The sequence below is a fragment of the Jaculus jaculus genome, chromosome 1 (genome assembly GCF_020740685.1).
Source record: "Jaculus jaculus isolate mJacJac1 chromosome 1, mJacJac1.mat.Y.cur, whole genome shotgun sequence".
In the NCBI taxonomy this organism is placed as follows: Eukaryota; Metazoa; Chordata; class Mammalia; order Rodentia; family Dipodidae; genus Jaculus; species Jaculus jaculus.
The window spans coordinates 219244797-219316885 of NC_059102.1; positions in this window are offsets into that span (position 1 = coordinate 219244797).

Sequence of the window (72089 nt, forward strand, 5' to 3'; positions counted from 1 at the left end):
TGTATGCTAAGCACTTTCACATTGTATATAAACAGTGAATTCATAATTCCATAACCTGATTGTCTGTGAAGAACATTCCCCATTGTAAACTAAACATGACTACTTAGTTCAATAAGCTTATTGTCTGCAAAGAACATTCCCCATTGCATACACACAGTTAATTCAATAATCTATAAGCTGATTGTCTGAAAAGAACATTCCCCATTGCAAACTAACAGTGAATTCAATGATGTATAAGCTGATTATCTACTAAGAACATTTCTGATTGTAAGCAAACAGTAAATTCAAAGATCTACAAGCTGTTTGTCTACTGAAAACCTTTTCCATTGTAAAATAACAGGGATTTTAAAGTTGTTGAAGCTGATTATTTGCTAAGAATATTTCCCATTTTAAACTAACAGAAAATTCATACTTCTATAAGATGATTGTCTGCCAAGCACATTTCACAATGTGTACTAACATTGAATTCATAATTTTGCAACCTGATTATCTGTGAAGAACATTTCCCATTGTAAACTAACAATGACTACTTAGTTCAATAAGCTGATTGTCTGAAGATAACATTCCCCTTTGTTAATGAACAGTGAATTGAATGATCTATAAGCTGATTGTCTGCAAAGAACATTCCCCATTGCCAACTAACAGTGAATTCAATGATCTATAAGCTGATTGTGGGCTAAGAATGTTTCTCATTGTAAGACACAGTAAATTTAATTATCTATAAGTTTATTGTCTAGTAAGAAAATTTCCCATTGTAAAATAACAGGGTTTTGAAAGTTGTACAAGCTGATTGTCTGCAATGAACATTCCCTATTGCCAAATAACAGTGAATTCAAAGGTCTATAACCTGATTGTCCACTAAGAACAATTTCTATTGTAAATTAACAGGGAGTTCAATGTTGGATAAACTGATTGTCTGCTAAGAATATTTCACATTGCAAACTAGCAATGAATTCATACTTCTATAAGCTGATTGAATGCAAAAGAAACTACCCTATTGCAAACTAAAGGTGAATTCAATGATCTGTTTGCTGATTGTCTACTAAGAATATTTCCCATTGCAAACTAACAGAGAATTCATACTTCTATAAGCTGATTGTATGCTAACTACTATCACATTTTATAGTAACAGTGAATTCATAATTCTATAACCTGATTTTCTGTGAAGAACATTTTCCACTTTAAACTAGCAAAGACTACTTAGTTCAAGCAGCTGATTGTCTGCAAAAAACATTCCACTTTGCAAAGGAACAGTGAATTTAATGATCTATAAAATGATTGTCTATTTAGAACTTTCCTTATTGTAAGCAAACAGTGAGTTTAATGATTTATAAGCTGATTATCTAATAAGAACATTTTCCACTGTAAAATAATAGGGATTTCAAAGATGTATAATCTGATTGTCTACTAAAAATATTTCCAATTGCAAACTAACAGAGAAGTCATACTTCTATAAGCCGATTGCCTGACATGCACTTTTCACATTGTATGATAACAGTGAATTGATAATTCTATAACCACATTTTCTGTGAAGAATATTTCCCTTTGTAAATTAACCATGACTAATTAGTTCTATAAGCTGATTGCCTGTAAAGAACATTCCACCTGGCAAACTAACAGTGAATTCAAATATCTCTAAGATGGATAACTACTAAGAACATTTCTCATTGTAACAAACCAGTGCATTAAATGATTTATAAGCTGATTGTCTACTGACAACATTTTCCATTATAAATTAACAGGGATTTCAAAGTTCTATTATCTTATTGTTTTCTAAGAATATTTCCTATTGCAAACTAACAGACAATTCATACTTCTATAAGCTGACTGTCTGCTAAGCACATTTCACATTGTATACAAACAGTGAATTCATAATTCTGTAACCTGATTTTCTATGAAGAACATTTACCATTTTAAACTAACCATGAATACTTAGTTCTGTAAGCTAATTGTCTGTAAAGAAAATTACCCATGGCAAACTGACAGTGAATTCAATGATCTATAAGCAGAATGTCTAGTAAGAAGATAACCCATTGTAAAATAACAGGGATTTCAAAGTTGTATAATCTGATTGTCTGCTAAAAATATTTTGCATAGCAAACTAACTGAGAATTAATACTTCTATATGCTGACTGTCTGCTAAGCACATTTTACATTATATTCTAACAGTGAACTCATAATTCTATAACCTGATTATCTGTGAAGAATATGTCCTATTGTATGCTAACAATGACTAATGAGTTCTATAAGCTGATTGTCTGCAAACATTATGAATTAGAAACACAAGTGTGTTCAATGATCCATGAGCTGACTGTCTGTTAAGAACATTTCCTTTTGAAAACTAACAGAGAATTCATACTTCTATATGTTGATTGTCTGATAAGCACATTTCACATTGTATACTAAGAGCGAATACATAGTTCAATATCCTGACTATCTGTGAAGAACATTTCCCATTGTAAACTAACCATGACTACTTAATTCAATAAGCTCATTGTCTGCAAAGAACAATCCCCATTGGAAACAACTTGTGAACTTAATGATCTATAAACTGATTGTCTACAAAGAATATTTTTCATTGTAAAATAACAGGGATTTCAAAGTTGTATGAGCTAATTATCTACTAAGAATATTTCTTATTACAAACTTCTATAATCTGATTGTCTGTTAAGCACATTTCATATTGTATACTAACAGTGAATTCATAATTTTATAATTTGATTTTCTGTGAAGAACAGTTCCCAGTTTAAACTAATCATGACTACTTAGTTCAGTAAACTAATTGTCCACAAAGAACATTCCCTATTGCAAACTAACATTGAATTCTATGATCTATACTACTGAGAATATTTCTCATTGTAAGCAAACAGTGAATTCCAGGATCTGTAGGCTAATTGTCTACAAAGAACATTATCCGTTGAAAAAAAACTGGGATTTCAAAGTTGTATAAGCTGATTTTCTGCTAAGAATATTTAACATTGCAAACTAACAGAGAATCCATACTTTTATAAGCTGATTTTATGCTAAGCATATTTTATGCTAACCACACATGGATGAACCTGGAACAGATCATTCTCAGTGAACTTAACTAATCACAGAAAAAAAAAAAAAATGCTGCATAGTCTCACTCAGATCAGTGAGCACCTAACCTGAATATATCCAAGATACCTTACATATCCAGCATGCATCTCATGGACTAGACACTAGGATGGATGAGGAGGGAGGGGAGGGCATCGAACTGGTTAGAAACACAAATCTAGACCCAAACTTCAATCATACCATAAAATTATATTCCTAAAAGGCAGACCAAATGGCTGAACCTTCACCAGGCCATTACTGGGAACACCTGAACCACAAGACACTGAGGAGGGTAGGATCAAGGGTAACCTTAATCTTCTACATCTTCCCTCCCTCCCTATCCCTTTCTCTCTCTCTTCTCTTTCTCTCTTCTCTCTAACTCTTGTATATTACTTATCTTTTTCCTCATTTTCTTAGTGGGCACTGACCTGCAACTCCCAATACCACTATGGTGCCTTCATCCACAATGAGCTTTTGATCAGAGAGACCTACAGTGTTTCCTAAAAGATGGACAGATTTCTGTTAGAGTACTTGATTACCCAGCAAAGGTTAGTGGTAAGACCCTACTGCTGAAGACAACATATGCAGTTGACACATAAAATGGAATGGCATTGCTGGAAGCTAGAAGAGAGTGAGTCGCCAGACAGTCAGCATCCAGTGCCAGAAGGTACTACTGGGGGAAAATGACCAATATCTGTCCAAGCAACTCATGGTCCAAACTATTTGGCACTAAATAACCTGTTGTAATACCCACACAAGTGCAATAGTGGCACACAGCTATGGTTGGGAACCAACTGCTCTTGATTTGGCTAACTGATTCCCTCAGTGGTATGGGACCCATAGCTGGAGCTGGGAAACAAGCCAGAACCATATCCAAACATAAGACCACTCTCCAATATCAAGCTACCATCAATCATGGGCTACAAGAGGGCCTACACCTACTAAACTCTCTATAAAAATGTAAGGGCTATATCATTTGTCCTGGTGCTAACTTATTCTCAGTTGGAGAATCTGCTTCTCTTTTTCAGATAGATGCAGATCCTAAGGAGAGGGCCACCCCATCATACTTCAAACTAAGGAAAATTGGTGAAACAAGCAAGGGTGCTGTTTTCCTGATGAACTGGATACCAGCACAAGCAGGAAGGAGACCAACACAGAGAAAAATCAACTCCTACCAAATCAGAGAGCAAGAGCCCCAGAGGCCCCAAACACCTCATCACTGAAGCAGACCAAAAATGAACCCAACATGGCTCAGGGAAATTTTGCAGAAGAGGGGGCAGAAAGAATGTCAGAGCCGCATGTTGGGTCATGATATACAGAGACATTTATAGTACCAATAACTGTGGGCTAACTCCACAATGCATGACCCATATATCTCAGCAAGGAGGGGCCAATGGGGAGGGGGTAGGTCACGGATGAGCCTAATAATGGTACCAAACTGCCTGAATAAATAAAAAAAAAACTGCAGAATAGAAAACTAATTTTAAAAAAGGAAAGGAAAAGACCAATGTGCTTATTGTAAACAATGAGGGCATTGGAAAAGTCAATACCCTAAGAAAAAAGAAAATTAAAAAACCAAGTTTTGAAGGGATATGACCTGCCACAATTGTAGTTTCCAATCAGGCTCATCTACCTGAGGTTGAAGAACCAAGATGGGAGACTGCATCTGACTGAGGGCAACTGGATTCAACCTCACTCATTCCCCTAGGGTCCATTCATAATAAACCTGGGGAGGGGGGACTATGGACATTATTTTTGATACTAGCATGACCATTAACATGGTGATATCCCCCACCAGCTGACTCACCAAGGATTCTACCACAATTGTCAGGGATACAGGAACCACCAAAAAGTACCAATTTTGTGAGCTGAAGGATTGGTCAGTGGGAGGCCATTGAATCTACCTCTGGTTTCTGTAAGTGCCTGAAGTTCTGGGGCCCCTTTTAGGAAAAGACTTATCTAAACTAAGCACACAGAAACAATGGATTTGAGCCCCACTGCCAACTCTGGTGCCCTGCCAGTGCTGACTTTAGAAGTCTGCATCAAAGAAGAGCAGCAACTGCACTCTGAGACCATGGCGTAAAACATTCAAAATTCACACTAACTTAGCTGTTAGAGGTACCCCAAGGTGCAGGATACACATAAGATCAGCCTTGCCAAAGGCCACCCAACTCTAGTGGTGACTCTCAAGCCTGGCACCACTCCCATAAGACAAAGACAATACCCAATCTCCCTGGAAGCTCAACTCAACATGTCTTCCCAGATCAAGAGGCTCTAAAAAGGATGAATTCTACAAGAGAAAAAAGGCCAGGGACCAATGATCATCAGCCAGTGCAGGATCTCCACTGAGTCAATGATGCCACAGAGATTCAACACCCTGAATCCCCAGTCCATACATCCTACTGAGATTGATACCCCCCAGCCCTGTGGCAGTTTTACTTGTCTGGATCTGAAGTATGTCTTCTGCTTGCTGTTGGCAAAAGTAAGCCAACCCTTGTTTGCCTTCAAGTGGGAAGAGCCAGAGACAGGGACAAAAAGCCAACTGACATGGACACTACTGCCCCAAGGGATCAACACCCCCCTAACATCTTTGGGGAGGCACTGGCAAAAGACCTAGAAAACTGCTGACCCACAAAGTGCACTATACTGCAATATGTAGGTAAACTGCTGCTGGCCACCCCCTCCAGTGAGACCTGTGAAAAGGGCACTGATGAACTGTTATGGTTTCTACAGAAGACGGTGTACAGCACCTTAAAGAAAAAGGCTCAGATATGCCAAGATAGGTCACCTACTTAGGTCATCACCTCATCCAGGAAAAAAAGGAAATTGGAAAAGGATGAAAACAAGTGATCACCTGCAAGGAAGTGATAAAAAGAAGCGTTCTCTTTCTTACCTGATTTAAAGGATGAACCACTCCCTAATGCAGACTTAGAGCTCTTCACTGATGATAGCCAGTTTACAGCAAAGAGAATATCACACAGGGTATGTGGTAACTACTGCCAATGAGGTCTTGGAGAGGGGGAGACTTCCCAATGTTTGGTCAGCTCAAAAGGCCAGATTACTAGAACTCACCAGAGCCTTCCTCCTTGCAGAAGAGAAATGAGACACTATTTATAATAACTCCAGGTATGCTTTTGCAATGCTACACCTCCATGAGACCATTTATAAGGAGAGAGTACTGTTAACATCAGGAGGAAAAGAAATTAAAAACAGCAACCAGATCTTTCAGCTTCAGGAAACAATCTGGATCCCTAAGGTTGCAGCAGTAGTTCACTGTCAAGATCACACTTGAAACTGAGATAAAGTGAGCCAAGGAAATTGGCTGGTTGATCAGACAGCCAGACAGTCAACCCTCCTTGAGAAAATGAGCCATATCTCTCCTCCTTTGAGAGCCCAGAAAATATGTTTTGTTCTCCCTGGGAAGCCCAAATACTGCTCAGAGGAGGAGGAAACATTAAAGGAAGAAACAACTGAAAACTCAGAGGAATGACTGATCATCCAAGATGGCATAATAATAATCTCAGAATGAATAACACCTAGCTTAGTCAAGCAGACCCATGAGGTGACCAACCTGGGGAAAACTGCACTGGAGGTCCTGCTGCAGAGGTACCTGGTGGTCCCGTCTGGTAACACTGGCTCAACAAGTTTGCAGAGCATGCCTGCAATGTGCACAGCACAATCTTAAACAAGGGCCCCAAGCCCTGCTGCTACCTTGGAAGTAGAGACCCTATCCATTTGAGAATTTGGAAGTGGATTTCATAAACATCCAGCCTAATAACTACTGATGACTGCTGGTCATAATCTGCACTTTCTCAGGCTGAGAAGAAGCCTTTCCTACATACCCTGGCCAGAAACAAATCATCCCATGCTTTGGGATCCCAATGAGTATTGCATCAGATAATGGCCTCACTTTTGTCAGCAAAATTATCTAGCAGATATCTAAAGCAATAGTATTAGCTTGGGACCTGCTCACAGAGTATCACCCCCAGTCCTCAGGAGAATATCCTGTAGGCAGAGTTGAAAGAATGAACAGAACTCTAAAAACTGCCATGGCCAAACAGTGCCAGGAGACAAGCCTGGCTTGGCCAGAAATCTTGCCACTTGTGTTGTTCAGAATGCACTGCATACCCTGCAAGTGCAGGTTTTCTCCTTTTGAAATCCTGTTGGTATGTCCATTCCTGCTGCTTCCAAGAGACTTTGGTGACCTCCAGGAGTATGGAAACATTCACCTCCAGTGGTTTCTCAAAGACTTGGTCAACACTCCACAGGAATTAATCAGATGCTTAAATTTCTGCCCTCCCTCCATGGCCCCTCTGCCCCTGGAATCTGGGAGATTGGGTCTAGATCAAGGTCCCTGTGAGGGAAAAGCTAGATCCAAGGTGGGAGATGACCATATCAAATTATACAAACCACTCCCTCGGCTCTTAAAGTTGCAGGTGTCAAGCCCTGGATACACCACAACCATGCCAAGGCTGTCACAGATCCAGGCCAGGAGTGGAGAACTGAACTACACACAGACCAGCCCCTGAAGTTGACCTTATCCAGGCAACCTGAAGATGATCCTCAGAAATCCAGTCTGGCTGTGGATGGCCTTGAAACTACTGAAACTGAACTGGCTGAACAACTTACAGCTTCACTGTCAGGGCCTGAAATTCACAAGCTAGTGTAGGAGGCATCCCTGTACCACAGATAACACAGGTCAACAAGAATAAACACTCCCTTCAAGGCCCCTGAAGATATTGGTCATTTACCCCGAGTAACCCATGTAGCACCTTCTGGCACTAGACATGCTGACTGTCTGGGGACTCACTCTCTTCTAGCTTCCAACCATGCCATTCCATTTTACGTGTCAACTGCATATGTTGTCTTCAGCAGTAGGGTCTTACCACTAACCTTTGGTCTGTCATTAAGTACAATGACAGAGATCTGTCTGTCTTTTAGGAAACCTTGTAGGTCTCCTGATCAAAAGCTCATTGTGGATGATAGCCCCATGCTATTATGGGAGTTACAGGTCAGTGCCCACTAAGAAAATGAGGAAAAATATAACTAATATACAAGAGTTAGAGAGAAGAGAGAAAGAGAGAGGGAGGAAGAAGCAGAGAGAGGGAGGGAGGGAAGATGTAGAATATTAAGGTCAGTCTTGATCCTACCTCTCCAGTGTCTTGTGGTTCAGGTGTTCTCTGTAAGGGCCTGGTGAAGGTTCAGCCATTTGGTCTGACTTTTAGGAAGTAGAATTTTATGGTACCATTGCTTGTGGGTATGTAAGACATCGTGGGTAGATTCAGGTAAGATGCTGTAGATGAGTGAGAATATGTGGCAATTTTTTTTTTTCTGTGATTGGATAAGTTCACTGAGAATGACGTTTTCCAGGCTCAATCATTTTCCCCCAAATTTCATTGTATCATTTTTTTCTTACTGCTGTAGAGAATTCCATTGTATAGATATACCACATCTTAGTTATCCATTTTCTAGTGATGGACATCTGGGTTGATTCCAGCTTTTAGCTATTACGAATTGAGCCACTAAAAACATGGTTGAGCAAATCTCTGTGGCCTGTGGTTTGAAGGTTTTAGGGTAGATTTCCAGTAAGGGAATAACTGGGTCTGTTGGTATCTCTATAGTCAGCTTTTTCAGGAGTCTCCATATTGCTTTCTAAAGTGGTTATACCATCATACATTCCCAGCAACAGTGGATAAGTGTTCCTACATCTCCACATCCTTGCCAGCATTTATTTTCATTTGATTTTTTGATGTTTGTTATCCTTATTGGGGTAAAGTGGAATTTCATAGTTGTTTTAATTAGCAATTCTCTGATGATTAGGGATGTTGAACAATTTCTTAATTGTGTGTTTGCCATTTATATTTCTTCTTCTGTGAACTGCATGTTCACATCTTGGCCCTGTTTTGTTTTAGATTTTTTGATTTTTTAAATATGCATTGTTTTCTTTATTTTTATACTTTTTTATATTTAATATATTAGTTTACTTTTCAGCAAATACAGGCAGTTTGGTACCATTGTTTAGGCTTATCCATGATCTACCGCCTCTCTATGGACCCTCCTTATTGATGTAAATGGGTCGTGCATTGTGGAGTTAGCCCACAGTTATTGGCACGATAAATGTCTCTGCATATCATGACCCAACATGTGACTGACATTCTTTCTGCCCCCTCTTCTGCAAAATTTCCCTGAGCCATGGTGGGTTCATTTTTGGTATGTTTCAGTGCTGAGGTATTGGGGGCCTCTGAGGCCCTGGCTCTCTGATTTGGTAGGAGTTGATTTTTCTCTGTGTTGGTCTCCTTCCCCTTTGTGCTGGTATCCAGTTCATCAGGAAAACAGCACCCTTGCTTGTTTCACCAATTTTCTTTAGTTTCACTCAGGCTCCTTTTGAGGTATGTTGGGGCATCACTTTCCTTAGGATCTGCATCTATCTGAAAAAGAGAAGCAGATTCTCCAACGGAGAGTAAGTTAGTACCCATAAAATTGAGATAACACTTATTTTTTTGACAGAGAGTTTAATAGGTGTAGGCCCTCTTGTATCCCATGATTAATGGTAGCTTGATATTGGAGAGAGGGCTTATATTTGGATATGGTTCTGACTTGTTTCCCAGCTCCAGCTATGGGTCTAGTACCACCGAGGGGATCAGTTAGTCAAATCAAGAGCTGTTGGTACCCCACCAAGGCTGTGTGCCACTATTGCACTTGTGTGGAACATCACACCAGGTTATTTGTTTCTAGGTAGGTTAGACCATGAGTTGATTGGACAGATATTGGTCATTTCCCCAGTTGCCCATGTAGTACCTTCTGGCACTAGACACACTGACTGTCTGGGGACTGACTCTCTCCTGGCTTCCAGTCATACTGTTCCATTTTACATGTCAGCTGCATATGGTGTCTTCAGCAATAGGGTCTTACCACTGATCTTTGGTGGGTCATCAAGTACTCTGACAAAAGTCTGTCATTGTTTTGGGAAACCTAGTAGGTTTCTCTGATAAAAAGCTCATTGTGGATGATAGCCCCAAGCTGGTAGTGGGGGTTACAGGTCAATGCCCACTAAGAAAATGAGGAAAAACATAACTAATTTACAAGACTTAGAGAGGACAGAGAGAGAGGGGAGATGGGGAGAGGGAGGGAAGGAAGATGTAGAAGGTTTAGGTTAGTCTTGATCCTATGCTCTCCATTGTCTTGTGGTTCAGGTTTTTCCTGTAAGGGTCTAGTGAAGGTTCTATCATTTGGTCTGCCTTTTAGGAAGTAGAATTTTATGGTACCATTGTCGTTTGGGACCAGATTAGTGTTTCCCACCCCTTCAATGCCCTCCCCTCCCTCCTCATCCATCCTAGTGTCTAGTCCATGAGGTACTTGCTGGGTATGTAAGATATATTGGGTAGATTCAGGTTAGGTGTTGTAGATGAGTGAGACTATGTGTAGATTTTTTTTCTGTGATTGGGTAAGTTCAGTGAGAATGATCTGTTCCAGAGGTTCAACCATTTTTCCTCAAATTTCTTTGTGTCTTTTTTTTTTTTTTTTTACTGCTGTATAGAATTCCATTGTGTAGATATACCACATCTTAGTTATCCAATCTTCTAGTGATGGACATCTGGGTTGATTCCAGCTTTTAGCTATAACGAATTGAGCTGCTAAAAGCATGGTTGAGCAAATCTCTCTGGCCTGTGGTTTGAAGGTTTTAGGGTAGATGCCCAGTAAGGGTATAACTGGGTCTGTTGGTGTGTCTATAGTCAGCTTTCTCAGCAGTCTGCATATTGCTTTCCAAAGTGGTTGTACCATCCTACACTCCCACCAACAGTGAATGAGTGCTACTGCTTATCCACATCCTTGCCAGCATTTATTTTCTTTCAATTTTTTGAGGCTGGCTGTCCTTATTGGGGTAAGGTGTAATCTCATAGTTGTTTTAATTTGCATTTCTCTGATGATTAGGGATTATGAACATTTTCTTAAGTATGTGTTTGCCATTTGTATATCTTCCTCTGTGAACTGCCTGTTCAACTCTGTGCCCCATTTTGTGAATGGGATATTTGTATTCTTATTGTTTGGAATTTTGAGTTCTTTGTGGATTCTACAGATTAGGCCTCTATCAGTTGGATAACTCACAAATATTTTCTCCCATTCTGTGTGTATTCTATTGGCTTTGCTTACTATATGCTTGTCTGGAAAGAAACTCTTCAGCTTCATATTATCCCATTGGTTGAGTGATTGTTTAAGAACTTGAGCCACTGGGGTTTTGTTAAGGAAGAATTTTTCCATTCCTATATCCTGGAAAGTACTTCCTAAATTTTCTTCCAGTAGTGTTCGAGTTTCTGGTCTTATATTGAGGTCTTTGATCCATTTGGATTTGAGTGTAGTGCATGGTGAAATGTGTGGATCAAGTTTTAGTTTCTTGCCTGTGGTTGTCCAGTTTGTCCAGCACCATTTGTTGAAGATGCGTTCTTTTTTTCAGACTATATTGTTCAGGCCCTTGTCAAATATCGAGAACCTATAGTTGCTTGACGCAAAATCTGGGTCCTCAAGTCTATTCCATTGAACTATACTCATGTTTTTGTGACAGTACCATGCTGTTTTTATTACTATGGCTTTACTAAAATAGTAAAGCTTTAGATTAGGTATGGTGATGCCACCAGAGGTATTTCTTTTGCTGAGGATATGTTTTGATATGTGAGGCCTTCTGTTTTTCCATATGAAATTTGAGATCATTTTTTCTATCTCTGTGAAGAACACTGTAGGGATTTTAATTGGGATTGCATTAAATCGATGTATTGCCTTTGGTAGGATTGTCATCTTCACGATGTTAATTCTGCCTATCCAGGAGCATGGGAGGTCTTTCCATCTCTCAAGTCCACCTCAATTTCTTTTTTTAGAGTTTTTATATTTTCCTTGTATACATCTTTTACTTCCTTGGTTAAAGTTATTCCAAGGAAATATTTTTGTTGTTGTTGCTATTGAAAATGGGACTATGTCCCTTATTTCTTTCTCTGTATCTTTCTCATTTGCATACAGAAATAATACCGATTTTTGTTCATTGGTTTTGTATCCTGCTACTTTGCTATCGGAATTAATAATTTTCAGGAGTTTTGGGATGGAGTCTCTCAGGTCTCTTACATATACAATCATGTCATCAGCGAATAGAGCTAACTTAACTTCTTCCTTTCCAGATTGTACCCCTTTTATTTCCTTCTCCTGTCTTATTGCTTGAGCTAGGACTTCCTGAACTATATTGAAAAACAGAGGTGAGAGAGGACATCCCTGTCCTGTTCCTGATCTTAATAGGAATTCCTCCAGTCTCTCTCCATTAAGTATTATTTGGGCCTTTGGGGCTTTGTATATTGCCTTTATTATGTTAAGATGTGAACCAGCCATGCCAATTCTCTCCAATGTTTTGATCATGAAGAGATGTTGTATCTTGTCAAAGGCCTTTTCTCCATCTATTGTAATGATCATGTGGTTTTTATGTTTAAGCTTGTTTATTGGTGTATTACATTGACAGATTTTCGTATGTTGAACCACCCCTGTGTTCCTGGGATAAATTCCTCTTGGTCAAGGTGGATAATGCTTTTGATGTGTTGTTGGATTCTGTTTGCAAGTATTTTGTTCAGGATCTTTGCATGTATGGTCATTAGGGAAATAGGCCGGTAGTTTTATTTTCTTTTGGCATCTCTGCCTGGTTTTGGGATTAGGGTGATACTAGCTTCATAGAAGGAGTTGGGTAGCTTTCCCTGTACTTCAATTGTGTGGCACAGTTTTAGAAAGATTCGTTTGAGTTCTTCCATGAAGGTTTGATAAAATTCAGTTGGGAATCCTTCTGGTCCTGGACTCTTCTTTTTGGGGAGGTTTTAAAATACTTTTTCAATCTCCATGAGTGTGATGGGTTCATTGAGGTGATTAATATGGTCTGAGTTTATCTTTGGTAGATGATATGCATTCAGCAATTTAGCCATCTCCTCCCCTTTTTCCAGTTTTATGGTGTAGATGTTTTTGAAATAAGTCCTGATGATTCTCCCAATTTCTCTTATGTCTGTTGTGATCTCTCCTTTTTCATTTTGAATTTTGTTAATTTGGAGTCTCTCCTTTTTTTTTTTTTTTTTTGCTTGATTAAATTGGCCAAAAGTTTTGTCAATCCTGTTCATTTTTTCAAAGAACCAGCTCTTTGTTTTGTCAGTTGCCTTTAATTGTTTCCTTGGTTTCCAATTCATTAATTTCTGCTCTGATTTAAATTATTTCTTTCCTTCTGGAGCTCTTTGGGTTGGATTTTTGTTTTTTCCAATGCCTTTAGGTGGATGGTTAGTCTATTGATTTGTGATCTTTTTGTCTTTTTTATGAAGGCATTGAGTGCTATGAATTTTCCGCTGAGGACTGCCTTCATTGTGTCACATAAGTTTTGGTATGATGTGTTCTCATTGTCATTCAATCCCAGGAATTTTGCAATTTCATTTTTTATTTCATCCACTGTCCATTTATTGTTTAAGAGTGTGCTGTTCATCTTCCTCTGTGAACTGCCTGTTCAACTCTGTGCCCCACTTTGTTAGTGTGATTTTTGACTTCTTCCTGTTTAGATTTTTACATTCATTTTAGATTCTAGAGATTCGTCATCTATCAGTTGGATAACCAGCAAATATTTTCTGCCATTCTGTGGGTATTCTAGTGGCTTTGCTTATTGTACTCTTGTCTGTAAAGAAACTCTTCATCTTATGTGATTCCATTGGTTGAGTGACAGTTTAAGATTGTGAGCTACAGGAGTTTTATTCATGAACTCTTTTCCATTCCTATATCATGGAAAGTACTTCCTAAATTTATCCCATAACTCCTGTTGTTATGCCAGTACCATGCTGTTTTTATTATTATGGCTTTGTAATTTAGCTTTATATCAGGCATCGTGATGCCTCCAGAGGTGTTTCTATTGCTGAGGATATGTTTGGATAAATGAGGCCTTCTGAATTTCCATATATAATTTGTTTTTGGGATCTTTCTGTCCTTTTTATAAAGGCATTGATTGCTATGAATTATCCCAGGAGGAGAGCCTTCATTGTGTCTCATAAGTTTTGATACGATGTGATCTCATTTCATTCAATTCCAGAAATTTTGCAATTTCATTTTTTATTTCATCCTCTATCCATTTATTGTTTAAAAGTGTGCTGTTTAGTTTTCATGTGCTGTTGGGATTCTTGATGGGTCTTTTGTTGTTGATTTCTAGCACTATAGCATTGTGATCTGATATCATGCAGGGAATTATGTCAATCTTCTTAAATATGTGGGGCAGGCTTTGTGACCCAGTGTATGGTATATTTTAGAGAATGTTCCATGGGTTGCTGAGAAGAATGTGTAGTCTGTGGATTTTGGATGGAAAGTTCTGTATATGTCCATTAGGTCTAAGTGTTCTATGGTTTTGTTGAGCTCTCTTACTTGCCTGTTGAGTTTCTGTTTGGATGATCTGTCTATAACTGATAATGTTGTATTGAAGTCCCCAGCTATGATGGTGTTGGTAGTTATTTCTGTTTTATTGTCAAGTAGGTTTTGTTTTATGATCTGTTGTGCCCCTGTGTTTGGTGCATACAGATTTATGATTGTAATATCCTCTTTATGGATTGTTCCTTGATAAGCAAGAAGTGGCCTTCTTTGTCTTTTTAAATTATTTTTGGTTTGATGTCTATTTTATCCAATATTAGTATAGCTACGCCTGCTTGTTTCTTATTTCTATTTGCTTGGAATATTTTTTTCCACCTCTTTACCCTGAGGAGGTGTCTGTCTTTAGTGGTGAAGAGGGTTTCCTGAGGGCAACAGATTGACAGGTCCAATTTTTTGATCCATCCTGTTATCTTATGTCTCTTGATGGATGAATTAAGGCCATTAATATTTAGGGTAATTACTGTGAGACTTGATTTGATCCCTGATATATTGTGATGGTAGATGTGTGTTGGTGTTTTAATGGACTTTGAAGTTTTTTGTGCCTACTTTGAGTTTGGTTATTGTGGTCTGCTTATTTTAGGCATTTGAGTTTGATTATTTGTTTCTTCTCTGTGGAGAATATCCTGAAATACTCACTGTACGTTTGGTTTTGTGTTCACATACTAGTAAACCTGAGTTTTGTCATGGAAAGTTTTCCTTTCACCATCTATTATGATGGAAACTTTTGCTGGGAAGAGTAATTTGGTTTGGAAGCCATCAATTTTTAGACTTTGCAGTGTTTTATTCCAGGCCCTTCTAGCTTTCGGAGTTTCCATTGAGAAGTCTGGAGTAATTATGAAGGGTCACCTTTGAAAGTGGTGTGCTGTTTTTCCCTAGCTGCTTTTAGGATTTTCTCTTTGGTGTCAATGTTTAGAGTTTTAATGACAATATGTCTTGGAGAGTTTTTCCTTTTGTCCAGTCTGTTTGGAGTTCTGTTGGCTTCTTTTATCCTGATGGGCCTTTCTTTTAAGAGAGTGGGGAAGTTTTCTTCAATTATTTTTAAAATAACTTCTCCATGTCTTTGGTCTGAATTTCTTCTCCTTTTGGTATTCCAATGATCCTGAAATTAGGATATTTAAGTGTATCCCCCAATTCTCTCATGTTTTCCTCACAGAAACTTTTGAACTTACTGAAATTTTTGAACTCTCAAACTGTTTCTTCCATCTTGTCTTCCAGATCAGAGTTTCTATCCTCCACTTAGCTGACTATATTCTTGAGGGCTTCTACAGAATTTTAGACTTGTTCAATTAAGTTTGCATTTTCTACTACTTTTCTATGTATCATTTCCATCCCTCTGTCAAGCTCCCTTTCTGTATCTTTTTCTGATTATCTTGATGATTCTTGGAATTCATCCTTGTATTTCTTTATGTCTTCATTTAGAATCGCCAGCTCATTTTTGTTGTTGTTGTTCATTTTTTATTTATTTGAGAGTGACAGACACAGAGAGAAGGACAGGTAGAGGGAGAGAGAGAGAACGGGCACGCCAGGGCTTCTAGCCACTGCAAACGAACTCCAGATGCATGCGCCCCCTTGTGCACCTGGGTAACGTGGGACCTGGGGAACTAAGCCTTGAACCGGGTCCTTAGGCTTCACAGGCAAGCACTTAACCTCTAAGCCATCTCTCCAGCCTGGCCAGCTGATTTTTAAGGTCTTTTTTTTCACTCTCCCTCAACTCTCTTAACTCTCTTTGAACTCCTTCCAATTTCTCATTTATGAATTCTAGTTTAGTGATGGCAGCATCCACACGATTATTGGTCCTTTGTTGCTTTCCTGCAAGTTCTACCAGTAGGTTGGTCAGGGTTGTATTGCTCATAGCTTCAATTTGATGTTCTGATCCTAATGACTCTTCTATGTTTTGGTTAGATGTATTCATTGTAGGACTGGGTGATCTAACTGGATTTTCTTGGATTTGATTTTTCATGGTATTTCTTTTGCACTGTGGTCTGCCCATGACAGTGTATGGGCACGTAGGTGGGTGGATCAGCCAGGGCTCAAGCACAATGGGCATCTGAGGCAGCCTGGGGCAGTAGCCAAGCAGCCTGTGCTTTGGCTCTCACTTGGTAAAGCTGCCTATCTACTGCCTGGCTGGGTAGCAAATGTTGCCTGAATTCTCAAGTGGCAATATGCCAAATCTGCCTGTGTTCAACCTAGTAGGGACACTGAGGTACAAAGCACTGAAGCAGCCCAATCTCTGTCTGCAAACACTGGGACCTGGAAGCAGTCTCCACTCTCCCACCACAGGACAATGGAGGATGGCTGGCATGGCAGATAGGTAGGGGATGGCACCTGCTTGTGTGGCAGTTGCTGTGAGACTTTGCTTGTTGAACGTGCAGCGGCAGGTGCAGTAAACGAGCAAGTGGGTGGAGCAGTCTAAACTCCCACACACAGGGATTGATCTGCACTGTGGATATGGGGAGGGTTGGGCTACCAGCACCTGAGGGAATCAGGAGTTCCCTGTTATTGCCAGGAGTCACTGAATACACGATGACCGGAGCAGTAAATGGGCGAGTGTGTGGAGCCCTCTAAGCTTCCACACACATGGATCAATCAGCACTGTGGCAGTGGTGGCAGACACGGTGGATATTTGGGGGGAGGGGTGGGCTACCCACCTGCTAGGGGATCTGTAATTCCCTGTTTTATCCCCCACTGTGCCCTCCTACTGACAATCTATTGGAGATTTCTCTCCCCTAAAAGCCCCAGTGAACCCTCAATGTCTTTCCTGTCTTTCCCCAGGATTTGCAGTGCAGCTAGGCAGCTGCCATCTTGGCCAGAAGTCCCCAGTATTTCTCTTTTTCTATGAATGCTATTTCCTCTTGGTTAGCTGCCAACTTGGCTGTGATATTGATGAGTTGATTGATATTCCAAAGAAGCCTTCTAGCTTTTGTAAATTTTGGCACATATCCAAAGCTGACTGCTGGACAAACTGTGTTCACCATGGATTGGTGCTGCAGAGCCTCAGGGTGAAAGGGAGTGAAGTGTTGAGATGTATCATTGAGTCTCTCATAAAGTTGGTTGGGTGGCTCATCTTGCTTTTGAGTCACTTTGCTCACTTTGGTCAGATTGGTGGCTCCCATGCACTTGCTCAGGTTCTTTCCAAAATTGCTTTTCTCATCCGGATGAGGAACTCCATCCCTTCTTGGGTATTTGGGTCCCAGCTTGGAAGTTCATTTGGTAGGGCAGTGTCTGCAAATTGTTTGGGATTTGTGACATTGTGTAGGGGGCCTGGGTAGTCAACCAGACTTGGGCAGCTTAGTAAATGTGCCACTTCTCATCTGAGGTGAAGAGGGTGGACAGCAGCTGACAGTAATCATCTCAGGTTGGCGGGTGGCTATGCATAATAGTAGTCAGTAGGTCTTTCATGCTTGGGATTGCTCTGAATATGGCAGAGTATGGTGATGCCAGTTCAGGAGGTTGGGGATGGTAAAGGCTGGTAGTGTACTGTATTGGACCTATCCCATAAGTTCTGTTTCCCTTGGGGAGGGACAGGTCTGGGATTTGCATGCAATAGAGGGGTGCCAGTTGCTAGGCAGCCTGAGTTTGGGGATCTTCCCCATTTCTCAGCTGGAGGCGTTCTGACAGCAGTGGAAAATCTTGGTTCTATTTCCACAACAGAACCAGATAAATGTCAGGAAGTGGAACTTCTGGTTTCTGATCACTTGCAGGGGCAGCAGGTTCATGGATGGAAGATATAGGGAGGTTCAGAGTCCTATTTAGGGGCCTCAGGAATCAGGGGTTTTTCTTTTGGTTTCGTTGTTTGTGTGGCCAGCATGGTGGCCTATTTCCTTGGTGCATGGAAGCACAGACAGTCAGGTGGGCACAAAGCCAGCACATACCACAAACTGATGTACAGAAACTGATCAGGATGGCTGGGGGTCTCCTGTGCAAACTTCTCTCATTCTACAGATGGCAGCCAGATCTAGGATGTCCTCAGGCAGCCATTCCACATCAAAGGATGGTCAGTTGATTTCACAGAAGGTCTTCAGTTTTGATGGTTTCAATTTCATACCATAATTTCCAGAATATCCTGCCTCAAAATTTTCTAAAATAGCCTGGAGCACCATTAGGCACTTCAACTGGGAGGAACCCATCTGCAGCAGACAGCTTCTGTTCACTGAGTTGAACCTCCAGACCAGACACAGCTATGGGAGGAAGAAATTTATTGAAGCAGGGGAAGTTCCATAACAGCAGAAGAAGCTGGCTTACTCCCACAGGTGTAAGCAGAGAAAAAAAAGCAAGAGTCACCAACACCAGTACACACAAGAACACTTTTGGAGCTCCAAACAAAGATCTGACACTTTTCATATCTTTTCATATCATATGTAATTTCCTATCCATTACTACATCTTACTGCTGAAACCTAGGATCCACCCCCTATGATAGCTCCTCCAGCTAGGTAGCTGCAGATCTAAATTACAAACTTTAATAAAATCCTGAATATACCAGGGCTCATCCATTCAGACTACCAAACCATCTTAATTTATATGTGTCTGGGGTGTGTGTTTTGTGTGTACAGAAAGGGGTGCAGAGTCGTGTCCAGAGACTTTTCCTCAGTCAGATGCCAGCCTGGCTGGTTGCCTCATGGTAGCTTAAGATGTCTTACCATACCTTTAGGGCCATGTGTATAAACCATACACCTGGTCAGAGCTCCCTGTTATGGGGAGATGAGTGCCCGTTTAGGTGAAACAGCCCCAGTGGAACACAGGTTAGGGCCCAATCATACTTTGTAGCCTCAAAGCTGTGGAGCCATCACCCACATTTGTATATTCACACTCAGTCACTTGGTATTTAAACAGAAGTTTCCCTATTTAGTCCCACTATTAATCCTGATCTAGCTAGTCTGCTGAGAGTGGGACAACTTTGGTCCTGATGGAAGGAGGGATGCCACATCAGAACTGCCTTGAGGTTTGGAGCCCCTCCTGTGGGGATCAATCCATGCCAGCTCCTTACTGTACTAAGTACCCAGGGCTTTCCTACCTGATTCAGCCAGCTGCTTCTGATTCTTTGTCTCATGCTGTCAATTGGATGGTCCTGTCTGGGGCTCAGCAGTCCACCTTTCTGACCTCCTAGTAGGAGACCCTGATGTCGGGGATGCACATGTCTTGCTCTCAAGGGCCATAGCAGGCTGCAGATCCTGGAAGCAGCAGTCCCTTCTACCCAATAAGAGTCCAGCAGTCTGATCTCATTGAGGTCTCCAGGAATGTTGTGGGAATTGCTGGACAGATTGAGACTCAAAGCCATTTGGACAGAGGAGAGAAAGGTTTATTCACACCCTTGGGCTGACACCTAGATATCTCTGAATAGTGCCAGCCCTAAGCATAGGCATGTGTGGCCTTTTATATCTTTCATCTATATTGGGTGCAAGCAAGCAAAAGTTAGAGAAACACACGTGGCATATGCAAGCAGATGCATAGTTTAGATGTCTTGTAACTCTCGTTACGGTAAGCTCAAGTGGGGAGGGCTTATCTCTGTTTCTCGGTCTCTCCCTGTGGGTGGCTCATGGGTGAATGCAAACTTATTTCTGTTCCCTGTGGGTGACTGCTGGCCTACTGGGGACTTTATAAGCTGGTACAATTTTCCTTTAATATAGCACTGTTATACTGCAGATTTAAGAAGTGTGATTGAGGAAGAACTCATAGAGGGCTCATCTGGCTTGTGAGTATCCTCAAATCAGAAGTCCATGGCCAGTTCAGAGCACAGAAGAGGACACGCAGTTTCTCAGGAGTCTTGGTACCCTTCTTGCTCTTCTCAGTGTCCTACCTCTGCATTGGCCTCTATCAGATGGTTCTATCTATGACCTCTTCTTTTTCCTTCAGGGACCCCCATTTCCTCTTTCAGGTCCCTTGATGATGCCCAGAACTGACCAAAAGGGATTTGCAGATCCTTCACTGTGTGCCCAGGGCTGTGTCACTTGCTGACAAGTGTCAGCAAGAGGACTTATCTCCTCCCCCTTTAACTCAAGGGTCCCCCTTTACCTTTGTCCCCATCACATCTGTGGAATGAGGAGTTAGAGCCATTACATTGTAGTCCTGATATTCAGAGTGACACTATTCACAAGAAAAATTACCTCCCAAAATCAAGGGACCAGGAATCTGCTAGGACTCAAGTTGGAGCTCTGGTGTGTGACTTGGGCAAGTTTATTCCTCTCTGCTTCAGGCAACACTACCTGTCCCAGGGCTGCCCTGAGGAGCTCATGTAATAAAAAGGGCCATTATTTCTTCTTTGTTTAGAAAGCTCAGATCTGGGATTATCACAAACATGTCTTTACACATGGGTTTTTTGGTTTCTTGAACTCAGAAGTCAAGAATTCTAAGCTGGGTGTGGTGGCACAGCACTCAGGAGGCAGAGGTAGGAGGATTGCCACGAGTTTGAGGCCAGCTTGAGACTATATAGTGAATTCCAGGCCAGCTGGGGCTAGACCCTACCCCACAAAACAACAACAAAAAAGTCACGAATTCTAATATTTGTGTCCCTTTAATCAGCTCTCCTCATATTGATGGCTCTGGAAGGAAGCATTTTTCCTCTCAGAGTGGTGAGTATGCCTGGAAGAATAAGGAGGTGAAAAGGAATGGAACCTCAGTTCTTATGCTCATCTCTTTTCATAGCGGGTGTCCTGATTGTCAAGGACTCTTCACTGCTTAATCCTGGTGGCTCCTCATATCTATACTTTAGCTGATCTCCTTCCCTATGTGCACTTTTCCACTCTGACTTCCCTTCTGGTCTTTTGATAGACTCAGTATATTTTTTGGGTTTTTTTGATGTGTATGTGTGTTTTGGTGTGTATGTGTATGCAAATATATGCCCATTCACATGTTCTGCTCTACCATGTGTCCATCGTCCACCTTAATTGCCTGAGACAGCCTCCCAGTGAACATCAGAGTGCCCGATTTTTGGTTAGACAGGCTAACCCCCAAAGCCTTGAGTCCCAGAAATTCTGTCTGTGCTCTTCTCAGTGCTGGCATTACAAATGTGCACAGCCACATCTTTTTATGTACATGGATGCTGGGAATCAAACTTGGATCCTCAGGCTTGCACAGCAAGCATGCTTACCTGCTGAACCATCTCCTCAGCCCCTTTAGACTTTTAGTACTTTCCTTTCCCAGAGTCTTTGCACTTGATGATTCCTGATTGCTGAGCTGGGCATGTGCTTCTCCCAGTTCTTTGGTGATCAGTTCAAGGATTGGCTGAATTGTCACCTTGTCATATAGGCTTCTTCCTCTACTATGTATGTATCACTCCTTTCTCAGGTCACTTTGGTCCTGTTATCCTTATTTAAATAGAAACACACATTTTTGCATATGTGTATATATGTGTGAAGGCCAGAAGTTGATGTCTCAATTGCTATCTATCTTATTTTTGAGTCAGGATCTCTTATTTTACCTAAAGATAACCAATTTGGCTCTTGAGCCCTAGGGATCCTCCTGTTTCCACCTCATCAGTGCTGGGATCACAGGCATGCAGCATCATTCCTGACATTTATTTGAGTTCTAGGGTTCAAACTCAGGTGTTCATGCTTGTTCAACAAGTACTTTACCCACTAAGCACCTCCCAGCCCCAAATGATCCATTCTGTCACACATTGCTGTGCTGTGCAGTCATATTTTCTTTCTAGCTCACCTCTTCTATCAAGATGAAAGCTCAGCTGGGTGTTGTGGCACATGCCTTTAATTTCAACACTTGGGAGGCAGAGTTAGGAGGGTCTCTGTGAGTTCAAAACCACTCTGAGACTACATAGTGAATTCCAGGTCAGCCTGGGCTAGAGGGAAACTCTACTTCAAAAAATAACAACAAAAGATGAAGGCTGGAGAGATGACTTACCAGTTAAGGCATATGCCCCCATGTAATCCAGATACACATGGTGGTGCATGCATCTGGAGTTTGTTTGCAGTGGCTGGAGGCCTGGTACACCCATTCTCACTCTCTCTATCTCTATCCCTCTCAGTGTCTCAAATAAATAAATAAAATAAACAAAATGCTTACAAAACTATACCTTAAAAAAGAGAGTTGAAAGCTCCATAACACAAAGGCCTTACCTGTCATAGTTAGCCCCATTCTGTTCCCAAATGGTAGCCCTAGTGACAAAGATGGAGCTTTGCCCATATCCTTTTGAACAACAGTATTTAAGTCTTATGCAGTCCTGTTTTTCAGCTGTCAGTACATTGTCCATAAAACTCCATGTGGGTGAGTTTCACGTTTTTGTCAGATAAGTCCAGAAGTACTGGGAAATAAGAATTTTTCCCAGATTATCCTTAACCAGTTATCCTTTCCCTCTCCTGCTGTTAACTCTAAGATGCAGTTCCAGTACGGGACACTAGAGGTCACCAGTGGCCTTATTCTCTTCCCATTAGGGACTATACCCTTAAGGTTCGTGTATTTCTAATATGCCATTGCATATAGATATAGCACTTTCTTTTTTAAAAACATTTCAGTTGCATATGTATTAGTTATACATAATAATATGTGCCATTATGAGATTTTCATACATGTATATAGTGTACTTTGATCATATTTACCCCTTACCCATGAGAAAGTGTGTCCCTCTCCTATTCCCTCTGATTCCCTTTTCAGAAATAGTATCCTTTTACTTTCATATCTTTCTTTCTGTGAACTGTATGTGCAAAATACATAGCTTTAACCTCAAAGGGAATAGGAGATAGTTATTCTCGAGCTAAATATGAGTGATTATAGCCTGGGAAAACAAGTTCAGGTGACTCCAAATTCCAAGCTCAAATGTACTAACAATTTCATGAAGTTTTTATAGTTGGAGATCAAAGAAATGTTATAAACCACATACTTTTCAAATGTATTGGTGGAAATATCAAGTGGGCAGGTTACAGCAAAGTGGCAAAAACTCTGTTATAGGCTTCAGATGTTATCTGAATGCCTTTGGGTTGGTGGAGGTTGGTGATCTGTTAGTACATTCATCACAAGGATGTTAGGTCAGATACAGAGGTTGACAATAAGTGGCTATTACAAGGACTAAAGATAGCCAAAGATAATTTGCCTTTGGACTTGCAACATTCCAATATCTCCACAATTCTAGAAGTACTGTCAATCAGCTGTGTAAGATGCTTGAAGTATGTGAGCTTCTTTTTGGTAACTTTAATTCACACACAAAAAATGGATTTAAATCAGGTTACTTACAAAAACATGGGTGAGGAGCTATTTACTGGAGCATAGGCAACTTACCAGTGGCTACAACTCTGAGGAAAATCAATCAATCAGTCAACCAATCAATCACTCACTCTTTTATCAATCATAAACTGCCTATAAATCTTCAGGGAAGGGAAGAACTTCCATGTATGTTGATGGGCCCAGTCTCAGCAGGTAATGACACCAACCAAGAGTTCAAGAATGCAATGGTCACCAGGGTGTGCTGGTGCATGCCTTTAATCTCAGCACTCAGGAAGAAGAAGTAGAAGGAACTGTATGTATTTGAGCCCACCCTGAGACTACATAGTGAATTCAGGTCAGACTGGGCTAGAGTGAGACCCTACCTTGAACCCCCCAAAAAAGAATGCAATGGTCATGTCATGCCTAGAGGGCAGTTTCACAACACCTCCATACCTTGCTCTGGCTCTTACATTCTTTCTACAGCCTCTTCTGAGATGTTCCTTGAGCCTTGGAGAAGGTTTTATAAATGTCCTATCTGTTGTTGAGCACACAATAATCACTTATTGTCAACAGTTTGACAAGATATGAATCACTTCTGTAACTACTACCCACTGCAAAAAGAAGCTTTTCTGGCCAAGGCTAAGAGCAGCACTAACTTATGGGCATAAACACATTTAGAAGACAGTTTGACAGTAACATCACATCCATTTGGCCAAGAAAGAGCAGTAGCCCCCACTCTAGAGAGTATGAACTCCCTAGCCACAGGCTTTTGACCAAACTTACAGTACTAGGCATGGATCCCCTCCTGTGGAGCAGGCTTCAAATTCACTCAGAAAGCATTTGGTTACCTCTATAACAGTCGTGCCACTATTGCACCAGTGAGTACATCTTGCCTGGAAGGTTGGTAGTATAGCACACAGGATCCACAATTGAGTACAATTGTTAATGATACCTTTCCCCCAGCAGCCTGCAAAGCACCTTCTGGCACTATGAAAGACAGCCAGTAGGGAAAAAGGTTTAATTTAGCTCCAGGTTGATCTCTTCATGTCCTTCAACAAAACTGTGTGATGTTTGCAGAAATAGGGGCTTACTATTTAGTTTAATGGGCAACCAATAGAAATTATAATAGCTTGTACTATTTTGGGGGTTTTAAGGATCTCCCTTGCTACAGTTTCTTTATTCATTTATAGATTGATGGGTACATCATATTAATCCCATATCTTGGCTACTGGGAATAATGGTGTTATTGTGAAATAAACATAAGAGTACAGGGGATGAAGAGATGGTTCACCCATTAAAGGTGCTTGCATACAAAGTCTGATGGCCCAGGTTCAATTCCCCAGTACTTACATATAGCCAGATGCACAGAGTGGTGCATGCATCTGGAGTGTATTTGCAGCAGCAGGAAGTCCTATTGTACCTATTATTTCTCTTTTCTCTCAAATAAATATTTTGTTTTTTAAAGAGGGAGTCTATGGGCTAGAGATTGCTCAGTGGTTAAAGGTACTTGTTTGCAAAGCCTGATGTCCTCAGGTTCAATTCTCCAGTACTCATATAATTAGATGTACAAAGTGGTGTTCATTTGCAGTGGCAGAGGCCCTGGTGAACCTATGCTCACTCTATCTCTCTTTTCTTACGTAAATAAAACTTTTGTTCTTTGTAAAATATTCATTTATGAGAGAGAGAGAGGGGGGGGGGGAAATGGATGTGCCATGAGCCTGTAGCCACTGCAATCTGGTTGTATGGCTACCTTGTGCATATAGCTTATGTGGATACTGGGGAATCAGACCTGGGTCCTTAGGCTTCACAGGTAAGTGCCTTAACCACTAAGTAATCCTTACAGCCCTTTTTTGTTCTTTTTGAGGTAGGGTCTCACTCTAGTGCAGGCTGACATGGCATTCATTATGTAGTCTTAGGCTGGCCTCAAACTCACAGTGATCCTCCTACCTCTGCCTCTTGGGTGCTGGGATTAAAGGCATGCATCACCATGACCCACCAAATAAATAAGTCTCAGGCCTCAAATTTACAGCACTCCCCCTATCTAGGCCTCTCTAGTGCTGGGATTAAAGGTGTGCACCACCAGTCTGGCTATTTTTAGTTTGCTGAGAAATGTCCATGCCCAGATAACCTTATGTTTTGAGACAGGAACCTCACTGAATCTAGAGCTTGCCAATTCAGTAAGAGTACTTAGACAGTTAACCCCAGGGATCCTCCTGTCTAAAATGTTGGGATTACAGGTGCATATCACCATACCTGGTATTTTACATGAGTTCTGGGGATTCTGAAGTCAGATCCAAATGTTTGTGCAGCAAGCAGTCTGCACACTGAGCCATTTCCCCAACCTGAGCAGTTTTTAAAATACTTTTTTATTTATGAGAGGAGAGAGAGAGAGAGAGAGAGAGAGAGGGAGAGGAGCACACCAGGGCCTCTCGCCACTGTAAACAAACTCCAGATGTCTGTTCCAGCATGTGCATCTGGCTTAAATGAGTACTGGGGTATCAAACCTGGGTCTTTAGGTTTCACAGTTAAGGGCCTTAACCACTAATCCATCTCTCCAGCCCCAGAGCCTTTTGTGTGTGTGTGTGCTACCTATCTATATTTTTTTCTTTTGAAAAATGTCTATTCAGGTTATATGACCTTTAATTTTTTTTTTTTGAGATATGATTTACTTGGTGGGAGTGAGATTTGATGGTTATAGCTTAGACTCAGTTGAGCTGGAGCTCTTACCATTGCCTGATCCTCTAAAATGTGATCCTCTAAAATGTGTCTATACCTTATAAGGTATAGACAGGAGCCATTTCCATTGCCAGGCCTTCCTTACCATAATGGCCTAAATTTCCTAAACTGTGAGCCAAAATAAATCTCTCCTCCCTTGAATTGGTTCTGTCTGGTATTTTGTCATATGATAAGAACCAAATTGAAGGTCAGATTTATTTTTAGGATTTTGAGACAGAGTTTCATATAACATAGGCTAGTCTTGATCTTGCTATATAGTTAAGGCTGGTCTTGGTCCTCTTGCCTCCACCTCCCAAGTGCTAGGATGATAGTGATGTGCCATGGGGGTCTATAGCAATTACTTTTTATTGCAGGAACAAAACACCAATAAGAAGCAGCTTATGGGAGGTTTTGAAGGGAACTTTCATCATGGCAGATAAAGCATGGCATGAGTAGGAAGCTGGCCTACATCCTCACATATCAGCAGGGAGAAAGAACAAAGAATGGGTGGTATAGTAACCTTCACATTGCAGGGAAAAAAGCAGCTCATGGGGGGAAAGGGGTTATTTTGGCTTACAGTATTTTTTTTTTCCAAAGGTGTATGCCACCACACTCAGCTTATTTATTTGTTTGAGAGAGGAGGGGGGACAGATAGGGAGAAAGAGAGAGAGAGAGAGAGGGAGAATGGGTGAGCCAAGTCCTTTAGCCATTGCAAACAAACTCCAGATGCATGTGCCCCTTTGTGCATTTGGCTTATGTGGGTCATGGGGAATTGAACCAGAGTCCTTAAGCTTCTCAGGAAAATGCCTTAACCATTAAGCCATCTCTCTAGCCCCCTTGGCTTACAGTCTTTAGAGGAAGCTTCATGATGACAGGAAAAAAAAATGGTTGAGCATTACTTCTTATGAAGCAACTGTCAGAAAGTGGTAAGACAGTGAACTAAACTCTATCAAGGGGGAGCTGTCTTTAACACCCCTAAGCCTACTCCCAGCAACACAACGCCTTCAGCTTTGAGTATTCAAACCACATGAATCTATGGGAGAGCTCTGATACAAATAATCAAATTGAGATATTTATCACTGGTAACTAGAATGAACTATAAAATCTCAAGGCCTGCCTCCAGTGCCATACATCCTCTAGCAAGGCTTAACTTCCCAAAGGTGCCACTAGCTAGGAATTATTTATGAAACTTAATCACAAACACATTAGGCTATGGGAGACATTCCTCATTCAAACTGCCACAGGATCCAAATAGGACACATATTCTTCCAAATACTACAGAATAAAAATCATAACAACATCACTTCATGAAAGAAACATGGCAGAGAATTGGCATGGTTGGTTCATATCTTAACATAATAAAGGCAATATACAAAGCTCCAAAGGCCCAAATAATACTTAATGGAGAGAAACTGCAGGAATTCCAATTAAGATGAGGAACAAGACAGGGTTGTCCACTCTCACCTCTGCTTTTCAATATAGTACTGGAAGTCCTAGTTCAAGCAATTATACAGGATAAGAAAATAAAAGGGATACAATTTGGAAAGAAAGAAGTTACATTAGCTCTATTCGCTGATGACATGATTGTATATGTAAGAGACCCAAGACACTCCATCCAAAAATCCTGATGGTGATTAACTCCTATAGCAAAGTAGCACAATACAAAATCAATGTAAAAAAAAAAAATCAGTAGTCTTTCTATATTCAAATGAGAAAGATACTGAGAAAGAAGTAAGGGACATAGTCCCACTTTCAATAGCAACCAAAAAATATACATATATCTTGCAATAAGGTTAACAAAGGAAATGAACAATCTATACAACAAAAACATAAAAGCAATCAAAAAAGAAATTGAGGGGGATTGAGAATATGGAAAGAACTCCCATGCTCCTGGATAGGCAGAATTAACATTGTGAAGATGACAATCCTACCAAAGGCAATATACAGATTTAATCCAATTCCAATTAAAATCTCTACAGTATTCCACACAGAGATAGAAAAAATGATCTCAAATTTTATATGGAAATGCAGAAGGTCTCACACATCCAAACATATCCTCAGCAAAAGAAATACCTCTGGAGGCATCACCATACCTGATCTAAACTGATGTTACAAAGACATAGTAATAAAAAAGCATGGAACTGGCATAAAAACAGGAATATAGAGCAATGGAATAGACACAGAATTTGGAACAAGCAACTATAGCTACTTGATATACAAAAAAAGCCTGAAGAATATAGGCTGGAAAAAAGACAGCATCTTCAACAAATGGTGCTGGACAAACTAGATAACCACATGCAGGAAAGTGAAACTTGATCCACACATTTAACCATGCACTACACTCAAATCCAAATGGATCAAAGACCTCAACATAAGACCAGAAATTCGAACACTACCCAAAGAAAATTTAGGAAATACTTTCCATGATATAGGAATGGATAAAGACTTCCTGAACAAAACCCCACTAGCTCATGATCTTAAACAGTCACTCAACCAATGGGATCACATGAAGCTAAAGAGTTTCTTTACAGACAAGCATACAATAAGCAAAGCCACTAGATTACCCAGAGAATAGGAAAAAAAATATTTGCGGGATATCCAACTGATAGAGGCCTAATCTCTAGAACCTACAAAGAACTCAAAATTCTAAACAGCAAGAAGTCAAATATCCCACTTACAAAATGGGGCAAAGAGCTGAATATACAGTTCACAGAGGACGAAATACAAATGGCAAACACACGCTTAAGAAAATGTTCATCATCCCTAATCATCAGAAAAATGCAAATTAAAACAACTATGAGATTCCACCTTACCCCAATAAGGATAGCAAACATCAAAAAATGAAATGAGGACTTCTGGCCAAGATGGCAACCGCCTAGCTGCACTGCAGATAACCTGGGAAAGAAAGGCAAGAAATTAAGGGTTATCAGGGTCTTCTTGCCAGTAGGAGGGCACAGAGTGGGGAAAAACAGGGAAGCATGCATCCCCCCTCAGGTGGGCAGTATACCCCCACACATACATCCACCGCGCCCCACACCCCGCGCCGCGCAGCTGTGCTCCAATTGCATGCCCACTAGCCTATCACACACATGCCGGCCCGATGCACTGACAGCTCTGCCTTTGTGCTCTGATCGTGCGTGTTGGCCAGCCATGCTGTGCTCAGTTCACAAGCCCACAGGAGCCACCTCTGCCATGATTAGGCGGCTGCCAGATCCCCTGCTGCTGTGCTCCGATCGCTTGCCAGCCGGCCAGCCTCTGCTATGTCCTGATCCCGTGCCCACATCAGCTGCCTCTGCACTACAATTGCATGTGCAGCGGGCCTAGTCCTACAGCAAGAGCCACACAAGACCACACTGAGTCACTAGCACCAGCTCAGGTGCCATCCCCTACCTGTCCATTGCCACCCATTTCCCAGTCCCCTGAGGTGGGAGAGTGCAGACTGTTTGCAGGTCCCAGTGCTCCCAGCCAGAGTTTGGGCAGCTTCAGGGCTTGCTAACTCAGTCCCCTTTCAAACTCGAAGGCAGGCAGCTTTAGTGCATTTCTGGGTGAGAATTCACGCAACATTGGCACCCCTGTCAGGCAATAGATAGGTGGCTTTGGCAAGAGAGAGCAAAAACCCAGGCTGCTTGCAACTGACCCAGGCTGCCTTGGATTCTCATTGAGCTAGATCCCAGGCTGCTCCACCTACCAACCTGCACATATACTGACATGGGTAGACAACAGCATAAAAGAAATAAGATGAATAAAATGCAAGAAAATACAGACGGAACACCCAGTCCAACAAGGATTACATCTAACCAAAACATAGAAGAGTGTTTAGGATCAGAACATCAAGTGGAAGCTATGAGCAATACAACCTTGACCAACCTACTGCTAGAACTGGCAGGAAAGCTACAAAGGACAGATAATCGGGTGGATGCTACCATCAAAAAGCAGGAGCAATATGAGAAGACACTGAAAGGAATTCAAAGAGAGCTAAGAGAAGTGAGGGAGAGTGAAAAACAGAGGACATTAAAAATCAGCTGGCCACACTAAATGAAAACATAAAGAAGTGCAAGGTTGATTTCCAAGAATCATCAAGAAAATCAGAAAATGAGGTGAAAAGGGAGCTGGACAGAGCAATGGAAGTGATACATAGGAAAGTAGTAGAAAATGCAAACTTAATTGAACAAGTCCAAAACTTGCTAGAGGTTCTCAAGAATAGAGTCAGTGAAGTGGAAGATAGAAACTCTGATCTGGAAGACAGGATGGAAGAAACAGTTCGAGAGTCCAAAAATTTCAGTAAGTTCAAAAGATCCTAGGAACAGAACATGAGGGAATTGTGGGATACACTTAAACATCCTAATATCAGAATCATTAGAGTACCAGAAGGAGAAAAATTTCAGACCAAAGGCATGGAGAACTTATTTAACACAATAATTGAGGAAAACATTCCCGGTCTCTTGAAAGAAAGGCCCATCAAGATACAAGAAGCAAACAGAACTCCTAACCGACTAGACCAAAGGAGAAACTCCCCAAGATATATTATAATTAAGACTCTAAACATTGACACCAAGGAAAAAATCCTAAAAGCAGCTAGGGAAAAACAGCACACCACTTTCAAAGGAAACCCCATCAGAATTACTTCAGACTTCTCAATGGAAACCCTGAAAACTAGAAGGGCCTGGAATGAAACTCTCAAAACTCTCAGAAACTATGGCTCCAACCCAAACTACTCTACCCGGCAAAAGTCTCCCTTTTAATAGATGGTGAAAGGAAAACTTTCCATGACAAAACTCAGCTTTTTTGAACACAAAACCAAACCTACAGAAAGTATTCCAGGAAATTCTCCACAGAGAAGAAACAAATAATCAAACACAAATGCCTCCAGGAAGCAGATCACAACAACCAAACCCAGAGTAGACAGAAAAAATTTCAAATTTCATGCAAAGACCAACACACCTATACCACCACAACATGGCAGGGATCAAATCAAATCTCACAGTCATCACCCTAACTATTAATGGCCTTAATTCACCCATCAACACAAGCTAACAGGGTGTATCAAAAAATTAGACCCCTCAATCTGCTGCCTTTAAGAAACCCACCTTACCACTAAAGACAGAAACCTCCTCAGGGTCAAAGGGTGGAAAACAATATTTCAAGCAAATGGGAATAAGAAAAAAGCAGGTGTAGCTATATTAATATCAGATAAAATTGACTTCAAACCAAAAACAATCAAAATAGACAAAGTCTATTTCCTACTTATAAAGGGAACAATCCATGAAGAGGATATTACAATCATAAATCTGTATGCACCAAACACAGGGGTACCACAGTTCATAAAACAAAACCTACTTGACAATAAAACAGAAATAACCACCAACACCATCATAGCTGGGGATTTTAACACACCATTATCAGTAATAGACAGATCATCCAAACAGAAGCTCAACAGGGAAGTAAGAGAGCTCAACAAAACCATAGAGCATGTAGACCTAACAGACATCTACAGAACTTTCCATCCCAAATCAACAGACTACACATTCTTCTCAGCAGCCCATGGAATATTCTCTAAAATAGACCATGTACTGGGTCACAAAGATAGCCTGCACATATTTAGGAAAATTGACATAATTTCCTGCATGATATCACATCATAATGCTATATTACTAGAAATCAACAACAACAACAAAAAAAAATAAGAACCCCAATGGCAACTGGAAACTGAATAATGCAGTCTTAAGCAATAAATGAATAGTGGATGAAATAAAAAATGAAATTGCAAAATTCCTGGAATGAATGACAATGAAAACACATCATACCAAAACTTATGGGACACAAGGAAGGCAGTCCTCAGGGGAAAATTCATAGCACTCAATGCCTTCATTAAAAGGACAGAAAGATCCCTAATCAATACCCTAAACATCTACCTAAAGGCTTTGGAAAAACAAGAAAAATCCAACCCAAAGTGCTCCAGAAGGAAAGAAATAATTAAAATCAGAGCAGAAATTAATGAATTGGAAACCAAGGAAACAATTAAGGTAATTGACAAAAAAAGACCTTGTTCTTTGAAAAAATAAACAAGATTGACAAACCTCTGCCCAATTTGATCAAGCAAAAAAGAGAGACTCCAAATTAACAAAATTCAAAATGAAAAAGGAGAGATCACAACAGACATAAGAGAAATTGGGAGAATCATCAGGACTTATTTCAAAAACATCTACTCCATAAAACTGGAAAAAGGGGAGGAGATGGCTAAATTGCTGAATGCATATCATCTACCAAAGATAAACTCAGAGCATATTAATCACCTCAATGAACCCATCACACTCATGGAGATTGAAAAAGTATTTTAAAACCTCCCCAAAAAGAAGAGTCCAGGACCAGAATGATTCCCAACTGAATTTTATCAAAACTTCATAGAAGAACTCAAACGAATCTTTCTAAAACTGTGCCACACAATTGAAGAACAGGGAAAGCTACCCAACTCCTTCTATGAAGCTAGTATCACCCTAATCCCAAAACCAGGCAGAGATGCCAAAAGAAAATAAAACTACCGGCCTATTTCCTCAATGAACATAGATGCAAAGATCCTGAACAAAATACTCACAAACTGAATCTAGCAACACATCAAAAGCATTATCCACCTTGACCAAGTGGTATTTTTCCCAGGAACACAAGAGTGGTTCAACATATGAAAATCTGTCAATGTAATACACCAATAAACAAGCTTAAACATAAAAACCACATGATCATTTCGATAGATGCAGAAAGGCCTTTGACAAGGTACAAAATCACTTCATGATCAAAACATTGGAGAGAATTGGCATGGCTGGTTCACATCTTAACATAATAAAGGCAATATACAAAGCTCCAAAGGCCCAAATAATACTTAATGGAGAGAGACTGGAGGAATTCCTATTATGATCAGGAACAGGACAGGGATGTCCTCTCTCACCTCTGCTTTTCAATATAGTTCAGGAAGTCCTAGCTCAAGCAATAAGACAGGAGAAGGAAATAAAAGGGATACAATTTTGAAAGGAAGAAGTTAAGTTAGCTCTATTCGCTGATGACATGATTGTATATGTAAGAGACCTGAGAGACTCCATCCCAAAACTCCTGTAAATTATTAATTCCGATAGCAAAGTAGCAGGAAACAAAACCAATGAACAAAAATTGGTATTATTTCTGTATGCAAATGAGAAAGATACAGAGAAAGAAATAAGGGTCATAGTCCCATTTTCAATAGCAACAACAACAAAAATATTTCCTTGGAATAATGTTAACCAAGGAAGTAAAAGACTGATGCAACAAAAACATAAAAACTCTCAAAAAAGAAATTGAGGAGGACTTGAGCAGATGGAAAGACCTCCCATGCATCTGGATAGGCAGAACTAACATTGTGAAGATGACAATCCTGCCAAAGGCAATATATATATTTAACGCAATTCCAATTAAAATCCCTACAGTGTCCTTCACAGAGATAGAAAATATGATCTTAAATTTCATATGGAAAGGCAGAAGGCCTCGCATATCCAAACATATCCTCAGCAAAAGAAATACCTCTGGTGGCATCAAAATACCTGATCTAAAGCTTTACTATTTTAGTAAAGCCACAGTAATAAAAACAGTATGGTACTGGCATAAAAACAGGAGTATAGACCAATGGAATAGACGTGACTACCCAGATTTTGGGTCAAGCAACTATAGCTACTTGATATTTGACAAAGGCCTGAACAATATAGGCTGGAAAAAAAGATCACATTTTCAAGAAATGGTGCTGGACAAACTGGATAACCACATGCAGGAAACTAAAACTTGATCCACACATTTCACCATGCACTACACTCAAATCCAAATGGATCAAAGACCTCAATATAAGACCAGAAACTCGAATACTACTGGAAGAAAATTTTGGGAGTACTTTCCAGGATATAGGAATGGAAAAATTCTTCCTTAACAAAACCCCAGTGGCTCAAGTTCTTAAACAATCACTCAACCATTGGGATAATATGAAGATGAAGAGTTTCTTTCCAGACAAGCATATAATATGCAAAGCCAATAGAATATTCACAGAATGGGTGAATATATTTGGAGGTTATCCAACTGATAGAGGCCTTATCTCTAGAATTTACAAAGAACTCAGATGTCTAAACAATAAGAAGTCAAATACCCCCCCACTCACCAAATGGGGCACAGAGTTGAACAGACAATTCACAGAGGAAGATATACAAATGGCAAACAGACACTTAATAAAATGTTCATCATACCTAATCATCAGAGAAATGCAAATTAAAACAACTATGAGATTCCACCTTACTCCATTAAGGATAGCCAACATCAAAAAATCAAGTGAAAATAAATGCTGGCGAGGATGTGGAGAAGTAGGGACACTCATTCGCTGTTGGTGGGATTGCAAGATGGTACAACCACTTTGAAAAACAATATGGAGACTCCTAAAAAAGCTGACTATAGGAATACCAACAGACCCAGTTATACCTTTACTAGGCATCTACCCTAAAACCTTCAAACCACAGGCCAAAGAGATTTGCTCAACCATGTTGGTAGCGGCTCAATTCATAATAGCTAAAAACTTGAATCAATCCAGATGTCCATCATTAGAAGAATGTATAAAAAAGATGTGGTATATCTACACAATGGAATTCTATACAACAGTAAGAAAAAATGACACAAAGAAATTTGAGGAAAATTAGTTGAACCTGAAACAGATCATTCTCAGAGAACTTACCCAATCACAGAAAAAAAATCGACACATAGTCTCACTCATCTGCAACACCTAACCTGAATCTGCCCAAGATGCCTTACATACCCAGCAAGCACCTCATGGACTAGACAATAAGATGGATGGGAGGGCGGGGAGGGAATCAAATGGTGGCAAACAGTAATCCGGACCAGCGAAGGGTGGAACACAGTAACTGGACCCAAACGGCAATGGTACCACAAAATTCTACTTCCTAAAAGACAGACCAAATGGCTGAACCTTCACTAGACCCTTCAGGAAACACCTGAACCACAAGACACTAGAGAGGGCAGGATCAAGACTAACCTAAATCTTCTACATCTTTCCTCCCTCCCTCTCCCCCTCTCCCCTTTATCTTTCTCCTCTCTGTGTTGTATATTAGTTATGTTTTTCCTCAATTTCTTAGTGGGCACCGACCTGTAAACCCCACTTCCAGCTTGGGGCTACCATCCACAATGAGCTTTTGATCAGAGAAACCTACAAGGTTTCCCAAAACAATGACAGACTTCTGTCAGAGTACTTGATGACCCACCAAAGGCCAGTGGTAAGACCCTATTGCTGAAGACTCCTTACGCAGCTGACACGTTAAATGTAATGGCATGGCTGTAAGCCAGGAGAGAGTCAGTCCCCAGATAGTTAGCATGTCTAGTGCCAGAAGGTGCTACATAGGCGACTGGGGGAAATGACCAATATCTGTCCAAGCAACGCATTGTTTAACCTAATTAGCAACAAATAACCTGTTGTGATGCCCACACAAGTGCTATAGTGGCAGACAGCCATGGTGAGTCATCAACTGTTCCTGACTTGGCTAACTGATCCCCTCAGTGGTACTAGACCCATAGCTGGAGGTGGGAAACAAGTCAGAACCATACCCAAACACAAGCCCACTCTCTAATATCAAGCTACCATCAATCATGGGGTACAAGAGGGCCTACACCTATCGAACTCTCTATCAAAAAAGTAAGTGTTATTTCAATTTTCCAGGTGCTAACTTACTCTCCGTTGGAAAATCTACTTCTCCTTTTCAGATAGATGCAGATCCTCAGGAGAGAGCTGCCCCAACATACCTCAAAAGGGGCCCAACTGAAACTAAGGACAATTGGCGAAAAAAGCTAGGGTGATGTTGTCCTATGAACTGAATACCAGAACAAAGGGAAGGAGACCAACACAGAGAAAAAACAACTCCTACCAAATCAGAGAGCTAGAGCCTCATAGGCCCCCAACACCTCAGCACTGAAGCAGACCAAAAATGAACCCAACATGGCTCAGGGAAATTTTGTGGAAGAGGGGGCAGTAAGAATGTCAGATATACATGTTGGGTCATGATTTGCAGAGATATTTATCATACCAATAACTGTGGGCTAACTCCACAATGCATGACCCATTTACATCAACAAGGAGGGTCAAATGGGAGGGGTAGATCATAGATGAGCCTAAACAATAGTACCAAACTGCCTGTATTTGCTGAAAAGAAAACTAATGAATTAAATTTTTAAAAAAATGAAATGAAAATAAATGCTGGCTAGGATGTGGAGAGGTAGGAACACTCATCCACTCTTGGTGGGAATGTAGAATGGTACAACCACGTTGGAAAGACAAATTGAGACTCCTGAAAAATATGTCTATAGAGATAGCAACAGATCCAGTGTTTCCCTTACTGGGCATCTCACCTAAAATCTTCAAACTACGGGCCAGAAAGATTTGCTCAACCATGTTTGTAGCCCCTCAATTTGTAATAGCTAAGAGCTCGAATCAACTCAGATGCCCATCACTAGAAGATTGGATAACTAAGATGTGGTATATCTACACAATGGATTTCTATGCAGCATTCAGAAAAACTGACACAATGAAATTTGAGAAAAAATGTTTGAACCTGAACAGATCATTCTCAGTGAAATTTCCCAATCACAGTAAAAAAAAAATTGCCACATGGTCTCACTCATCTCCAGTAAATAACCTGAATCTACTTAATATACCTTACATATCTAGGAAGCATCTCGTGGACTAGACACTAGGATGGATGGGGAGGGAGAGGAGGGCATCAAAGGGGTGGGAAATGGTAATGCAGACCCAAACAGCAATGATACCATAAAATTCTACTTCCTAAAATGCAGACAAAATGGCTGAACTTTCACCAAGACCTTACAGGAAACATCTGAACCACAAGACCCTGGAGAGCGTAGGATTGAGTCTAACCTAAATCTTCTACATCTTCCCTCCCTTCCTCTCCCTCTCCCTCTCCATCTCCCTCTCTCTCTCTTCTCTCTAATTCTTGTATACTAGTTATCTTTTTCCTCATTTCCTTAGAGGGCACTGAACTGTAATGCCCAGTGCCAGCATGGTGCTATCATCCACAATGAGCTTTTGATCAGAGAGACCTACAAGGTTTTCTAAAAGAATGACAGATTTCTGACAGTGTACTTGATAACCCACCAAAAGTTAGTAGTAAGACCCTATTGCTGAAGACACCATATGCACTGGCACATAAAACGGAATGGCAGGGCTGGAAGCTAGGAGAGAGTTAGTGTGTCAAGTGCCAGAAGGTGCTACATGGGCGACAAGTGCAATAATGGCACACAGCCATGGTGGGGAACCAACTGCTCTTGATTTGGCTAACTGATCCCCTCAGTGGTATGGGACCCATAGCTGGAGCTGGGTAACAAGTCAGAACCATATCCAGACATAAGCCCACTCTCCAATATCAAGCTACCATCAATCATGGGTTACAAGAGTGCCTAGGCCTATTAAACTCTCTATAAGAAATGTAAGGTTTATCTCATTTGTCCTGGGGTTAACTTATTCTCCCTTGGAGAATCTGCTTCTCTTTTTCAGATAGATGAATAACCTAAGAACAGAGCCACCCCATCATACCTCAAAAGGGCCACAGCTCAAACTAAGGAAAACTGGCAAAAGAAGCTAGGGTGCCATTTTCCTGATGAACATGATACCAGCACAAGGGGGAAGGAAACCAACACAGAAAAATCTGCTCCTACCAAATCAGAGAGCCAGAGCCTCAGAAGCCCCCAACACTGAAGGAGACCAAAAATGAACCCAACATGGCTCAGGGAAATTTTGCGGAAGAGGAGGTGGAAAAATGTCATAGCCACATGTTGGGTCATGATATGGGGAGACATTTATTGTACCAATAACAGTGGACTAACACCACAATGCACGACCCATATACATCAACAAGGTGGGGCCAATGGTCAGGGGGTAGGTCACAGACAAGCGTAGTACTGGTACCAAACTGCCTGTATTTGCTGAATAAAAAATGAATAAAATATTAAAAATAAATAAATAAATAAAATGGGAAATGTTCTTAGTACACAATTAGCTTATAGAACATAGAATTCAATGTTAGTTTGCAATGTGAAATGTTCCTATAGACACTCAGTTTAAAAAACTTTGAACTCCCAGTTCGTTTCCAGTGGGAAATGTTCTGAACACACAACCGGCTTATAGTTCTTTGAATTCCCTGTGAGTTTGCAATGGGAAACTTGTTAGTAGACACTCATCCTATAAAACTGTGAATTCTTTGTTAATTTACAATGGGAAATGTTCTTAGTACACAATTAGCTTATGGAACATTCAGTTCACTGTTTCTTTGCAATGGAAAATGTTCCTAGTAGACACAGCTTATAGAACCTTGAATTCCCTTTTAGTTTTCAACGAGAAATGTTCTTAACACACAATCAGCTTATAGTTCTTTGAATTCACTCTTAGTTTCCAGTTGGAAACAATCTTTGTGGACACTCAGATTATAAAACAGTGAATTCTCTATTAGTAGTCAATGGCAAATGTTCTTACTAGACACTCAGCTCACAGAACTTTAAATTGGCTGTTAGTTTTCAAAGGGAAATGTTCATAACACACTATTGGTTTATAGTTCTTTGAATTCACTGTTATCTTACAATGGAAAACATGCCTTTTGGACACTCAGCTCATGAAACAGTGAATTCTCTGTTAGTTTGCAATGGGAAATGTTCTTATTAGACAATCAGCTTATAGAACTTTAATTTCATTGTTAATTTACAAACGGAAATGTTCCTAATAGACACTCAGGTTTTTTGAGTTCCCTGTTAGTTTTCAAGGGGAAGTGTTGTTAACACACAATCAGCTTATAGGTCTTTAAATTCACTCTTAGTTTACAATGGAAACATTCTTTGTGGACACTCAGCTTATAAAACAGCAAATTCTATGTTAGTTTGTAATGGGAAATGTTCTTATTACACTATCATCTTAAAGTACTTTAAATTCACTGTTAGTTTACAAAAGAAATGTTCCTAGTAGACAGTCAGCTTATACAACTTTGAATTCACTGCTAATTGCAATGGGAAATGTTGCTAGTAGACACTCAGATTAAAGCACTTTGATTTCACTGTTAGTTTTCAATGGGAAATGTTCTTAACACATAATTATCTTATAGTTCTTTCAATTCACTGTCAGTTGACAATGAGAAACATTTTCAGTAGACTCTCAGCTTATAGAACTGTCAAATCCCTGGTAGTTTGCAATGGGAAATGTTCTTAGTTGACAATATGCTTATAGAACTCTGAATTCACTGTTAGTTTGCAGTGGGAAATACACATTGAGTTTATAGAACTTTGAATGCAGTTAGTTTTCAATGGGAAATGTTCTTAACACATAATCAACTGATACTTCCTTGAATTCACTGTTAGTTTGCAAAGACATTCTCTGTAGACATGCAGCTTATATAACTGTGAATTCTCTGTTAGTCTGCAATGGGAAATGTTCTTCACAATCAACTTATAGTTCTTTAAATTCATTGTTTCTTTTCAATGGGAAATATTCTTAGGGTGCAATTAGCTGAAAGAACTTTGAATTCTCTTTTAGTTTGCAATGGGAAATGTTCATAGTGTACAATTAGCTTAAGGAACTGTGAATTCTCTGTTTGTTTACAATGGGAAATGTTCTTAATACAAAATTAACTTATAGAACATTGAATTCACTGTTAGTTTGCAATGGGAAATGTTCCTAGTAGACACAATTTACAGAACTTTGAATTTCCTGTTAGTTTTCAATGGGGAATGTTCTTAACACACAATCAGCTTATACTTCTTTGAATTCATTGTTAGTTTACAATGGGAAACTTTCTTTGTGGACATTCAACTTACACAACAGTGAATTCTCTGTTAGTTTGCAATGGGAAATGTTCTTATTAGACAATCAACTATACAAATTTATGTTCATTGTTAATTTACAAACTTAGATGTTCCTAGTAGACACTCAGATTATAGAACTTGAATTCTCTGTTAGTTTTCAATGGGAAATGTTGTTAAAACACAATTATCTTATAGTACTTTGAATTGACTTTTAGCTTACAATGGGAAATATTCTTTGTGGACACTCAGCTTATAAAACAGTGAATTCTGTGTTATTTTGCAATGGGAAATGTTCTTATTAGACACTCAGCTTAGAACTTTGAATTTCCTGTTAGTTTTCAATGGGCAATGTTCTTAACACACTATCAGTTTATAGTTACTTGAATTCACTGTTAGCTTAGAATGGAAAACATTCTTTGTGGACACTCAGCTTATAAACAGCGAATTCCCTGTTAGTTCTAAATGGGAAATGTTCTTCTTAGACAATAAGCTTGCAGAACTTTAAATTCATTGTTAGCTTACAAACGAAATGTTCCCAGTAGACACTCAGATTATAGAACTTTAAATTCCCTATAATTTTTCAATGGAAATGTTCTTTACACACAATCAGTTTATAGTTCTTTGAATTCACTGTTAGTTTACAATGGGAAAATTTCTTTGTGGACACTCAGCTTATAAAACAGTGAATTCTCTGTTAGTTAGCATTGGGAAATGTTCTTATAACACAATCAGCTTATGGAACTTTAAATTCACTGTAAGTTTACAAAGGGACATATTAGTAGTAGACACTCAGGTTATAGAGCTTTGAATTCCCTGTTAGTTTTCAATGGGAAATTACCTTAACACAAAATCAGTTTATAGTTATTTAAATTCACTGTTAGTATACAATGTGAAACATTATTTGTGGACACACATTTAATAAAACAGTCAATTCTCTATGAGTTTGCAATGGGAAATGTTCTTATTAGACACTCAGCTTATAGAACTTTAAATTCTCTGTTAGTTTTCAAAGGGAAATGTTCTAAACACACTATCAGTTTATAATTCTTTGAATTCACTGTTAGCTTATAATGGGAAACGTTCTTTGGGGACAATCAGCTTATACAGCTATCAAATCTGTTAGTTCTGAATGGGAAATGTTCTTATTAGAAAATCAGCTTGTAGAACATTAAATTCACTGTTAGTTTACCAAAGGAAATAATAGTAGTAGACACTCAGCATATAGAACTTTGAATTCCCTATTATATTTCAATGGGAAATGTTCTTTACACACAATCAGCTTATAGTTCTTTGAATTCACTGTGAGTTTACAGTTGGAAATTCTCAGTAGACACTCACCCTATAAAACGGTGAATCCTCTGAGTTTATAGTGGGAAATGTTCTTAGTACACAATTAGCTCATAGAACATTGAGTTCACTCTTAGTTTACTATGGGAAAGGTTCCTAATAGACACAGCTTTTAGAACTTTGAATTCCCTGTTAGTTTTCAATGGGAAATGTTCATAACACACTATCAGTTTATAGTTCTTTGAATTCATTGTTAGCTTATAATGGGAAACATGTTTTTGGACACTCAGCTTATAAAACAGTGAATTCTCAGTTTGCAATGGGAAATGCTTGTATTAGACAACAGCTTATAAAACTTTAATTTTGTTGTTAGTTAACAAAGGGAAATATTCCTAGTAGACACTCAGGTTATAGAACTTTGAATTTCATGTTAGTTTTCAACAGGAAAAGTTCTTAACACACAATTAGTTTATACTTGTTTGAATAAACTGTTAGTTTATAATGGGAAATGTTCTTTGGGGACATGCAGCTTATTCAACAGTGAGTTCTCTTTCAGTTTACAATGGGAAAAGTTCCTAGTAGACACAGCATATAGAACATTGAATTCCCCATTAGTTTTCAATGGGAAATGTTCTCAATACACAACCAGTTTATAGTTGTTTGAATTCACTGTTATTATACAAAGGGAAGTGTGCCTATTTTACACTCAGCTTATAAAATAGTCAATTATCTGTTAGGATGCAGTGGGGAATGTTCTTATTAGACACTCAACTTATAGAATTTTAAATTCACAGTTAGTTTTCAATGGGAAATGTTTGTAACACACTATCGGTTTATCGTTCTTTGAATTCACTGTTTGCTAACAATGGGAAACGTTCTTTGTGGACACTCAGTTTATACAACCGTAAATTCTCTTTTAGTTCTGAATGGGAAATCTTATTAGACAATTACCTTGTAGGACTTTAAATTCACTCTTAGTTTACTAAAGGAAATATTCGTAGTAGGCAGTCAGCTTATAGAACTTTGAATTCCCTGTTACTTTTCAATGGGAAATGTTCATCACAGGCTATCAGTTTATAGTGCATTGAATTTACTGGTAGCTTACAAGGGGAAACATTCTTTGTGGACACTCAGTTTATACAACAGTGAATTACCTGTTAGTTCCAAATGGGAAACGTTCTTATTAGATTATCAGCTTGTAGAACTTTAAATTCACTGATTGTTTTCAAGAGGAAATGTTCTTAACACACAATCTGCTTATCCTTCTATGAATTCACTGTCAGTTTACATGGGAAACGTTCTTTGTGGACACTCAGCTTATAATACAGTTAATTCTCTGTTAGTTTGCATTGGGGAATGTTCTTATAATAAAATCAGTTGATGGAACTTTAACTTCCCTGTTTTCAAAGGGAAATGTTCTTAACACACTATCAGTTGATAGTTCTTAGAATTCACACTTAGCTTACAATGGGAAATGTTCTTAGTGGTCCCTCAGCTTATAAAACAGTGAATTCTCCATTAGTTTACATTGAGAAATGTTCTTATAAGACAATCAGCTTATAGAACTTTGAATTCCATGTTAATATTCCATGGGAAATGTTGTTAACACACAATCAGCTTATTCTTCTTTGAATTCACTATTAGTTTACAATTGGAAACATTCTTTGTGAACACTCAGCTTGTACAACAGTGAATTCTCTGTTACTTTGCAAGGGGAAATGTTCTTATTAGACACTAAGCTTATAGAACTTTGAATTCAACGGGAAATGTTCTTAACACACAATCAGATTATTGTTCTTTGAATTAACTATGAGTTTACAGTGGAAAACTTCTTAGTAGACACTCCTCCTATCAATGGTGAATTCTCTGTTAGTTTACATTGGGAAATGTTCATAGTACACAATTAGCATATAAAACATTGAGTCCACTGTTAGTGTGCAAAAGGAAATGTTCTTAGTAGACATAGCTTATAGAACTTTGAATTCCCTGTTAGATTTCAACAGGATATGGTCTTAACACACATTCAGCTTATAGGTTTTTTTTTTAATTTTTTATTTATTTATTTGAGAGTGACAGACACAGAGAGAAAGACAGATAGAGGGAGAGAGAGAGAATGGGCGTGCCAGGGCTTCCAGCATCTGCAAACGAACTCCAGACGCATGCGCCCCCTTGTGCATCTGGCTAACGTGGGACCTGGGGAACTGAGCCTCGAACCTGGGTCCTTAGGCTTCACAGGCAAGCGCTTAACCACTAAGCCATCTCTCCAGCCCAAGTTTTTTGAATTCAATGTGAGTTTACAGTGGGAAACTTTATAGTAGACACATCCTATAAAACGGTGAATTCTTTGTGAGTTTACAGTGGGAAATGTTCTTAGTCCACAATTAGGTTATAGAACCTTGAGTTCACTGTAAGTTTACAATGGGAAAGGATCCTAGGATACAAAGCTTAATGAACTTTGAATTCACTGTTAATTTTCAACAGGAAATGTTCATAACACACTATCAGTTTATAGTTCTTTGCATTCACTGTTAGCTTACAATGGGAAACATGCCTTTAGGACACTCAGTTTATAAAACACTGAATTCTTTGTTAGTTTGCAGTGGGAAATGTTCTTATTAGACAATCAGCTTATAGAACTTTAAGTTCATTGTTAGTTTACAAACAGAAATGTTACTAGTAGACACTCAGCTTATAGAACTTTGAATTCCATGTTAGTATTCAGCAGGAAATGTTGTTAACACACAATCAGCTTATACTTCTTTGAATTTACTGTTAGTTTACAATTGGAAATGTTCTTTTGGACACTCAGCTTATACAACAGTGTATTCTTTGTTAGTTTGCAATGGGAATTGTTCTTATTAGACACTCAGCTTTATAGAACTTTGAATTCCCCCTAGTTTTCAAAAGGAAATTTAAATCCCTACAGTGTTCTTCATGAGATAGAAAAAATGATCTCATATTTCATATGGAAAGGCAGAAGGCCTCGCATATCCAAACATATCCTCAGCAATAGAAATAATTCGGGTAGCATCACCATGCCTTATCTAAAGCTATGTTACAAATCCATAGTAATAAACAGCATGGTACTGGCATAAAAACAGGAGTATAAACCAACGGAGTAGACTTGAGGACCCAGACATTGGGTCAAGCAACTATAGCTACTTGATATTTGACAAAGGCCTGAAGAATATAGGCTGGAAAAAGGACAGCATCTTGAACAAATGGTGTTGGACAAACTGGATAACCACATGCAGGAAACTGAAACTTGATCAACACATTTCACTCATATCCAAATAGATTAAAGACCTCAACATAAGAGCAGAAACTCGAATACTACTGGAAGAAAATTTAGGAAGTACTTTTCATGATATAGAAATGGAAAAAGACTTCCTGAACAAAATTCCAGTAGCTCACTATCTTAAACAGTCACTCAACCAATGGCATCATATGATACTGAAGAGTTTCTTTACAGACAAGCATACAATAAGCAAAGCTAATAGATTACCCACAGAATGGGAAACAATATTTGTGAGTTATCCAACTGATAGAGGCCTAATCTCTAGAACCTACAAATAACTCAAAAATCTAAACAGTAAGAAGTCAAACACTCACTCACAAAATGGGGCAAAGAGCTGAAAAGGCAGTTCACAGAGAAAGAAATACAAATGGCAAACACACACTTAATAAAATGTTCATTATCCCTAGTCATTAGAGATATGCAAATTAAAACAACTATGAGATTCCACCTTACCCCAATAAGGATAGCAAACATAAAAAATCCAACAAAAATAAATGCTGGTGAGTCTGTGAAATAGTAGGAACACTCACACACTGTTGGTGGAAATGTATGATAGTACAACCACTTTGGAAAGCAATATGGAGACTCCTGGAAAGGCTGACTATAGAGATACCCACAGACCCAGTTATTCCCATACTGGGCATCTACCCTAAAACCTTCAAACCACAGGCCACAGATATTTGCTCAACCATGTTTGTAGTGACTGAATTCGTAATAGCTAAGAGCTGGAATCAACCCAGATGTCCATCACTAGAAGAATGTATAACTAAGATGTGGTATATCTGTACAATGGAGTTCTATACAGCAGTAAGAAAAAAAATGACACAAAGAAATTTGAAGAAAAATGGTTGAAACTGGAGCAGATAATTCCCAGTGAACTTACCCAATCACACACAAAAAGATCGCCACTTAGTCTCACTCATCTATAGCACCTAACCTGAATCTACCCAAGATACCTTACATACCCAGCAACCATCTCATGGACTAGACACTAAGATGGATAGGGAGGGAGGAGAGGGCATCAAAGGGGTGAGAAACACTAATCTAGACTCAAATGGCAATGTTACCATATAATTCTACTTCATAAAAGGCAGACCAGACCCTTACAGGAAACACCTGAACCAGAAGACACTGGAGAGTGTAGGATCAATTCTAACCTAAATCTTCTATATCTTACCCCCCTTCGTCACCTTCTTCCTCTCCCTTTCTCTCTTTTCTCTCTAACTCTTGTATACTAGTTATCTTTTTCCTCATTTTCTTAGTGGGCACTGACTTGTAACTCCCAGTACCAGCATGGGGCTATCATCCACAGTGAGTTTCTGACCAGAGAGATGTACAAGGTTTCCTAAAACAATGACAGACTTTTGTCAGAGTACTTGATGAACAACCAAAGATTAGTGGTAAGACACTATTGCCAAAGACACCATATGCAGCTGATGAGTAAAATGGAATGCATGGCAGGAAGTCAGGAGGAAGTCAGTTCCCAGACACTCAGCATGTCTAGTGCCAGAAGGTGCGACATGGGCAACTGGGGGAAATGACCAATATCTGTCAAATCAACTCAATGTAGAACCTACTTAGCAGCAAATAACCTGTTGTGATGCCCACACAAGTGTACTAGTGGCACACAGCCATGGGTGGGGGGGGGAGCAGCTGCTCTACTGCTCTTGATTTGGCTAACTGATCACCTCAGTGGTACAGGACCCATACCTAGAGCTGAGAAACAAGTCAAAACCATACCCAAACATAAACCCACTCTCTAATATCAAGATACCATCAATCATGGACTACAAGAGGGCATACACCTATTAAACTCTCTATAAATAAAGTAAGGGTTATCTCATTTGTACTGGTGCTAACTTACTCTCTGTGGAGAATCTGCCTCTCTTTTTCAGAGAGATATAGAACCTAAGGAGAGAACCACCCCATCATACCTCAAAAGGGCACTGGCTTAAACTAAGGAAAACTGGTGAAACAAGCTAGTGTGCTGTTTTCCTGATGAACCAGATACCAGCACAAGGGGAAAGGAGACCAATACAGAGAAAACTTAACTCCTACCAAATCAGAGAGCCAGAGCCTCAGAGGCCCCCAACACCTCATCACTGAAACAGACCAAAAATGAACCCAACATGGCTCAGGGAAATTTTGCGGAAGAGGGGGCAGAAAGAATTTCAGAGCCACATGTTAGATCATGATATGCGGACACATTTATTGTACCAAGAACAGTGGACTAACCCCACAATGCACGACCCATATACCTGGATAAGGAGGGGCCAATGGTAAGGGATAGGCCACAGATGATACTAATAATGGTAAAAAAAAAAAAAAGAACTTGAGCCACTGGGTTTTGTTCAGGAAGTCTTTTTCCATTCCTATATCATGGAAAGTACTTCCTAAATTTTCTTCCAGTAGTTTTCGAGTTTCTGGTCTTATGTTGAGGTCTTTGATCCATTTGGATTTGAGTGTAGTGCATGGTGAAATGTGTGGATCAAGTTTTAGTTTTCTGCATGTGGTTATCCAGTTTGTCCAGCACCATTTGTTGAAGATGCTATCTTTTTTCCAGTCTATATTGTTTCGGCCTTTGTCGAATATCAAGTAGCTATAGTTGCTTGACCCAAAATCCAGGACCTGAAGTCTATTCCATTGGTCTATACTCCTGTTTTTATGCCAGTACCATGCTGTTTTTATTACTATGGCTTTGTATTACAGCTTTATATCAGGTACGGTGATGCCACCAGAGGTATTTCTTTTGCTGAGGATATGTTTGGATATGCGAGGCCTTCTGCCTTTCCATATGAAATTTGAGATCATTTTTTCTATCTTTGTGAAGAATACTGTAGGGATTTTAATTGGAATTGCATCAAATCTATATATTACCTTTGGTAGGATTGTCATCTTCACAATGTTAATTCTGCCTATCCAGGAGCATGGGAGGTGTTTCCATCTTTTCAAGTCCTCCTCAATTTCTTTTTTGAGAGTTTTTATATTTTCCTTGTATACATCTTTTACTTCCTTGGTTAAACTTATTCCAAGGTATTTTATTTATTTATTTTTTGTTGCTATTGAAAATGGGACTATGTTCTTTATTTCTTTTCCTGTGTCTTTGTCATTTGCATACAGAAATGTTACCGATTTTTGTGCATTGATTTTTGTATCCTGCTACTTTGCTATAGGAGTTAATCACCTTCAGGAGTTTTGGGATGGAGTCTCTCAGGTCTCTTACATATACAATCATGTCATCAGCGAATAGAGCTAACTTAACTTCTTCCTTTCCAAGTTGTACCCCTTTTATTTCCTTCTCCTGCCTTATTGCTTGGGCTAGGACTTCCAGAACTATATTGAAAAGCAGAGGTGAGAGAGGACATCCCTGTCTTGTTCCTGATCTCAACGGGAATTCCTCCAGTCTCTCTCCATTAAGTATTATTTGGGCCTTTGGAGCTTTGTATATTGCCTTTATTATTTTAAGATGTGAACCGGCCATGCCAATTCTCTCCAATGTTTTGATCATGAAATGATGTTGTATCTTGTCAAAGCCCTTTTCTCCCTTCCTTTCCCCCTCTCCCCCCCATCTCTCTCCTCTCTAGCTCTTGTATATTTGTTATGTTTTTCCTCAATTTCTTAGTGGACACTGAGCTGTAACCTTCACTTCCAGCTTGGGCCTACCATCCACAATGAGCTTTTCATCAGAGAAACCTACACGGTTTCCCAAAACAATGACAGACTTCTGTCAGAGTACTTGATGACCCACCAAAGGCCAGCGATAAGACTCTATTGCTGAAGACTCCATATGCAGCTGACACGTAAAATGGAATGACATGGCTGGAAGCCAGGAGAGAGTCAGTCCCCAGACAGTTAGCGTGTCTAGTGCCAGAAGGTGCTACATAGGCGACTGGGGAAATGACCAAGATCTGTCCAAGCAACGCATTGTTTAACCTAATTAGCAATAAATAACCTGATGTGATGCCCACACAAGTGCACTAGTGGTACACAGCCATGGTGAGGAACCAATTGCTCTTGATTTGGCTAACTGATCCACTCAGTGGTATTAGACCCATAGCTGGAGCTAGGAAACAAGTCAGAACCATACCCATACACAAGCCCACTCTACAATATCAAGCTACCATCAATCACAGGGTATAAGAGGGCCTACACCTATCATACTGTCTATCAAAAAAATAAGTGTTATCTCAATTCTCCGGGTGCTAACTTACTCTCCGTTGGAGAATCTGCTTCTCTTTTCCAGATAGATGCAGATCCTAAGAAGAGAGCTGCCCCAAAATACCTCAAAAGGGCCCAACTGAAACTAAGGATAACTGGTGAAACAAGCAAGGGTGATGTTTTCCTGTGAACTGGATACCAGCACAAAGGGGAAGGAGACCAACGCAGAGAAAAATCAACTCCTACCAAATCAGAGAGCCAGAGCCTCAGAGGCCCCCAACGCCTCATCACTGAAGCAGACCAAAAATGAACCCAACATGGCTCAGGGAAATTTTTCAGAAGAGGGGGCGGAAAGAATGTCAGAGTCACATGTCGGGTCATGATTTGCAGAGACATTTATTATACCAATAACTGGGGGCTAACTCCAGAATGCAAGACCCATTTTTGTCAACAAGGAGGGGCCAATGGGAGGGGGTAGATCACAGATGAGCCTAAACAATGGTACCAAACTGCCTGTATTTACTGAAAAGAAAACTAATAAATTAAATAAAAAAAAAAACTCAGTGTATTTGCTGAACACAAAACTAATAAAAAAAGAAATGGTGAATTTTCTGTGAGTTTAAAGTGGGAAGTGTTCTCAGTACACAATTATCTTATAGAACATTGAGTTCAGTCTTAGTTTAAAATGGGAAAGGTTCCTAATAGACACTCAGGTTGTAGAACTTTGAATTCCCTGTTAGTTTTCAACAGGAAATGTTCTTAACACACAATCAGGTTATAGATCTTTGAATTGACTGTGAGTTTACAATGGGAAACTTAGTAGACACTCGTGGTATAAAATGGAGAATGTTTATTTTCTGTTGGAAATGTTCTTAGTATACAATTAGCATATAGAACATTTAGTTCACTGTTTACAATGGGAAAGGTTCCTAGTAGAATTTAATTCACTGTTAGTTGGCAATGGGGAATGTTCTTTGCAGACAATCAGCTTATAGAACTAAGCAGTCATGGTTAGTTTACAATAGGAAATGTGCTTCACAGAAAAACAGGTTATATAATTATGAATTACCTGTTTGTATAAAATGGGAAAGGTACTTAACAGACAATCAGCTTATAAAAGTGTGAATTCTTTGTTAGTTTGCAATGGGAAATATTCTTAGTAGACAATCAGTTTTAGTTTTCAATGGAGAATGTTCTTTGCAGAAAATCAGGTTATAGAACTAAATAGTTACAGTTAGTTTACAATGGGAAATGTTCTTCACTGAAAATCAGGTTATAGAATTATGAATTCACTGTTAGTATACAATGTGAAATGTTCTTAGCAGACAATCAGCTTCTAGAAGTATGAATTCTCTGTTAGTTTGAAATGGGAAATATTATTAGACAATAAGCTTATAAATCATTGAATTCACTCTTAATTTTCAATGGGGAATGTTCTTTGCAGACAATCAGCTTACTGAACTATGTAGTCATGGTTAGTTTACAATTGGAAATGTTCTTCACAGATAATCAGTTTACAGAATTATGAATTCACTGTTAATATACTCTGTCCAATGTGATTAGCATACAATCAGCTTATGGACATGTAATTCTGTTAGTTTGCAATGTGAAATATTGTTAGCAGATAATCAGCTTATACAATTTTGAAATTCCTGGTTTTTTTTTTGTTTTTTTGTTTTTTTTTTTTTTTTTTTTGCTTTTTGAGGTAGGGTCTCAGTCTAGCCCAGGCTGACTGGGAATTCACCATGCTGTCTCAGGGTGGCCTCGAACTCACAGCAATCCTCCTACATCTGCCTCCCAAGTGCTGGGATTAAAGGTGTGCACCACCATGCCTGGCTCCTGTTATTTTTCAATGGAAAATATTCTTAGTAGATAATCTTATAGAACATTGAAATCACTGTTAGTGTGCAATGGGAAACGCTTTTAGTAGAAAAACAGCTTATAGATTATTCAATTCACTGTTACTTGGCAATGGGGAATATTCTTTGTGGATAATCAACTTATAAGTCATTGATTGCACTGTTCTTTGCAATGGGAAATGTTCTTTGAGACAATCATCTTATTGATCCTAGTAGTATTGGATAGTTTACAATGGGCAATGTTCTTACTAGGCAATCAGCTTCTTGATCATTGAATTCGTATTTAGTTTGCAATGGAGAATGTTCTTTGCAGACAACCAGCTTACAGAACTAAGTAGTCATGGTTACTTTACAATGGGAAATGGTCTTGACAGAAAATCGAGTTATAGAATTAAGAATTCAATGTTAGTATACAATGTGAAATGTGCTTAGCAGACAATCAGCTTATAGAAGTATGAATTCTCTGTTAGTTTGCAATAGGAAATATTCTTAGTAGACAGTCAACTTATACAACTTTGAAATCCCTGTTATTTTGCAATAGAAAATGTTCTTAGTACACAGTCAGCTTGTAGATCATTGAATTCACTGGTTTGTTACAATGAGAAATGTTGCTAGTAGACAATCAGCTTATAAATCATTAAATTCACTGTTTGCTTGCAAAGAGAAATGTTCGTAGTAGGCAATCAGTAGTAGTACAGGATCAGCTTATAGAACTTCGAATTCACTGTTCATTTGAAATGGGTAATGTTCTCTGCAGACAATCAACTTATAAAATCTTCAAATCCCTGTTATTTTACAATGGGAAATGTTCTTAGACAATCAGCTTATAGACCATTGCATTCACTGTTTGCTTACTATGAGAAATGTTCATAGTATGCAATTAGCTTATAGGTCATTGAATGTACTCTTAGTTTGCAATGGGGAATGTTCTTTGCAGACAATCAGTTTATGGAATTGTGTATTTACTGTTAGTTTGCAATGGGAAATTTTCTTCATACATGGTCAGCTTATAGCACATTGAATTCAGTGTTCATGCAAAGGGATTGTTATTAGCAGACAAACAGCTCATAGAACTATGAATTCACTGTTTACAATGGGAAATGCTTGTAGTAAATGATCAGCTTATACGAAGTTGAATTCACTGTTAATTTGCAAAGGTGAATGTTGTTAGCAGACACTCATCTTATAGAACTATGAATTCTCAGTTAGTTTACAATGGGAAATATTCTTAACAGACAATCAGCTCAAAGAACTATGAATTTGCTGTTACCTTGCAAAGGGAAATGTTCTTAGCAGACAATGAGATGATAGAATGATGAATTCTCAGTTAGTTTACTACGGGAAATGTTCTTAGCAGACAATCAGCTTATAGAACTAAGAATTCACTCTTAATTCACAGTGAAAATGTTCTTAGTAGACAATCAGCTTACAAAACTTTGAATTCTCTGTCTGTTTACAACAGGTAATGTTCTTAGCACAAAATTGGATTATGCAACTTTATATTAAGAGTGGCTTACAATGGGAAATGTCCTTACCGGACAAGCAGCTTATAGAACTAGGAATTCTCGTTTTTTTGTTTGTTTGTTTGTTTTTTGTTGTTGTTGTTGTTTTTTTTTTTTTGCAAAGGTCATAGCAGACATTCAGCTCACTGAAGTAAGAATTCACTGTTAGTATGCAATGGGAAATGTTTGTAGAACATAATCAGCTTGAATTCATTGTTAGTTTACAATGGGAAATGTTCCTAGTAGAATATCAGTTTAGACAACTATTAATTCACTGTTAGTTTACAAGTAGAAATTTTCTGAGCAGACAATCAGCTTATAAAACCTTGAATTCTCTTGAAGTTCACAACAGGCAATATTCTTAGCCTAAAATCTGCTTATATAACTTTATACTCATTATTGGTTTACAATGGGAAATGTGCTTAGCAGACAATCAGCTTATAGAATTATGAATTCTCTGTTTATGTGCAAAGGAAAATGTTCATAACAGACAATCAGCTTATGGAACTATTTATTCATAGTTTACAACACGAAATGTTCCTAGTAGACACTCAGCTTTGAACCATTATTCACTATCAGTTTGCCATGGGAAATGTTCTTATCAATCAGCTTATAGAACTATGAATCACTGTTAATTTCCAAAGGGACATTTTCTTAGCACACAATCAGGTAATAGAATTATTAAAGACCTATTATTTTCCAATGGGAAATTTTCTGAGTAGACGATCAGCTTAGAGAACTGTTAATTCATTGATAGTTTGCAATGGCAAATGTTCTTAGCAGACAAACAGCTCATAGAACTATGAATTCACTGTCAATTAGCAAATGCAAATGTTCTAAGCAGACAAACTGCTTACAGAACTAAGAATTCACTCTTAGTTTACAAGTGGAAATGTTCTTATCAGACAATCAGCTTATAAAAGTATGAATTCTGTGGCAGTTTACAACAGGAAATGTTCTTAGCAGAATATCTGCTAATACAACTTTATATTCACAGTTGGTTTACAATGGGAAATATTCTTAGCAGACAATGAGCTCATAGAACTATGACTTCATTGTTAGTTTACAATGAGAAATGTTCCTAGTAGAAAATCAGCTTAGAGAACTATGAATTCACTGTTAATTTGCAATGGGAAATGTTCTTAGGAGACAATCAGCTTATAGAAATATGAATGTACTGTTAATTTGCAAAGGGAAATGTTCTTATCAGAAAATCAGCTTATAGAACTATGAATTCTCATTTAGGTTACAATAGGAAATGTCCCTAGCAGACAATCAGGTTTTAAACTATGAATTCTCTGACAGTTTACAACGGGAAATGTTCTTAGCAGAAAATCTGCTTATACAACTTTATATTCACTGTTGGTTTACAATGGGAAATGTTCTTAGCAGACAACCTGCTCATAGAAGTATGAATTCATTGTTAGTTTACAATGGGAAATGTTGGTAGTAAGTGATCATCTTATAGAACTTTGAAACGACTGTTAGTTTGTAAAGGAAAATGTTCTTAGTAGACGCTCAGCTTATAGAACTATGAATTTTCAGTTAGTTTACAATGGGTAATGTTCTTTGCATCAATCTGCTTACAGAACTATGAATTTATTGTTAGCTTACAGTGGGAAATGTTCTTAGTAGATGATCACCCTGTAGAACTTTGAATTCACTGTTATTTTGCAATGAGGAATGTTCACAGAAAGAAATATCTTATATTACTTTGAACTCAGTGTTAGTTTAAAATGGGAAAAGTTCTTAGCAGACAATCAAGTTATAGAAACTTGAATTCTCTGTGAGTTTACTGTAGCTAATGTTCATAGGAGACAATCAGCTTACAGAACTAAGAATTGATTGTTAGTTTACGATGGTAAATATTACTAGCAGATAATCAGCTTATACATCATTAAATTCAATTTTACCTTCCCATGGGATACGGTCTTTGTACATGATCACTTTATAATACTTTGAGATCACTGTTATTTTACAATGGGAAATTTGTTCCACACTATCTGTTGGACCTTGAGAGGCCCAGAAGTGAGGCCTAGTGGACCATCATGAGCCTAGCTAAGGTTTGGCGACCTCTCCGTGGCCAACTAGGATTGAGCAAGATGCCTAATGGCTTCTTGCCTGCTACTTCTGTGCTAGAGTTGGAATAATCATTTCAGTAGTCACAGTATACTATTGGCCCTTACCTCTCCCCCCACCCTAGAATCCCCACCTTCATTCCCAACATTATATAGGCAACTGCCTGTAACAATTAAGTGAGTTCCTGTTTCAACAAGACTCCTAACTCAGCCTGATTGTTCTCCAGTGACTGGGAGAGGTTCTGACATTCATCCTCTTCCTCAACCCCTTGGGAGGAACCAGCAGGCCCGGTCCTTCCTCAGCACTACCTGCTATTGAGGAGCCCGGCAACTGGCACCAAACATGGGGCTCCAGGAACCAGGTAGACTAGTGCCCTGTGAGAGGCATTTGATGAGGAGGTCAATCAGTGTGTTGGTGAGCATACCCTCATAAGTTATGAGGCAGTCTTCATATTTAATGTGCTAAACTTTGCTTTTATAACCTGTACTTGCTTGTCAACATCTCTTCATTCTCTTTCTCTTTGCTTTCACTTTGGTTCACTAGCAAGCTGCATCTGTGGCTTTTGTATTTCTAAACATGTCATATGTCCCTAGTGGACACACTGTGTAGCTTTTGACCTTTAGGCTTTTGCATCTCTCTCTCTCTCTCTCCTTGTGCCTGTGAAGGCAGGCCAGTGTTTTTTGCCTTTGTGGAACTTACCCTGGATCTGTAGGCTTCAATAAATATCCCTTCCTTCATAACTGTACCTGGTCTGGAAGTTTATCTCAGCGAAACTGAAGCTGTCTGATACAGAAATTTGTACCAAGGAGTGGACTGAGATAAACCTGACCATGTGAATGTTGATCTTTTGAAATCTTTGTTTTGGAGGAATAGGCATGGACTTGATGCTTACAACTGAAGGTGTCTTCTGGAATGGTAAGCCAAATTTTATGGACTATTCTAATGAGAGTCTAAAAATGCTAAGTACAAACAACATTAAACTTCAAGGCTTGGCTCATGAGCTTTCTAAGGGAAAGGAAAGACTGCAGAGAACTTTATTGGAACTGGGCTACTGGCATAAGGGCTGGCTGTATCCTGCTGCCCAGGCCCAGAGAGCTTAATCAAGGTTAAATTTATAATGGACTGGTGTGTGTATGTAGGAAAAAATTTTCAGGCTAAACCTACATGCCATGACTAAAGTTAGAGATTTTTCAACTGTTTACAGACCCTTAAGGATACTCTAAAAGTTTTATATAGGGACATAGTCTTAATCTAAATTCATCTTACATTACACAGGTGATGCCTATGCTAGGTGGGTCACAAAGTCATAAGTACAGATGTAGTTGGAGGTTTAACCAGGCTAAACATAGACAAGAGTCTATCACCTGTGTTTTGCAAATGGGTAAACTTGCTATGTAAAAACAATCAACTTCAGCATAGGATAAGAAATGTCAGGATGCTTATCTCTCTGCTCTGTAATTTCATTTTGCTTTTGCTTTCCAACCTATGCTACGTAAATTCATGGAAAGCTGGATTCTGAAAGAATGGATAAAACCACCTTTTTCTCAGACCCCATACAAGTTTAAGCCATGTGTCCCCCAGACTCTGACTAGAGACAAAATGGCAAAATGTGTCTGGCAAAGAAAAAGGAGTACAGCATATAACTGTGGCTCTCTTTTTATTTATTTATTTATTTGAGAGCACAGACACAGAGAGAAAGACAGATAGAGGGAGAGAGATAATGGGCGTGCCAGGGCTTCCAGCCTCTGCAAACAAACTCCAGATGCGTGCGCCCCCTTGTGCATCTGGCTAATGTGGGACATGGGGAACCAAGCCTCGAACCGGGGTCCTTAGGCTTCACAGGCAAGCGCTTAACCACTAAGCCATCTCTACAGCCCTGTGGTTCTCTTTTGTTCTACTCTTTTAAACACCTAAAGTCACATCTGTTAGATAAAATTTCTCACTAGACAAAATGTTAAATAAGTCAACTGAGTCAAGGTATTTGACCAGGTTACAAACACCTTACAGAAGATAGGCATCAGACTTACCTAATGTGTATATCAGGGGAAGGGCGCCTTCATTAAAATATTTTATTGGATTAAATCTGATGTTTTCCTGATGCCAAAGTTTTAGTCAGTGGAGAAACTGAGTCTTATGATAACACCTCACACATTAGCAGGTTACTGATGCTCATGTGTTATGATTTAATTATTATAAAACTGGCTTTAAGACTCTCAGTAAAATAAATTAGGTTCCTGTTTTCATTAAGGTTTTAACTATTCTTAAGATAAAGGTTCACATAGAAGTGGTTATTTTCCAAAGATGAAGTACTCATATCTAAGGACATTGCAAATTTAAACATAACTTTTGTCTTATTTATGCTAATTCTATTAAATGGTCATAACAAGGTTTAATCACTTAGGTTTGAGTGATTTAATTTCAGTAATGATAACTTTCATCTTCCTGGGATGTGTTAGGATAGCTTGCTTAAGCTTTATCAAACTTAAGACATGGGTAAAGCATAGAATTGTTAATAAAAGATTCTGTGGTACATAAAATCAATAACTATCAAGGTTAAGCCAAAATCATGGGTTGTCAAATAATGTTTTATCTTTCAAAAAGATTTATCAAGGTTTATATTAAAATTTAGCTGGCTGTTTTGATTTAAAAAAATTATTAAACTCTGGTTCTGTTTCCAATGTTCTCTGGGTAATTTGTACCAACACAGGTATTTAAACTAATCAGAGATATTTTCAAACACAGGTACTAAAAAAAGTTTGGGCTGGAGAGATGGCTTAGTGGTTAAGCACTTGCCTGTGAAGCCTATGGACCCCGGTTCGAGGCTCAGTTCCCCAGGTCCCACGTTAGCCAGATGCACAAGGGGGCGCACACATCTGGAGTTTGTTTGCAGAGGCTGGAAGCCCTGGCATGCCCATTCTCTCTCTCTCCCTCTATCTGTCTTTCTCTCTGTGTCTGTCACTCTCAAATAAATAAATTTTAAAAAAATTTAAAAAATTTCTAGGTTAAATGAGTTAATCTATAAATCAATTGGTACTCTTTTAAGACTAGTGACAGGTTCTGCCTGTGTTTATAAATGTTAAGTATTTAAAATGTGAGATATTTATAAGTATTAGATATTTAAAATATAAGATATTTCTACTTTCTATACCTCATATATAAGGCTTATACTACCATAGTACAATTTAAATTTTAAAGATAGGATAATCAAACTCTCAAAACTCAGTAACAAAAACAAAAGGGGGAATCCTTATCCCCACATGACCAACTAAAAAAGGTATTATTTACCCTAAATATTTTAAATTATTCTAAAGAAAATAAATAATCATCCCCTTACAAAAACAGTGGTCCTCATCGGTTACCTACAGTTCTCTCTGGGTAAGATGGAGGGACCTATTGACTGGGGCCTGGAGCTGGTTTTGCCTCTGATCTGGGCCTCCCCAGCTGTTTGCAGTACAGTTGCCCATACAACCTTAAAAAAATTGCTCAGCCACCTTCCCCATCTTTACCCAATCTTTCCTCTGGAACTTGCATTTGGGCCCTGCCTTCCCCTAATAATTCCAGTATAGATGTGGGATACATTCATCCTTCCTTCTATACTTTTAACACAACTGAGCTCAATGCTTAATGCTGCCTGCCTTCTGGGATGGTTTATGTTTGTGGAGAAGGGATGGCCTCTGACTTTCTGCCCACCAATTGGATGGGCCTTTGTGCCCCAGCCACCTTAATCCCAGATGTAGATATCATTCCTGGAAATGAGGCCCTCCCTATACCCTCTTTTGAATATATTGGAGGAAGACCTATCTCCAACAACAGCTAGATTCCCTGGCTGATGTAGTCCTCCAAAACAGGAGGGGACTAGACCTACTAATGGCTGAAAAGGGAGGCATATGCTTATTTTTACAGGAAAAATGCTGCTTCTATGCCAGTAAATTGGGAATCGTCCAGGACAAGATTAAGAGACCTCTGGAAGACTTGGAGAGGAGGTGGCAGAACCTCCAGGACAACCACTGTGGACAGGCTTACATGATTTCTTACTCTACCTTCTCCCTCTGCTTGGGCCCCTCCTTCTCCTTGTCCTCCTCACTCTCAGGACTTGTGTAATTAACAAGATTACACAATTTATTCAACACTCTCTAGAGGCAATACAACTTCATCAGGTCGAAATACGTTATCATAGGCTCACTACTCAGGGGTCCCAACTCAGTGGGGTTTTTCTCAGGTGACTAGGAGTTCTGAGTCATCCAACATTTACCCTCTTCCTCAACCCCTTGGGAGGAACCAGGGAGCCTGGTCCTTCCTCAGCTCTACCTACCCACTGGAGGAGGTTATAGAAATATGAATTCACCATTAGTTAACTACAATAAGTGTTATTCATAGATAACCTGCTTAGAGAACTCTAAATTCACTGTTAGATTACAATGGAGAATCTTCTTAGTAGCCTTACAGATCATTGAATTCACCATTAGTTTTCAATGGAAAAAGTTCTTACCAGACAATTAGCTTATAGCACTAACTCAATTTGAGTATACAATGGAGAATGATCTTAATAGACCATCACGTTATAGAACATTTAATTCAAAGCTAGATTGTAATGGGAAATATTCTTAGTAGATGATCAGAATATGCTACTTTGAAAAAACTGTTACTTTGCATTTAGAAATGTTTTTAGTAGACAATCAGCTTATACATACTTGAATTCCCTGTTTGTCTACAATCAGAAATGTTCATAAACACAATCTGCTTATACAACTTTGAAATTACAATGTTTACAATGGGAAATGCTCTTGCCAGACACTCACCTAACAGAACTATGAATTCTCTGTTAGGTCACAGTAGGAAATGATCTTAGTAGACAATAAGCTTATACATCATTGAATTACCTGTTAGTTTGCAATGAGAAATATTCATAAACACAATCAGCATATACAACCTTGAATTTAATGTTAGTTTACAATGGGAAATATTCTTATCAGACAATCAACTTATAAAACTATGAATTCTCTGTTAGCCTACAATAGGAAATGTCCTTAGTAGAAATCAGCTTATACATCATGCAATTCGAATTTAGTTTACAATGGAAAATATTCGTCACAGTCAATCATGTTATACAATTATGTATTTACTGCTATTTAACTGGGAAACGTGCATAGCTGACAATCAGCTTGCAGAACTATGAATTCTCTATTACTTTACAATGGGAAATATTCTTATCAGATAATTACCTTACCCAACTATGAATTATCGGTTAGGTTTCCATGGTAAATGATCTTAGTAGATAATCAGCTTATGGATCATGGAATAAACTCTTAATTTACAATGAGAATTGTTCTTAGCAGTCAATCAGCTTAAAGATCATTGAATTCCCTGTATCTTCCAATGGGAAATGTTTATAAACACAATCAGCTTATATAACTTTGAATTCACTGTTAGTTTACAATGGGAAATATTCTAATGAGACAAGCAGTTTATAGAACTAGGAACTCTCTGTTAGTTTACAATGGGAAAAGATTTCAGTAGACAATCATCTTATAGGTCATTGAATTCCCTGTTAGTTTACAATGGGAAATGTTCTTATGATACAATCAGCTTATAGAACTATGAATTATCTGTTAGTTTAAAATGGCAAATGATCATAATAGACATTCAGCTTGTAGATCATTGAATTCCCTGTTAGTTTGCAATGGGAAATATTCATAAACACAATGAGCTTACTTAACATTGAATTTACTGTTAATTAACAATGGGATATGTTCTTTTCAGATACTCACCTAACGAAACTATGAATTTTCTGTTAGGTTACAATGGGAAATGTTCTTAGTAGACAATCAACTTATACATCATTGAAATCCCTGTTAGTTGCAATGGGTAATGTTCATAAACACAATCAGCCTATACAACTTTGAATTTATGGTTACTTTACAATTGGACATGTTCTTGTCAGACACTCACATAATAGAACTATGAATTCTCTGTTAGGTTTCAGTGGGAAAAGATCTTGATAGACAATCAGCTTATAGGCCATTGAATTCCCTGTTAGTCTGCAATAGGAAATGTTCATAAACACAATCAGCTCATACAACTTTGAATTAACTGTTAGTTAACAATGGGAAATGTTCTTCTCAAACCATCAGCTTATAGAACTATGAATTCTCTGTTAGATTGCAATGGAAAATGTTCTTGGTAGACAATAAGCATATAGATCATTATATTCCCTGTTATTTGTTAATGGGAAATATTCATAAACACAATCAGCTTACACAAAGTTGAATTTACTGTTAGTTTACAATGGGAAATGTTCTTGTTGGAAACTCACCAAATGGAGCAATGAATTCTCTGTTAGTTTACAATGGGAAAGGTTTTTGTCAGACAATCAACTTATAGAACTATGAATTCTCTGTTAATTTACAATGGGAATTGTTCTTGGTAGAAAATAAGGTTATAGATCATTGAATTCACTGTCAGTTTGCAATAGAAAAGGTTCATAGAATATTACCATCTAATGGAACTTTCAATTCACTGTGAGTTTACCATGGGAAATGTTCATAGTAGACAATCAGTTTATAGATCATTGAATTCACTGTTAGTTTGCAAGGGGAAATGTTCATAGAAGACAATCACCTTACAGAAATTTCAATTCATTGTTAGTTTACAATGGAAAGTTTCTTTGCAGATTATCAGCTTATACAAGTATAAATTCACTGTTACTTTGCAATTGGGAATGTTATTAGAAGACAATCAGCTTATAGAACTATGAATTCACTACTATTTTAAAAAAGGAAATGTTCCTAGTAGACAATCAGCTAAGAGAACTATTAATTCATTTGTAGCTTACAATGGGAAATGTTCTTAGTAGAAAATCAGCTTATACATCATTGAATTGACTCTTAGATTACAATGGGAAATGTTTATAAAAACAATCAGCCTATGCAACTTTGAAATTACTGTTAGTTTACAATGGTAAATATCGTAGTAGACCATCAGCTTATAGATCATTGAATTCCCTGTTAGTTTTCAATGGGAAATGTTTATGAAAACAATAAGCTTATGCAACGTTGAATTTACTGTTACTTTTCAATGGGAAATGTTCTCATCAGACAATCAGCTAAAAGAATATGAATTCTCTGTTAGTTTACAATGGGAAGTAATCATAGTATACAGTCAGCTTATAGATCATTGAATATTCTGTTAGTTTGCAATGGGATATGTTCATAAACACAATCAGCTTTTAAAACTTTGAATTTATTATTAGTTTACAGTTGGAAATGTTTTGTTAGACACTCACCTAATAGAACTATGAATTCTCTGTAAGGTTACAGTGGTAAATGTTCTTAGTAGACATTCAGCTTACAGATTATTGAACTCCCTGTTATTTTAAATGGGAATTATTCTTATCAGACCATCAGCTTATACATCTATTAATTCTCTTTTAGTTTACAAAGAAATATATCTTATAGTATACAATCAGCTTATAGATCATTGAAATCCCTGCTAGTTTACAATGGGAAATGTTCTTACCAGACAATCAGCTTATAGAATTATGAATTCTCTGTTAGTTTACAATGGGATATGATCTTAGTAGACAATCAGCTTATAGATCATTGAATTCCCTGTTAGTTTCCAATGGGAAATGTTCATAAACACAATCAGCTCATAGAATTTTGAATTAACTGTTAGTTTACAATGGGAAATGTTCTTGTCAGACAATGAGCTTATAGAACAATAAATTCTGTGTTACTTTATACTGGGCAATATTCTTGACAGACAATCATCATATAGAACTGTGAATTCTCTGTTAGTTTACAATGGGAAATATTCTTAGTAGACAATCAGCTTATACATCATTGAATTCCCTGTTCGTTTGCAATGAGGAGTGTTTATAAACATAATCAGCTTATACAACTTTGTCTTTACTGTTAATTTACAATGCAAAATGTTCTTATCAAACAATGAGCTTATAGAACTATGACTTCTCTGTTAGCCTACGATAGAAAATACTCTTAGTAGACAATCAGCTTATAGATCATTGAATTCAAGGTTAGTTTACAATGGGAAGTGTTCTTCACAGTCAATCAGCTTATACATTAATGTACTTCCTGTTATTTAGCAATGGGAAATGTGCTTAGCAGACAATCAGCTTACAGAACTATGAATTCTCTATTACTTTACAATGGGAAATGTTCTTATCAGACACTTACCTAATTGACCTATGAATTCTCTGTTAGTTTACAATGTGAAATGCCCTTAGAAGACAATTAGATTATAGGTCATCAAATTCCCTGTTAGTTTATGACTGAAAATGTTCTTATCAGACAATCAGCTTATAGAACTATGAATTCCCTGTTCGTTTACAATGGCAAATGATCTTAGTAGACAATCAGCTTATACATCATTGAATTAACTCTTAGCTTAAAATGAGAAATGTTCTTGTCTGACAATCAGCTTATAGAACTTTGAATTCTCTGTTAGTTAAAATTGGAAATGATCTTAGTAGACATTCAACTTATATATCATTGAATGAACTGTTAGTTTTCAATGACAAATGTTTCTAAACATAACCAGCTTATACTTTGAATTTACTGTTAGTTTAGAATATGAAAAGTTCTTATCAATCAGCTTATACAACTGTCAATTCTCTGTTAAATTACAATGGGAAATGTTCTTGGTAGAAAATAAGCATATAGATCATTGAATTCACTATGAGTTTGCAATGGAAAATGTTCATAGAAGACTATTATCTAATAGAATTTTCAATTCACTGTTAGTATACCTTGGGAATATTCTTAGTAGATGATCAGCTTATAGGTCATTGAATTCACTGTTAGTTTACACTGGAAAATGTTTTTAGTAGAGGATCATATTATACTACTTTGAATTCACTGTTAGTTGGCAATTGAAAATGTTCTCACCAGAAAATCAACTTACAGAACCATTAAGTCTCTCTTCGTTTACATTGGGAAATGTTCTTAGGAGACATTCTGCTTGTGGATCATTGAATTCTCAGCTAGTTTACAATGGGAAGTGTTCTTAGTAGATGATCAGATTATACTACTTTGAATTCACTGTTAGTTTGCAATGGGAAATGTTATTACTGGACACTCAGCTTAGAGAACTATGAAGTCTCTCTTCATTTACAATGGGAAATGTTCTTAGTAGACAATCAGCCTATAGAACTAAGAATTCACTGTTTTCAAAGGAAAATGCTCTTTGCATCAACCTCCTTATAGAACTATGAATTCATTCTAGTTTACTATGTGAATGTTCTTGGTAGATGATCAGTTTATAGTGCTTTGAGTTCACTGTTAATTTACAAAGGAAATTTCTTCGCAGACTATCAGCTTAGAGAACTATGAATTCTCTGTCAGTTTACAACAAGAAAAGCTTTTAGCAGAAAATCAGCTTATGCAACTAAGAACTCACTGTTGGTTTACAATGGAGAATGTTTTTAATAGACCATTACCTTATAGATCATTGAATTCACAGGTAGTTTACAGTGGGAAATGTTCTTAGCAGATGATCAACTTAGACAAATATGAATTCTCTCTTAGTTTACAATGGTAAATGTTTTTAGTAGAAAATCAGCTTGTAGATCATTGAATGAACTGTTAGTTTAAAATGAAAAATGTTCATAAACACAATCAGCTTATACAACTTTGAGTTTACTATTAGTTTAGAATGGGAAATTTTCTTGTCAGACAATCAGCTTATAGAACTATGAATTCTTTCTTAGTTTACACTGGGAAATGATCTAAGTAGACAATCAGCTTACAGATCATTGTATTCCCTCTTAGTTGCCAATGGGAAATGTTCATAAACACAAAAAGCTTATACAACTTCGAATTTAACGTTAGTTTAAAATGAGCAATGTTTTTGTCAGACAATCTACTAATAAACTATGAATTGTCTGTTAGTTTACAATGGGAAATGTTCTTATTCAATAATCACCTTATAGAACTATGAATTCTTTGTTAGGTTACAATGGAAATTGTTCTTTTAGATAATCAGCTTATAGAACATTGAATTAACTCTTATTTAAAATGAGAAATGTTCTTAGTAGTCAATCAGCTTATGGATCATTGAATTCACTCTCAGTTTACAATGTGAAAAGTTCTTTTCAGATAATCAGTTTATAGAACTGTGAATTTTCTGTTAGTTTACAATTGGAAATGCTTTTAGTAGATAATCAGCTTGTAGATCATTTAATTTCCTGTTAGCTTGTAATTTGAAATGTTCATAAACACAATCAGTCATACAACTTTGAACTTACTGTTAGTTTGCAATGAGAAATGTTCTTGCCAGACAATCCCCTAATAGAACTATGAATGCTTTTTTAGTTTACAATGGGAAATGTTTTTATCAGACAATCATCTTATAGAGATATGAATTCTCTCTTAGTTTACAATGGGAAATGATCTTAGTAGACAATGACCTTAAAGATCATTGAATTCCCTGTTAGATTGCAATGGAAAATGTTCCCAGAAGAATATCATCTAATAGAACTTTCAATTCACTGTGAGTTTACCATGGGAAATGTTCATAGTAGACAATCAGCTTATAGGTCATTGAATTCACTGTTAGTTTGCAAAGGAAAATATTATTAGTAGAAGATCATATTATACTGCTTTGAATTCACTGTTAGTTTGCAATGGTCAGTATTCTTACCAGACAATAAGCTTAGAGAACTTTGAAGTCTCTGTTCATTTACAATGAAAATGTTTCTTAGTAGACAATAAGATTACAGATCATTGAATTCATGGTTCCTTTACACTGGTAAATATTCTTAGTACATTATCAGATTATACTACTTTAAATTCACTGTTACTTTGCAAAGGTAAATGTTCTTATCAGACAATCAGCTTAGAGAACTGTCAAGTCTCTGTTTCTTTACAATGAGAACAGTTCTTAGTAGACAATCAGCTTATAGATCACTTAATTCCCTGTTATTCACAATGGGAAATGTTCATAAATACAATCAGCTTATACAACTTTGAATTTACTGTTAGTTTACAATGGGAAATATTCATGTCAGACACTCACTTGATAGAACTATGAATTCTCTGTAACTTTACAATGAGAAATGTTCTTACTAGACAATTAGCTTATAGATCATTGAATTCCCTGTTAGTTTACAATGAGAAATGTTCTTATCAGACCATCAGCTTATATAACTATGACTTGCCTGTTAGTTTGAAATGGAAAATGTTCCTAAAAACAATCAGTTTATACAACTATGAATTATCTGTTTACTTGCAAATGGAAATGTTCTTAACCAATGTTCAGCTGATAGAACTTCGAATTCACTGTTAGTTTACAATGGGAAATATTCATAGTAGACAATCAGCTTATAGAACTATGAATTCACTGTTAGCTTACACAGGGAAATGTTCTTAGTAGAGAGTCAGCTTAGACAACTCTTAATTTACTGTGAGTTTGCAAACAGAAATATTCCTAGTAGGCAATCAACTTAGAGAACTATTAATTCACTGCTAATTTACAACAGAAACTTTGTTAGCATACAACCAGCTCATCGAACTATGAATTCTCAGTATGTTTACAATGGGGAATGTTCTTATCTGAAAATCAGTTGATATAACTTTGAATTCACTGTTAGTTTGCAATGGGAAATATTCTTAGCAGACAATCAGCTTATAGAACTATGTATTCACTGTTTCTTTACAACGGAAAATGTTCCTAGTAGATTGTTAGTTTAGAGGACTATTAATTCACTGTTAGTATGCAATGGGCAGTGCACTTAGCAGACAATCAGCTTATAGAAGTATGAATTCGGTTAGTTTACAATGGGAAATAATCTTAACAATCAGCTTATAGAACTATGACTACTCAGTAACTTTACAATGGCAAATGGTCTTAGCAGACAATCAGCTTATGAAACTAAGAAGTCATTCAGAGTTTAGAAGTGGAAATATACTGAGCAGCCAATCAGTTTATAAAATTGAATTCTCTGGTAGTCTAAAACAGGAAATACTCTTAGCAGACAATCTGCCTATACAACATTATATACAGTGTTTGTATACAATGGGAAATGTGCTTAGTGGACAATCAGATTACCGAACTAAAAATTCTCTGTTTCTTTGCAGAGGGAAGTTTTCTTAACAGACAATCAGCTTAGAAAACTATGAATTCACTGTTAGTTTACAATGGGAAATGTTCCTAGTAGACAATCAGCTTATAGATCATTGAATTCCCTGTTAGTTTGCAATAGGAAATGTTCATAAACAGAATATGCTTATACAACTTTGAATTGACTGTTAGTTTACAATGGGAATGGTTATTAGTAGACAATCACCTTATACATCATTGTATTCCCTGTTAGTTTACAATGTGAAATGTTCTTATCACACAATCAGCTTATAGCACTATCAATTCTCTGTTAGCCTACAATGGGAAATGCTCTTAGTAGACAATCAGCTTATAGATCATTAAATTCATGGTTAGTTTACATTGAGAAATGTTCTTAGGAAATGTTCTTAGTAGATGATCAGATTACACTACTTTGAATTCACCATTACATTGCAAAGGGAAATGTTCTTAGTAGACAATCACCATCTAGATCATTGTATTCACAGCTAGTTTGCAATGGGAAATATTCTTAGGAGATGATCAGATTATAATACTTTGAATTCACTGTTACTTTGCAATGGCAAATGTTCTTAGCAGATAATCAACTTCTAGAACTACGAATTCTCCATTACTATAGAATGGGAAATGTTCTTACCAGACAATCAGCATAAAGATTTATGAAGTCTCAGTTCATTTCCAATGAGAACAGTTCTTAGTAGACAACCAGCTTACAAATCATTGAATTTATGGTTATTTACACTGGGAAATATTCTTAGTACATGATGAGATTATACTACTTTGCATTCACTCTTAGTTTGCAAAGGGAAATGTTCTTCACAGATATCAGCAAATAGAACATTGTATTCACTGCTAGTTTACAAATGGAAATGTTCTTAGTAGATGATCAGCTTATAGTACATTGAATTCGCTGCTAGTCTGCAATTGGAAATGTTCTTATGAGACAATGTGCTTATAGAAGTATGCATTCACAGTTGTTGTGTAATGGGATGTGTTCTTAGCTGATTATCAGCTTATAGAACTATGAATACCCTATTAGTTTACAACAGAAAATGTTCTGAGTAGTAGATCAGCTTAGAGAACTATTAATTCACTGTTAGTTTGCAATGGGGAACGTCATAGCAAACACTCAGCTTATAGAACTATGTATTCTTAGTTACTTTACAATGGGAAATGTTCTTAGCAGACAAGTAGCTCATAGAACTATGAATTTACTGTCAGTTTACAATGGGAAATGTTCATAGTACATGATCAGCTTATTCAACATTGAATTCACTGTTAGTATGCAATGGGGAATGTTCTTAGCAGACAATCAGCTTATAGAGCTATGAATTCACTGTCAATTTGCAATGGGAAATGTTCTTAGTAGTCAATCAGCTTATAGAACTAAGAATTCAATCTTAGTTTACAAGTGGAATTGTTCTTAGCAGACAACGATCTTATAAAACTATGAACTATATGGCAGTTTTTAACAGGAAATGTTCTTAAGAGAAAATCTGCTTTTATGAATTTATGTTCACTGTTGGTTTACAATGGGAAATGTGCTTAACAGAAAAGCAGCATATAGAACTATGAAGTTTCTGTTTGTTTGCAAAGGGAAATGTTCTTAACAGATAATCAGCTTATAGAACTCAGAACTACGTTCGTAGTACATGAACAGCTAATAGAACTATGAATTCACTATTAGTTTACAATGGGAAATGTTCTTATTTGATGATCAGATTATACAACTTTGAATGCACTGTTAGTTTGCAATGGGGAATGTTCCTTTATAAAATCAGCTGACAGAACTATTAAACATTGTTAGTTTACAACAGGAAATGTTTTTAGCATTAGCAGACAATAAGTCTACAACTATGAATTCTCTGTCAGTTTACTATTAGAAATGTTTTTAGCAGACAATCTGCTTATAAAACTATGAATTCCCTGGCAGTTTATAACAGGAGATGTTCTTAGCAGAAAATCTGCATATCGAACTTGATATTCAATGTTGGTTTGTAATGGGAAATATGCTTAGGGGAAAATAAGCTTATAAAACTATTTATTTCCTGTTTGTTTGCAAAGGAAAATGTTATTAACAGACAACCATCTTATAGAACTTTGAATGCACTGTTGGTTTGTAATGGGGAATGTTCTTAGTAGATACTCAGGTTATAGAACTATGAATTCTCCATCAGATTACAATGGGAAAGGTTCTTAGCAGACAATCACCATATAGAACTAAGAAATCACTCTTAGTTTATAAGTGTAAATGTTGTTAGCAGACAACCAGCTTATAGAACTATGAATTCAATGTTATGTTTACATTGGGAAATTTTCATGGGATAAGATCAGCCTATAGAACTTTGAATTGACAGTTTGCAATGGGGAATGTTCTTAGCAGACACTCAGCTTATAGAGCTATTAATGCTTAGTTAGTTTACAACAGGAAATGTTATTAGCAGACAATCAGTCTATAGAACTATGAATTCTCTGGCAGGTTAAAATTGGAAATGTTTTTAGGAGACAATCAGCTTATAGAATGAAGACTTCACTATTAGTTTACACTGTTAATGTTAAGCAGACAATCAGCTTATAAAACTATAAATTCTCTGGAAGTTTACAAAAGGAAATGTTGTTAGCAGAAAATCTGCTTATAGGACTTTATATTCATTGTTGGTTTACAATAGAAAATGTGTTTAGTGGAAAATCTGCTTATAAAACTATGACTTCTCTATTTGTTTGCAAAGGGGAATGTTCTTAGCAGACACTCAGCTTATAGAACTATGAATTCACTGTTATTTTGCAATGGGATATGTTCTTAGCCAACTATCAGTTTATAGAACTATGAATTCACTGTTAGTTTACAATGGGAAATGTTCCTAGTGCACAATCAGCTTAGAAAATTAATTCACTGTTCGTTTACAATGGGAAACGTTCATAGTACCTGATCAGCTTATAGAACTTTGAATTCACTGATAGTTTGCAGTGGGGAATGTTCTTAGCAAACACTCAGGTAATAGAACTATAAATTCTTAGTTTACAATGGGAAACGTTCTTAGCTGACAATCTGCTAATAGAACTAAGAATTCACTGTTAGTTTACAATAGGAAATGTTCGTAGTACATGATCAGCTTATAGAAATATGAATCCACTGTCAATTTGCAATGGGAAATGTTCTTAGTAGTCAATCAGCTTATAGAACTAAGAATTCACTCTTAATTTTCAAGTAGAAATGTTCTTAGCAGACAATCATCTTATAAAACTATGAATTCTATGGCAGTTTACGACAGGAAATGTTCTTAGCATTCACTCAGCTTATAGAACGGTGAATTCACTGTTAGTTTACAATGGGAAATGTTCTCAGTTCATGAACAGCTTATACAACTTTGAATGTACTGTTAGGTGGAAATGGGGAATGTTTTTAGTAGAAAATCAGCTGATAGAACTATTAACTCTGTCAGTTTACAATGGGAAAATGTTCTTAGTAGACAATCAGTCTATAGAACTATGAATTCTCCAGCAGTTTACAATAAGAAATGTTCTTAACAGACAACCAGCTTATACAACTTTGAATTCACCATTTGTTTGCAATGGGGAATGTTCTTAACAGATATTCAGCTTATAGAACTATGAATTCTTAGTTAGATTACAATAGGAAATGTTCTTAGCAGACAATTAGCTTATAGAACTATGAATTCTCCATTGTTTACAGTGGGAAACTTTCTTAGCAGACAAACAGCATATAGGAAAACAATTCAATCTTAGTTTTCAAGTGGAAATGTTCTTAGCAGACAGTCAGCTTATAGAACTATGAATTCACTGTTATTTTACAATGGGAAATTTCATAGTAAATGATCAGCTTATAGAACTTTGAATTCACTGTGTCTACTGGGAAATGTTCTTAGAAGACACTGGACTTTACAGAACAATGAATTCACTGTTATGTTGCAATTGGTTATATTCTTAGCTGATGATTGGTTTATAGAACTATAAATTGACTGTTAGTTTACAATGGGAAATGTTCCTAGCAGACAATAAGCTTAGAGAACTATTAATTCACTGTTTAAAATGGCAAATGTTCATAGTACATGATCATCTTATGGAACTTTGAATTCACTGTTTCTTTGCAATGGGGCATGTTCTATGCAGACACTTAGCTTATAGAACTATGAATTCACTGTTAGTTTACAATGGGAAATGTTTGTAATATATGATCAGATTATAGAACTTTGAATTCACTGTTGGTATGCAATAGGGAATGTTCATAGCAGACAGTCAGCTTATGTAACTATGAAATCACTGTCAATTTGCAATGGGAAATTTTCTTAGCAGTCAATCAGCTTATAGAACTCAGCATTCACTCCTAGTTTACAAGTGGAAATCTTCATAGCAGACAATAATCTTATAAAACAATGCATTCTCTGGCAGTTTAGAACAGTTAATGTTATTACTATTATTTTACAAAGGGAAATGTTCTTATTTCATAATCACCTTATATAACTTTGAATACACTGATAGTTTGCAATGGGGAATGTTCATAGTAGATAATCAGGTGATACAACTATTAAGCACTATTAGCTTACAACGGGAATTGTTCTTAACTTACAATCAGCTTATACAACTATGAATTCACTGTTAGCTTACAACGGGAAATGTTCATAGTGCATGATCAGCTTATAAAACTTTTAATTCACTGTTATGTAATGGGGAATGTTCTTAGCAGACAATTAGCTTATACAACTGTTAATTCACTGTCAATTTGCAATTGGAAATGCTCTTAGCAGTCAATCAGTTTAAAGAACCAAGAACTCACTCATAGTTTGCAAGTACAAATGTTCTTAGCAGACAGTGATATTATAACACTATGAATTCTCTGGCAGTTTATAATAGGAAATGTCCTTAGCAGAGAATCTGCTTCTACAATTTCAGATTCACTATTGTTTTTCAATGAGAAATGTGTTTAGTGTAAAATCAACTTATGGTACTATGTATTCTCAGCTTCTTTGCAGAAGGAAATATTCTTAACAGACAACCAGCTTATACAACTACGAATTCATTGTGAGTTTACAATGACAAATGTTTGTAGTACATGACCAGCTTTTAGAACTATGAAATCACTGTTAGTTTACAATGGGAAATGTTCTTAGTTCATGATCAGCTTATACAACTTTGAATTCACTGTTAGTTTGCAATGTGAATTTTCTTAGTAGAAAATCAGCTGATAGAACTATTGAATATTATTTCTTAATAACTGGAAATGTTCATAGCAGAAAATCAGTCTATAGAACTATGAATTCCCTGGCAGTTTACAATTGGAAATGTTCTTAGCAGACAATCAGCTTATAGAAGGAAGAATTCACTATTAGTTTACAAGTGGAAATGATCTTAGCAGACAATAAGCTAATAAAACTTTGAATTATCTGGCAGTTTTTAACAGGAAATGTTCTTAGTAGAAAATATGCTTATAGAACTATCTATTCACTCTTGGTTTACAATGGAAATGTGCTCAGGAGAAAATCAGCTTACATAACTTTGAATTCCCTGTTTGTTTGCAAAGGGAAATGTTCTTTACAGATAACCAGCTTATACAAATTTGAATTCACTGTTA